The 72,089-nt window shown below is 35.2% G+C and overlaps 3 protein-coding genes and 1 pseudogene across 5 annotated transcripts; all 4 read left to right on the plus strand.

The window, feature by feature from the left end:
* The first annotated feature begins 2,029 nt into the window (after nt 1-2,029).
* On the plus strand, nt 2,030-23,497 carry LOC120077637 (RNA-binding protein 39-like). Of its 3 annotated transcripts, XM_039031586.1 has the most exons (15): nt 2,032-2,332; nt 2,670-3,288; nt 5,474-5,555; nt 5,790-5,846; nt 6,994-7,049; nt 13,637-13,918; nt 17,770-18,001; nt 18,214-18,297; nt 18,397-18,471; nt 19,438-19,521; nt 20,646-20,710; nt 20,802-21,042; nt 21,123-21,211; nt 22,568-22,682; nt 23,035-23,497. In XM_039031586.1, the coding sequence occupies exons 2-15, from the start codon at nt 2,738-2,740 to the stop codon at nt 23,074-23,076; spliced, it is 2,055 nt and encodes a 684-aa protein (XP_038887514.1). In that variant the 5' UTR covers nt 2,032-2,332; nt 2,670-2,737; the 3' UTR covers nt 23,077-23,497. The 3 variants fall into 3 exon arrangements, 2 of the variants coding, with proteins under 2 accessions (XP_038887514.1, XP_038887515.1); XM_039031587.1 differs by lacking the exon at nt 13,637-13,918 and having other exon boundaries at nt 2,036-2,332; XR_005481799.1 differs by lacking the exons at nt 21,123-21,211; nt 22,568-22,682; nt 23,035-23,497 and adding an exon at nt 19,840-19,889 and having other exon boundaries at nt 2,030-2,332; nt 20,802-20,874.
* On the plus strand, nt 17,430-17,520 carry LOC120078875 (annotated as a pseudogene).
* An 8,714-nt stretch (nt 23,498-32,211) lies between the features above and the next one.
* LOC120078688 (monooxygenase 2-like) lies at nt 32,212-35,268 on the plus strand. The gene is made up of 6 exons (XM_039032987.1): nt 32,212-32,373; nt 32,467-32,613; nt 33,270-33,338; nt 33,438-33,594; nt 33,680-33,908; nt 34,497-35,268. The coding sequence occupies exons 1-6, from the start codon at nt 32,300-32,302 to the stop codon at nt 35,045-35,047; spliced, it is 1,227 nt and encodes a 408-aa protein (XP_038888915.1). The 5' UTR covers nt 32,212-32,299; the 3' UTR covers nt 35,048-35,268.
* A 10,325-nt stretch (nt 35,269-45,593) lies between these two features.
* Nucleotides 45,594-51,617, plus strand: LOC120077781 (monooxygenase 2-like). The gene is made up of 5 exons (XM_039031801.1): nt 45,594-45,945; nt 46,029-46,091; nt 48,405-48,567; nt 50,380-50,608; nt 50,966-51,617. Exons 1-5 carry the CDS (start codon nt 45,716-45,718, stop codon nt 51,499-51,501), a joined length of 1,221 nt encoding a protein of 406 aa, XP_038887729.1. The 5' UTR covers nt 45,594-45,715; the 3' UTR covers nt 51,502-51,617.
* Nucleotides 51,618-72,089: the final 20,472 nt, after the last annotated feature.

Raw genomic sequence — 72,089 nt, forward strand, 5'->3', positions numbered from 1 at the left:
AAAAAAAAAAAAGAACTATAGTACCTGAACGTTGAATTTTCTTAAGGACTACAATGTTGCTTTGGTCCATTCAAGCTTACAACAACCAACCATATTCCCAATGCAAGATGATTAAACCTCCCTTATATCAAAAGTACTTCAAGGATCAAACAACTTCCAAATTGAATAACTTTAACTTTGAAAAAAAACCACAAAGTCGTTGGGAATAAATTATAAATCCCTCAAGACAGATCCATGTTCGAGAACAAGTTGCAAAATCCTTGAGACAAATCGTCAGCGAGAACAAGATGCAAATCCTCAATACAAATTCACCTTGGGAGAGAAAAGGATCTTAGGATAAATATTAAAGATATTGTAATGCACCTGGATACAAAACCAATACAAAATTGAAGTTCATTACACGTGCTAAATTTCTTTTGTTAAAATCTCATGTTGAAATAAAGGTTATCTAACACACGACAAAACTTGTTAAACACAATGTTACAACATTTTCAGAAACATCATAGGTAAACACAGAAAATTAAAGCAAAAAAAAAAAAATACAGAGTTTGGTAATCCATTTCAGTGCAATATCACTGACATTTAGGGGATAATGTGCCCGTGAAAAGATATATTCACTAATATAAAGTCAAACAATTACAACGATGTACTTATTTGTAAATAGATGATAGTTATGGTGAACCTCGAATAGCCCAACTTAGAGAACGATCACTTATGCTCCTCCTAAGTGCGAGACTCTCTCTCAATAAAACTTAAACTTCGTCTAAACGTAGATCATCTCACCTTTGATGTACTTAGACTCCCCCTAAGTATAGGAATATCTGTGAGCAATCTAACCTTACAGATTTTAAAGAAAAAAGTGGCACATTTTTCGTCAAATTTAAATTTCGTATAAATAGTTGTTCCTCGTATTAGATTTATATAACCACTTGTCGAATCCATTAAAAAAAATATCTTTATCTAATTTAACCATCATTTTTCATGTTTATGATTATAACATAATATTGTATCATTTGATTTTTCTCCATTAATGTGCATAACTAACATATAGTTACACATACAATATAATAGTAATGTGAAACTATGAGATTTAACTAATCTACATTTATAATTGTAATGTAAAATTATGAGATTTTAACCATTTTTTTTCTCTGTGATTTGTTATTATAATAGAATTTGTATATTCCTGGTTTTTCTCTATGAATATCAATCCAATTTATCTTTTGTTATCCGATTCAATTTTATCTTATTATTTTTTGATTTATTTGGACATTTTTTTTATAATCAAATTTGGTTTTATCCCATTCACTTTTCGATTTGTTTATACATTAGGTTATCAATTTTAGTTTTTTGTGACATTATTTCTCCAAATTGATTTAGTTTTATCTAATTATTTTTTAATTTCTTTTTTATATATTTAGAGATTTGTATTCTTATCTCGGTTTATCTAATTCTTTTATTTTATGCATTTTTTCCGTTTAAATTATTACTATTTATATAATTTATATTTTTTAGAATGTAATATAACAATATAGTAATATATCATGGTATATAAACTGTAATATTTCGAGATATTGTGAATTTAAATTAATTATCTTAAATTATTGGATTTTGTTTCTTTTTAATTTCGTATTTTAGTGTCACCAATTATCGAATGCCAACAAGATCTATCTCCTCTTTTATTTTTTTCTCTTCTTATTTAATTTTGTTTTTTTTTGCTGCAATCCTCCACTAACTGGTTACTTGCTTTAAAAATGTGTCCGAGTCAATCCATTTTTGCAACAATGTATACTTCTATTTCTTTTTGTGTATCTGTATTTGTGGGTAATTACTAACCTGTAAAATATTTTTAAGGTTGTCACCTAGATTTTTATCAATTTTAGTCTACATAGATAGTTTGAACATTTGCTAATTAATATTGTTTATTTTAAAAGAGTGTTATGTGGATAATTTGGACATTTGCTAATTAATATTGTTTATTTTAAAAAATCGTTTGGCTATTTTTATAATTTTTGCATTTTTTTCCCAAACAAAACTTCAAAATAATCCAACCCGCAATCTTTGCGATCTGAGATCCTGAGCTGAACATTGACTACTCCCGGCAAAAAGGCAGTCCTTGGGCTTGATGGGCCTTCCACAATCAGACGTTCGACCGTAAATCAGAACCCAAATTCTTCACCATAGCGTATCCTAGAAAGAAACTGTGACCCAGCGAGCGGAAGCACCAGCAACAATCCAGTTTATCCTCGTTCTGCGGGTTTTTGGCGCTTTTACCAATCCCCCTGGAGGCTGCAGCTGGTGAGCAGAGCTCAAATTTCTTCGCGCTGTGGAGGTAATTCAACGTTTCTAAGAAACTATTGCTTCTAGTTAGCATTCGAGAATGGTATCGAAGTGGATTGAATTGTTTGGCATTGAGAGCTGAGGGAGTCATTTTCTTCATTCATAATTAGGGCTTCACTTTTAGCAGCTTTAGTTTTTGAATTACTGTATCGTATTTTGTCGTTGGCCGTCGGTTCAGAACTTGGGTGAGTTTGCGGTTAGGATTAGCAAGTTGAGTAGTGGAGTTCTTGTTTAGCTGGAGGACAATTATATTATAGAGTCGGTCTATGGTTGTGATGCTCTAGAGAACTACGATTATTTATTTATTTATCTATTTATTTTGCTTGCAGCTTTTCGCAGTTTAGTAGACTCAGTTTAGCTGCTGGATGTTGCATTGCTCGCTTTAGACACTGTAGTTATGGATTTTGACGAGTATGATTATTTAGAGAAAACAGTTGAAAATCCCGAGGGACAGAAAGTGAAGGAAACTGCCAATGGCGGTGATGCAGACATGAAGTCTGGAGATAAACATCGTAGTCGAAGTTCAAAGTATAAGAGTGACAGTAAAGATGACGGGGAACATAGGTCAAAACGTTCAAAATCAGAAGATGAGTCACGTGATCAAGATCGACATAGGGATAGGCATCGGTCTAGGTTCGGAGAGAGAGACCGTGATAGGCATAGAAGCAGTAAGGAAAATAGGGGAAAAGAGGACAGAGAAGGGAATCATGAAGAGAGAAGCAGTAGAGACAGGGATGTGGACAGAGATAAAGAACGTTCTCACGATCGTGATAGACGAGGTAGAGATGGCGAAAGGAACAGGGAAAGAGAACGATCACGTCGAAGTAGAAGTCGTTCAGAAAGACATCGTAGTGATCGGGATGAAGGCATAAGAGAGAGGAGCCGAGATAATGAACTCAGAGAAAGAGAAAGAGAGAGAGAGTCTAGAGAGCGAGGCAGAGATGGCAGGTATTTTGTGCATTTATATTCTTGTACCATGTTTTTTGGTATGGAAGGAGAGAGAACCAAAAGATTATTTGGGTTGTTCTTATAATTACCTGCACACTAATGACGAAACTCTTTCACTGAGAAATTAACTTCATGTTCTGTTGATGGATTATTGACATTGTTATGCTTCTTTGGTACACTTTATGATTTGGATTAGATATGACGCATGATAGATAATGTTCCTTCACCATTAAAAAGATGAACTCGTGTAGGGTGCTGTATGAACTATGAACATGAAATGATCAGTATGTATGAGCCATATTACAGTCTAATTGCTTCGAGGAGCAAGCTTACGGATTTGACTCATTGGGCAGCTGTAAGTCTCTGTCCAATGACCGGATCTCTCCTCCTTGTTCTCCATACATCATCCATTGTGAATATAGGTTTTCATGGGATCCAAAATCATAAAACCATATAAATGATGACCTCGTTTTGAAAGGTGCATGGTAGATTAAGATATAGCCAATGAGAGAACTCTGTCACTGGGAGTTTTTGTTGTGGTCTGGGAAAACTTGTGTATCTTCAATTGCAGCCCGTTGTGATATATGGTGTTCTAAGAACATACATACTTGCTTATTTTATTGTTACTCATTATCTATTAAAGTGAATCTCAATTGGGTACGGTATGACATCCAAAAGCACACTTCATTCACAAGGTTTTCCCTATTTCTTTTCCAATTAAGTTTTGTAATGTTGATAAATGGAACTACCCCCATGGTGATGTACTTGGGTAAAACAAAATTGATAATTGGGAAATTCATCTTCACAAGTGTCTACAGTTTTCTGGTTTTCTCGAATTTCTTATACAAGCTTAGTAATTAGGAAACTTTAGATGGGAAAGACTGCCTGCTGGTAGCAATTTTAATGGCAGAGGAATTCAATCCATTTCTAGTGTCCCTGTGAATCAACTATGAAGTTTGCTCTGGAGCTTTCTGTGTTTCAGTAATGGAGGTCATAATTAGTGGCGGTGACATGACATAATTTCACCATCACCACATTGAAGCCCAAGATTTAATTTTTTATCTATTCTGTTGCAGAAATGCTGGTGAGGGAGTTGTGGGCTTTTCTTAAGAGATGAATTCCATCTTCTGATGCTTGTGGGAAATTCAATATTCAGTGCTACTGGATTCTCATCATACATGAAATTATTATGTTTTTCTGTTTGTCTGCCTATTTTCAAGGGTTTTCTCAAAAACTTTTTTTCTAGAGGTTTTAGATTCATAGTTAACGATCTTTAATATTTAGGCTGCGAAATAATCGTTTTGCCGAATTTAATCTTTTTTGGCTACCATTGGTTGCATTGTTCTCTGTCTGTCTAAACTTCAGATACTCTCATCACTCTTTTCATTTATTTATTTTTTTATTTTTAATAAATTTTACATTACCGAAGATTTTCAAAGTTGAAATTCAAAAAAATCTTGCAGATCTTTGACTATTAGTTTTGAGAACAACATTCTTTATCACCATTATCACTTATTGCAATTGAATATACACTACTTCTCATGAATACTCCAGTTGATGCTTTACATGTAATATTGTACAAATATAAGACTCTGATAATTATTTCTTTCACCTTTTGTGTGGTAATTCCTTTCTCTGGAGTATAAACTTTTAACGTGTTCTGTGTTAATGCAATTAGGTTCTTTGCTACTGCATCAATTCGACTTGATGACGCTGTTGTCATTTAAGATTTTATTATTTATGGAAGGTACAAGATCTGTGGTCAATCCATTGTATGACTATTTTGGTCTGATTCTTAACTTTGCCATCAACTACCACTATATGTCCCATTTTTGTTTCTTAAATTTGTGGAAAAGGATTTTTCATCTCTCTCTGTTGTTTCTAACCTTATTAAAATGCTTACGGGACTTTGTAATTTTATAAGCTTTTCATAAAAAGTGGAAAGATATGTGTTCTGGATTATTCTTCTACTGTTGTCATAATTAAGGGTGTAATTATCTCATTGTATTATTTATTTATTTATTTCAACGTGTGGTTTTTTTCACCCTTCAAAATAGAGCTCTTTATTGTCCACTCATGGGTGGTCTCTCATGACTTTAATTATGCATCCGAAGGGCGTGGTTATAATTTTGCTAGCTAATAACAAAGAATGTCTCTGACCAATGTTTTTTTTCCCACCCCACAGAAGATATAAAGATAAAAAGGAAGAAGCAGCTGAACCAGAAGCTGATCCTGAAAGGGATCAGAGGACTGTATTTGCCTATCAGGTAAACCTTCTATTGGGACATATTTTCATAAACAACATTCAAATTTCATCTTTTTTTTTTTTTTTTTTTTGAAAGGAAACATATTTTTAATAATGTGGACACGAGATATTCCATTTTTTGTAAAGGAAAAAACATATTTTCATAAACACATTCAAATTTCATCTTTCTTTCCTGAAGGGAAACGTATTTTTAACAATGTGTTGTCAACTAACATTTTCTGCATCTCTTGGCCAGATAAGTTTAAAGGCAACTGAAAGAGATGTGTACGAATTCTTCTCCAGGGCTGGTAAGGTTTGTATGCTCATCAAATTGTTTCTACCACATTTTCAGTTCTCTTAAACTTCTCTAAGGATAGAATCTTAGTAATTGATCAAACCAATATGCTTTTAACTCCTAGTCTACCACATTTTTGATTATTTATTTATTTATATATTTTTTTAAAATTTAATAATTGAACTACTATATTGAATGGTACAATATACATCTAATCCAAATTGTCCATAGAAATTATACGTCTTTATCAGGCTTTTTGCCAATACCTAACATCTCATGTATGGTATGAGAAATTGGGTGTCTATGGTAAGTATGCTTCTATGTGTAGAATCTTTTATGATGGTGTGGGGGAAGGCTATGTGACATTGACTATCCATCCTCTGTATTTCCCGTTCTTTCTATTTTTGAAGGCTCTCCAACATTTGTGCTAGGTTCAAGATAATCATGAGACTATCCTGGGGTGTAGGGGAAGGTGGGGTTCTCAACTTGACATGTAGGGTCTGTCTCTGAAGTTACTTGAGACCATAGGGACTGAGTTTTGGTAATTTGGGGTCCAATATGATAGCATCCCTTAGAGCATGATTTTTTGTGGCATAAGATAAGATTATATTGAGTATACAAACAATACACCAATTGTTAGGATGCATGCTTGATGGGTGTCGACACTTTTAGGAACTGGGGGAACTCACCATGTTTGTCTTGTTTTCTTGTAGTAATCCATTGGTTGATGAAGGATCATTCCATTTGGTATATCTGATAGGCTGATAGAAACTTTTGAACAATGTGTTTGGTGCTCTTTTGGTTGGCTCAAGTCAGACCCTTATTGTACCCCCTTCTCTCGAAAATAATTTATTCTTAAGTTCTTCTCTCTCTCCCTATTTAAAATTTGTTTCTAATTTCTTCTGAATGAAAGTTGAGTTTCTTAGATCTCTAGAAACAAAATCATCAGCGTGGAATCTCTCTCTCTTTCTCTCTCTCACATTAAATTATTTTTATTTTCTATTCAATAGACGTTCAGCTTCTTATAAGTTATATCCAAAGATTAAAAAAAAAAAAAAAAAGTCATCAGCCAGGCAAGTCATTCTGCTGTCCAATTTTCTTTTCGTTTCTTGTTACTAATTTCCTACATCATGTATCTCTCTAATTGATGGAACACAACTTACAGGTGCGAGATGTACGCCTCATAATGGATCGTAATTCACGACGTTCTAAAGGCGTCGGGTAAGATTTGTGGCACGATGATGTTCACTTGGGTTAATTGGAGTTTATCATTATTCTGATTATTGTCTTAAAACAAATTGCATTACTTTTTCAAAGTTCAATAAATGTTTAAGACAAAATGTGATAAAGCAGTTTTTTTTTTTTTTTGGGATAAGACGAACAAGAAGTAGATAAGTTTTAGACTGTGTATTATAGACATAAAGAAGGGGAACAAATCAGCTTACGGCTGCGAGTGGAGAAAACCCCAACTCAGAACTACAAAAAGAGAGCCTTCTGATCCTTGGTATGACAAAAGTGCTATTAATCACAAAAGAATTTTTTGTGGTTTGAGTATTACCAAGAAGTAATGAAATGAACACTATTATAAAAAGAATCCTCCGAGGCCTTCTAATCTTAAAAAAACGAGAAAAAAAAACCTTTGGTCTCTTTCCTTCTATATCAACCAAAAGCGGCATGAACTGCCCAATTCCACAAAACCTTGGCTTTGCTTTTTAACACGGAGTCACCAAATGATTCGAGAAACAACTTATCCCCCTTTAGAGGAAGGAAAAACTTCACGCCAAATTTAGACAAAGTGCAGGACTAGGTGCTATAGGTGCAGGGGCATTGGATTTCTTCATTCTGCATAAATAACAGATCAGAGTAGGTAAAGTCCAATGAAAAAAATTTCTCAGGGCATCTTAGTCATATTGAGATGTCTATATGAAAGAGACTAGAATTTTTTATGTAATCAACTACTTTCATTGAGAAAAAAATGATAGAACACAAGGGTATAAAAAAAAATAAGCCACAAAAGTATCCTCTCTAAATAAAGGATTTCCAATTAAGTAAAATGTTACCTAAAAAATAATTAAAAAAAAAACCCTTTGAAACCGAAGCCCAAAGCGAGACATGAAACCTCACTAAGGACCAAACCTTACGAGGATCCTTTTCAAACTTCTGAAAACCCTATTATTCCTTTTCCCCCAAACATACCACAATAAAGCACACGCTCCATTAAGCCACAAAAAATGGCCTTTCTCACTAAAAGACGAATGGGGGAGGAATTCCCTGATCATTGTGCAAACACTTCTCTAGGCAACAATTTGAACCTCAAACTCCTATAGAAAGCGAATACACATAGACCTCACAAATTGACAGGTCCAAAGGTGATCCAGGTCTTCCTCCACCTTTCGACAAAGAATACAACAAAAGGACCCATTAATGAGACAATCTTTCCCGTTTCTTTGAGAAAAATGGACGTGATGGATTTGGTGCAACAAGATTGTCTAAGTTCTACGGTTCCTCAAGATGGATTATGTGGATGCGCTTTTTGGCCATCAAATGGGGGTCGGTTTTTTATTCATGTTCCTTCGGGCATTTTGCAGAGTGGTTGGCGTTCTTTTGTGGAGATGCTATTTGATTTTCGCACCTCTATGGATCATCATTTAAGTCGTTTTTTTCGAAGTTTGGAGTAGAATATTGCAGAAATACCGATCATGAAAAATAGTCATATGATGTAATAGGATTTGGGGTAGTTTAGTAAACTTCAAAATTAGTTACCCTATCCCAAACTCAATTCTCCATAGATAGAGAACCCCCTCTTGTATGGATTAGATTTTAATCTCTTGAATAAAATTCTCATTTGGTATACACCAAGTGGTATCAGAGCTCCAGGAAACTTGGACCTGATGGCGGGAAGAAGGCCTATCGACAGTGACCTTGTGACAACCCTCAAAGAGGCGGAGCAAACAACCGCACTATCACCAAAGACATCGACTTGATGCTTGCGGTCAGTCGAAAGCTGTATCGATGATATCTATCGTTTACTTGAACGCATGTCCTTGACACTCAATCAAATGAAAAACAATCTTGGTTTATTGCGGTCGTGAATCGAAGAAAATCAACCAAGAATCATCAATTATCCTCAAGAAAGATAGAATTTGAATGTGCAACAACAAATTCCTCCAAGAAACATTCAAGATTTGCTAGTGATTGTCCAAGGACGACCAAGAACGCAAGCTTATCAATGAGGACACTGCCAAAACGACAACTCATCTATGGAGGAAGATGAGGAACCAAATGGAATTCAAGTTAAAGAAGATGAATCAAATGAGAAGGAACAATTGATTGATGAAATCGTGATGGTGATGTTGAAAACAAAGGTGCAGTAGAGGTAAAAGAAAATGAAACCCATAGAAGTCCTAGTTCAAAAAAGTTCGAAAAACCAATTGGCAATGCAATGCAGAATTGTTTCAGATAAAAAAAATCTGGGCACCCAAATGGAATTGCTGGTGGTGCAGAAGAAGGGGAACAACATGATCTGACGGAGAGGATAAAAAAATTCTATTTGCGGAAAGGGAAGATGAAGTACTCAAGAAAGAAAATTGTGCATTAACTTCCTTAAAGCGAATTTCGAATTTGAAGAAGCTCATTCACAACCCATATGCAATTTTCGATGTCGATTTCCCTTTCAATTACATTTGCAATTTTTATGAAACTCGCCATAACATAAACCCAATTCTAGTCGTTGAAATCAAAGCCGTTGGAAAGGTAGAAGTCGAAAATACCCATGGGCAAATTGATTTGAAGAAAATCGAAAATCTAATTCCAATTGACTTTAAAGCAACATATCTCAAATCAAGAAATTTTGGGTATTTTGCCGGTAGGAAGAAGTGGTCGAACTAAATGATTCGATGAAGGAGAAGGAAACCCCAAACGAGAAGAAGAAGAAAATAGGAGACTTTGTGGTTCATGAAGAAAATCATTGAAAACTGGTTCATATGATGGACAACCCCTGTGCAGACATACGTAGAACAAATGAAGATGAAGGAGATGGGTTTTCCCTCAATTTTTTTCACACGGATTTTTTTTCCTTTCTGAACTAACCCGCCCACAACCCTCTTAATGGACATTTGGATTCATTAGTCCACGATCCACACATTTTGACCCAACTCAACCCCAGACTCGTTTCCCATATTGGAGTCTAACCCTTTTCAATGAAATTTGCAGCCTAGCCCATACCAAACACTACTGAAATAATTAAAACTGAACCTCAATTAGATTTCCTTCACACTTGCCAAATGAGTTTTCTTTCATTTTAAGAGGAGTTTAAATTGACAACAAAGACTTGTTTGGACAACACAATTCTTGGATTAATTCGTGGTGATTGTGTTGAAGAATTTATTTCGTTTCAAAAGACAAATCTTGGCTCGACTTGTGCAATTTGGATGTTGTTGGTATTGGTTGTTAGAAATATTTATGTTCAAGTGGCTTATTTTTTTATTTTTATCTTTGTTTTCGTTTTAAAACTCGAGGACGAGTTTTTTCTAGGAGGGATAGAATATGATATAATAGGATTTGGGGTAATTTAGTAAAATTCAGAATTAGTTACCTTATCTCACACTTAATTCTCTATAAATAGAGAACCCCCCTCTCATGTATGGATTAGATTTTTGATCTTTTGAAAAAAACTCTCATTTGGTATACACCATCATATGGATGATGTGTTGATCAGAAATGTTTTTCAGAGCCCTACCACTACGATGGAGAAACAAAGTATGGTTATTGTTAGCTGTACACAATCTCGTGATTTGATACCCGAAAAATAGACCGAGAATCAATATTGGGTACAAAAGAGTCTAGACGTATTTAAGGAAGATTTTACTGAATTATAGATAGTTACAAGACTATTTGAGTTCAATGATTGGCCTGAAACTTTAAAATTGTACTTCCAAATAAATGTCATTGTTAATCCATTGCTTGCAGAAAATGCTTTTATTAAATTAGATCAAGGAGACCTTGAGGAATTAATTGAGAGCCTAGGCAAATGGCAAGAATTTGGCTTGTTCCACCTGAAATTTGAAAAATGGAATAAGTTCATGCACAGCCAGCCGTTATATACAAGAGGTTATGGAGGTTGGATTACGATAAAAAACTTTCCTTTAGATTATTGTTGCAAATAAACGTTCGAAGCCATTGGAGCTTATTTCGGAGAATTGGAAAATATTGTGTAAGACTCCTAGTCATTGAAATAGTAAGATTAGTAGTAGAATAATGGTGTGGTTATTAGGAGGTAAATTAGTAAATAGCTAGTAAGTTGGATGCTCTTACTGGATGTGATGAAACCAGTGAGAACGTCAAGGAGATAAAATTAAAGGAAACAAAAGAAAAGAAGAAAGGTGATGAGGGGCTCCATGACAGTGGGGGAAAAGAGAAACAGAGGAGTGAACTAAAGATGACTGAATCAGAGAACGATCGTGAAAAAGATGGAGAGAAGAAGAGGCACCGAATCATTAGTACTCATGGCCGGCGGGAAAGGGTTAGATGGTTAGAGACAAGGACTCGATGGAAGTGGAAATGTCGATCAAATGGAGTAGAAGCAACAAAGAGGCGAAGGAAAAAGTTGTTGAGAAGAGGAATGAGATAAAGAGAAGAATACTGACGGTAAAATGTGGAGGCGGTCGAAAAAAGAAACGGAAAACGTCAACGCGGTCAAAGATGGAGTTGCGGGAAAGGTGTTGTTGTAAGTTTCGGGATATGAGGAAATTGGAGATGGACAGCCAAGAAGAAACCATTGAGGAAGGTCAGTGACAATTCCTAGTGCGGCCGGAAATGAAGACTAGAGCGAAGAAAAAGTTTTTGTGCAAAGAAGCAGAGGTTGGTTGGTCACAAGGGAGAAAGAAGACGCTGGAAGTTCATGGCTGTGATGGCGAAAAGTCCAGCAGACTGAATTGCTGTTGATCACGTCGGGAAGAGAGGATCGAAGGTCGATGAGATTGCAAGTGCTGGTTATGGCAGTTGAGGCCGAGCGACAGTGACCGAAGGGGCTAGAAATGGCAGAAATATGGTTACGGTGGTCGGAGAAGGTGGCTTGGGGGAGGGGTGATTTTCGTGAAAAGGAAGAAACAAATCTTCCTACCCACGTGAAGTGTCGGGAGGTGGGGCCAGGAATTAGAAAAAGTTGCAGGGGTAATTCTGGGTTATTCAATGGGCTGGATTTGCAGGAGAAGGCCCAGATTTCTCAAATAGACTTGGCTTATGTGGAGAAGTTGGGCCCAAATTATGTGTGAGGGTGGGGTTTGCATTAGATGGCTGGAAAAAGAAATTGGAGGCTGGGAGAAGGATTGGCGAAGGCAAACACCATCAGGGATGAGAACAGCTAATTCTTACAGACAAGAAGAATCTAATCAAAATTAGGCAGGAAGCTGCTTAATGGGCCGATTACAAAATTGGTGGATGAGGCCCATTATCTCTCAAAGGAAAAAAGTCTAATGACTTTACCTAAGGAAGTTGAGTCCCTAATGGAATATGGGTGGTGAACCCGATGGAAGATGCTGAAAACATGGAAATGCAGCCTTCACGAAGAAAGAAGAAAGAAGCTTAATGGGCTTGAATTTGCTAAATTCATTGAGGCCTATTTATTAGGGTGGCCAAAATGGGGCATATGGGCTGGAATTTCCTGAAGCTCATGGGAATCTTGAAGGAAGATGGTGTATGGGCCCAAAGGCTGGATTGGGTTTTGGAGCAACAAGTTTATTCTGGGCCTAGCCCTTTAGAGATAAAGAGCTTCAAATTAAAATATCAATACAAATAGCGTGGGAATGGGCTCAGGATATGCATCTTATCAAAGGGGGTCACATGCCTTGTGAGAATAAAGAAGATTATGGAAGTTTCTGTGGTTATGGGCTGTTTAATGGGCTGAATGCAAGAGAAATCACTACGGTCCGATGGATTTCCAAGGCTAAACAAAAGACAATTTCTTCCAAGAAGGTGGGTGCAGGATAGAGAGTTCAAAGTTTTTATTGCATTAAAAAAAGAAGTGAGAAAGAACAAGCCCACTTTTGTGTTTTTGTTTTTTAAGCACACCTTGAGGACAAGGTGTCTTTGAGGGCGGAGTAGTAAGACTCCTAGTTATTAAAATAGTAAGATTAGTAGTAGAGTACTAATGTGGTTATTAAAAGGGGGCAAATTAGTAAATAGCCAGTAAGTTTGTTAGGATTTTTAGTTATAAATAGATGGAATGGGTTGAGGAGGGTGTAAAGAATTTAGTAGTTATTTCCTAATTGGAAAATTTTGAGAGGGGATTTCTTAGCCCATTAGAGTGTGCTGAGGTATATTGTAATTTCTTCATGATATTGTAATATAATTATATCTCTTAGTTTTCTTGTTTGTTCTTTATATTCTTGAGTTTGTTCTTGTTAGGAAGGATCCTAACATATTGTTACATAAGCTTTGAATCTTCTTAACGTCTCTGTAGCTAGAATTCAAGTTAAGAAAAATATTTGTGGATTTATCCCATCGACTTTAGAGATTACATATGAAACGTAGGGAAAGATTTATTTGAATTTCGGTTATATCGTATCAATTGATTTGCCAAGATCAAAGGTGCATTATTTGTTAAAGATTTTACTAAGCCAATTGATATTGTTCGATTGTCTCAAGCTATATGGAAGATGAAGAAGTGGATTTCATTTCTTTAAACCTTGAATTGGAATTTCTTACCTGCTTGAATTCTTCCAAATTTTTCAAGAAGTTCATTAGTTTGCAAATCAAAGAATGGGTTTTTGTTGTCAAACACCTCGATTTCTTGTCAAAAACTTTTCCAGGTTGACAACTAGTTCCTCTTTGCACCCGAAGGAGTTCTCAATCAAGAAGGACGTGAACTTGGTAAAGGATAAGGTGGAGTTAGATTCACCACGGGGAGAGAAAGTGGACGGCCGTCAGTCTTTAAAGGACTCCAAGAAGCATTCTCGTCTGCTGAAGCCATTCCCTGAACATTTTATTAGAAAAAAGACATCCTTCTTCAACTCTTGGACAACATTAGCCAACTCAGATTTGCTCGAGGAATGTTGTGTCAAGGTTCAAATCCCTGATTTTTTCCCCAATAGGTCAGCTAATTCTCCACCCAAGTCTAGCTCCTTTAATTACTTGATTTTAAGATACCTGGCCCAAACATACATTGTGAGAGGTACCTGAGCATGCCACCTAGTATTTCTCGATCAACAAGCATGACTCGGATGGAGATTCAATTGCAAGTGCTAGTAGTGAAGATTTAGTAAGGTCAGAGACCAAGGAGATTCAAGAAGAGGAAGAGATAATTGTTGTCTTTGGCAAAGATTTACACCACCTTTTTCAGACATAGGAAGATCAGTTGATTGGCTAGGCTAAATTTCACTCAGCATCTAATTTCATTAGCTGAAGATTGTTGTATTACTTTCGGTTGAGCACTAGTTTTAAAGTTATGTGGTGACAAAAGTTTGGGGTTTCAAATTGTCCTTGTTGAAGACTCTTTTGTGGAACACACGAGGGCTTGATGATTTTTATTGTTTGGCGCTTTATTGAATCTGATGGAGTTGCTTCCTAACTTGTTCATAATCCAAGTAACCAATAGAGCTATGTATAATATCGTCGAGTCATCAAAACTCATCGTTCCTTTGGTGCACACTTCTCATGCTGTTTGCCAACTCCTCTTTTCAAGATCTAAGTCTCAATTGTAAGGCCTTCATTTGTCCGGCAAAATAGTAACAGTCTCTGATTTGTTTACTTTTGTATTGGTGATTTCTTTGTAAATGTTCTTTTTGCTATCTTCTGCTTTGTATTTGGCTTTGCATTGCTCACGATGCTTCAGGTTGTATTTTTGTTTCATTAGGTTGGATTGCGGTTGGCTGTTTGGTCTTTCAAAGATTCTCTCTTTGAAGTCATTGTAATTTGAGATTTTTCTCTTTTCATTATTTCAATAAAATTTTCAGTTTCCGTTTTTAAAAAAAAGAAAAAAAAAAGAGGTCATCTTCTTAACAAGCCTATCTAAAGTGTTCACTCGACCAAGTTTCTGTTAAGGAAAGCCCACAACTCCCTCACCAGCATTTCTGCAACAGAATAGATAAAAAATTAAATCTTGGGCTTCAATGTGGTGATGGTGAACTCGACCAAGTAAAACTTGCAAGATAAAGAACTTGATTGTCTTTGGTATTTTAATTCTCCAAATAACATCAAAGGCCGACTCACTAACAAGAGAGAGATCCATTAATAGGAAAGAAATTAGAAATAAAAACGTCACTTTCTTTAGGAACCTTAAAATTCCGAATGTACTTCACAAAAGGCCCTTTCAATTTAGTTCTGGATTTAGTAAGTTTGGTCATGGAAACCTGAGAATGAACCGCCTGCATGTTTTTATTCCCAAAACCTAAAGGAGTGTTGCACTTTGTAACTTTACTTGGTATTCATGAAAATTTGTTTCCTTTCTAAATATCCCAAAACCTAAAAGAGTTTTTGCAGTATGATGGCAAATTCATTGGATTGGTTGGACTTATTTATCATGAGAACTCCAAAAAAGAAAAACAGTAGGGTTCCTGAGTCGGTGTGTGCTGAAGAGAAGCATTAGGGTTTGGGAACATGGAACTTGATTTCATATGTAATTTATGAGAAAGTCTCATTTTCGGATAAGGTAAAAACTTCTGTAGTTTTCTATGAAGGCAATGAGGTGACATGTGAGGGGATTAAGAGCTTGAGGAAAAAGGGTAGTAGTAACTATCCAGTTGTGTTTGATTCTTCAAGAGATGAAGTTGGAACTTGGAAGTAGTAGATAAAAGTGATGGTTATGTCTCATGAAATTCAAACTAGATTGAATGGAAATTTATTGAGTATCGTGGTTCTTCCTAAGGAATTTGATTATGTATGAATGAAATATCATTTTGTTGCTTTAATGTTGTGAGAGGGCATTGACATTTTCAATCGAGTGATTGGGGTATCCTTAGAATATGGCTCATTGGGGTTATTGGTTAGGGTTTCGGGAATGTATGTTTCTTTTACCATGATAAAAGGACCTCTAGAACATAGAAAGGCTTTTTGAGTGGATATTGGAGAGCTAGGAAGCACAAATACTTCATTAAAGAATGGGTATGTTATACTATTTAGGGTTAGGGTTTTTTATTTTTAACTGGGCTTTTGGATCTTATTACATAATGTGGCCGTGAGTTTCATTAAAGAATGGGTTATTGGTTTTGTTTTCTTTTAAATGCTCTTTTCTTTTTTCTTTATTATTATTTTTTAATATCAACGTTATTTTAATAATTAATAAAAAATAGTATTTTAAATAATTAATTAAAAATATTATTTCTACTAAAAATATTTGTTAGATATATGGGTATTTATAATAAAAAAATAACGTGTCCCCAACGTGTCATGTCCTACATTTTTAAAAATTGGCGTATTTCCGTGTCGTATCATATCGTGTCGCACATCCCGTGTTGGTGTCCGTGCTTCCTAGCTGGATAGTAAGGTGTTGGTGTATAAGGGAGACTTCTACAGCCCAAGATTGTTTTGGGAGAAATCTAGAGAGTTGAATATGATGAGGTAGAGTTTTCTGTGTATATTAGAAAGTGAGACATGGGTTCAAGCCCCATGTTAGCTGCCTACTTAAGATGTTAAAATACTACAAGTATCTCGAAAAGATAAGTTGAGGTACAGTTAAGCTAGTAAGACTTCCTGATTATTTTGGGAGATTCCCTCCAATGAAGCCATTAGTTGCCCCCAGTAAGTTTCTAAATAAAAAAGCAGGAATGAGTAATGACAAAAGTTACTCCCTTGAGTTTAATGAACCAACCACTGGAATAAGACCACACATTTCATAAGGCTGTGGGAGAAAAATATGCTCTTTGGGCAGCATTTAGTTAGGGTTCTAAACAGTTCATACAACAATGGTTCATCTCGTGTGTCCTTGTGATTCCTCTGGTTTGCTTTAGAAGTTATTGAAGGTACCCATTATACTATTCTTTTATTCGATAGGAATTGAGAAATGTATTATCACAAGAAGTGAACCAAAAAAAGGAGAGAGTGTCTGCACCACAGGAGGGATTTTCTCTAAGCCTCTAAGCACAATTACAAAATGCATTTATGAGAGTACACAAAGTAGAAGCAAACATCTAAGCCCAGCTTCTACCCCTTTAAAACCCACCATTCCTCTCTAACCCAACCTCCAAAGGAGAGCCACCATATTGTCGGACCAGAGGATACAGGCTGTTGCTCTAAGAAGTTACCTCTCCCACGAGTTGGCAGAAAGCCTCTGAACTATTCTGGTGGGACCCATTAAACAAGTCTTTAAACTGCATACATTCCTTTTCTATTTTCTACTATGAGGTATTTTATAAAAACATGACAAATTTTATCAAATGTTCAGTATATTATAAAACAATGTTGGCATATAAAAACTATGCATGCTAGATATTTGTGGAATTTGGTTATGTAGTGAGCATTTCATCTTTACTGCTTTAGAATGTCAGCAACATGTTGCTGGTGTTTTTCTCACTCTTCAGAAGTAGCCAGATGTGGCTGGTTTAGAATGAGATAGAGACAATTGTTTTGAAGTGTAGTTTGCTATCTGTAATTTGAATCTTGGGTTTGGTCCCTTCAAGGACATCTGAGATATGTAGAAGATTAGCATGGTTCATGTGCAAAGATGACACACACAAATCAAGAAATGGTTGAAAATTTTAATTTGAACCTTAGGTTTGTAGTAGTTACCTGTTTGTGTGAAGTGATTTGGATGTTGATGTTTAATGATGAGGACACTTATATGTAGATTTTAGCCGATCATGTCACATGATTAACCATCAGCAATTTGTGTGGTCTGCTTACAATAGTTAGATTCTGTGAGAATTTGAAAACAGAACTTGGCTTCTTGTATGCATATGTAATTTATTCTCTGTTTTCCTCGGGTTTAGTATCATACCTATATGTGCAGGTATGTTGAATTTGTGGATGCAATGTCTGTGCCCATGGCTATAGCACTTTCAGGCCAGCTCCTGCTTAGTCAACCTGTGATGGTAAAGCCATCTGAAGCTGAGAAAAACCAGGTTCAATCAACTGCTGCTGCTGGTGGACCGGGTGGAGTAATGGGCCCCTACTCTGGTGGTGCCAGAAGGTTATATGTTGGCAATCTACACCCCAACATAACTGAAGATAACCTTCGTCAGGTTAGTAAATAAATGTCATTGGACATAATACATACATTACACGGTACTAATAATTCTTGGTGGTATGTGTTTTCTTGAATCTACTCTGTTATGCCAATTGCCATGTTCTGCAAAATCTTTCAGATTTATTTCTTTTTTCTGTCTATTGCTAAAACGTTGACGTTGTAGTATTGGTGCATTGTTTGGATAAAATGGCCTTCCTCTACTTCCAGGTTTTTGGAGCTTTTGGCACTGTGGAACTGGTTCAGATGCCCCTTGATGAATCTGGCCATTGCAAAGGTTTTGGTTTTATTCAGGTAAAATATATATCTAGGGATATCTAGGGAATATTTTATTGTTTGAGAAGGGCGCAGTAACATTAGGGCATAAGCCTAATCAGAACTGTTTGGCTGCAGTTCTCACGTCTTGAAGATGCTAGAAATGCACTGAGTTTGAATGGACAACTTGAGATTGCTGGTCGAACAATAAAGGTGATGCATATTCATCATGTTTTCATGTGCATGTATTCTTATGCAAAATTTTTTGCTAGCATGCTTGGTATGTTCTTTTTTGTTGCGTTGAATAGCAGTCGAATGCTGCATTCGTTATGAGAGTCTTCTTCTCATTGGTGAGGATTGGGATTTCTTCAATTGAGTGAATGTCAATGTCAAGGGATAGACTTTTAAAAATTGATGTTTAATCTTTTTATGTCAATAGCTTCGAGTGTAAGTTGTCATCTTTTATGCATTTTACATGCCTCTCCGAAAATGTGGGCCTTTCATCAAAGGATTAGGTTGTGGCATCTCATGACTGATAGACTAGTGGGAGATCTTGGAGGTTCTGACCACTTCAATTTTCAAGGGTTGCGAACACTTGAGCCTCACTGTCGTCGTCTTGTTCTTTTTCTTCTTCTTTCTTCCTCAACCATGTCTTCTTCCTCTTCTTTTTTTTAATTAATTGGTTACGGATTACACAGAAGAGCTCATTATAATTTCTCCTCATTTGTGTTTATTTTGTTTCTTTCTGTGTTTTTGTACGGTTGGTTTCTCTTTGCATCTTCATTCTTTCTAATGCCGGAAGTTTCAATTAAAAAAATGTGGAATTTTTGGTGAATGGCTAACAAAAGGTATTTAGCCATAACAATTAACAAATGTTGTAGATTATCCAATTCAGCAATATTAAAGAGTAGTGTTCTCATTGTGGGCGTTAGATTTGATTACAGACAAGCTGATAGCATGTAGGGAGCAACATTTAGAATTTTAATACAGAAAATTATATTGTTGAAAGGAAAATGGGAAATAACAAACAGATAGACAACCGGAAAGCTAGTACGAATATGGCGAGGTTTCCTTTAAATGCTCTTATCACTAACCAGTGCCATGGTAGTATGAGTAATTAAGTACAGTTGATTGTCTGGCTGGAATTATCTCATAATATTATGTTATTGTCTTATACAGGTGTCTACAGTCACAGATCAGCCTGGTTTGCAAGATATTGGAGCAAATACAGGAGACCTTGATGATGAGGATGGCGGTGGCCTGGTAAATAAATCTTCTGTCTTTGTTCCTCTGTCTCTCTAATAAGTGAAGCAAAATTATACCGCATCTTAAACAAAGCATCATGAAAGTTGAGTTATGGATTTATGTCAAGTTGTAAGAGTTCTTAAGCCATTGCTTCTATTATTGTTTGGAACTTGGAATAATACATTCGTAACTTTTAAATTGTTGTTCGTACTTTCTGCTTTGTTAATGTCCATTATACCCAATTTCTTGGACATTATCCAGCAGCAAGTATGCCTCTCAGCTCTTTCTTTACTCCATTTTCTTTATTTTTTTTAAATATCGTTTCGTTTGTTTCAGACCCTTCTTATTTGAATGGACCATTAGAGAAGATTGGTCTTTCTATCTTGGTATGTGTTTTTGGTGTTTTTATTTTTAACACAGTTCTATTCTAAGAGAAATCAGAGATGTTCTTTTTTAAAGTCTGTGCCCGCACATGGGCCAAGCTTTAGAGATATTATGGATTCAAGAGTTTTCCGTCTTGATTTGTTTCTGTCTATCGCTCTTTATTGGTGCCGGGCACCCTTTTAAAAACTTTGGTCTCTTTTATTTAGTCTCAATTGGAAATTTCTTTTGTAATCACCTTTAGGTGGATGAAGTTTGTCCTTATTTCATTTATTGAATGAAACCTTTCTTATCTAAAAAACGGTTCAAACATGCAAACCTTTGGTTACTCAAATATTGACGCTTAGCCTAATGGGCCGCCCCATAGGGGGCTTAAGTTGCCCAATGCATATGAAGTAATATCAGAATCTAAAGGCTTAACATTAACTCCCGATTTTCATGTTGACCCTAAAAGTTTGCTGCTCTCACTGCCTTCATGATTTATTTAAGGTTGTTGGCTGTGGTGATATTATTTACCTTCTCTCTTTCTTTCTTTGAGAAGTGTATTTGTAACTTCTGAATGTAAAAACTTAAAACATACGAGGCATTACCTCGGAGGTAACGTGTGATAGTAACTATGTTTTATCATGAATATTATCTATCCTCTTTTACACTTCCCCCAAAGCTTTTACAAGTTTCTGGTTGAGACTTTTTATTTAGAGTTCTTTGTATATGCTTTAGTCTCTACATTAACAAATAACAAATATGTTTCCAATTTGCAGTCCTTAAATGCTAGTTCTCGAGCATCTCTGATGCAGAAGCTGGACCGTACTCGTGCGGCATCTAGGTTTGTCTTTGTTGAGCTTATTATCATTTGGTTGAAAATCGAAAAATCATTTGAAATCTGCATGTTGGTCTTATATCTGTTCTCTTTGCAGCATTGCTGGTTCTTTAGGTACACATGTCGTAAATAACACAGGCGCTGCTATGCCGATGGCACCTATCCTTGGAGGTGCAACTATCCCTTCCCTTGCTGTCGGTACTTCTTTGGCCGCCTTTCCTGCTTTTCCTGGACTTGGTGCAGGCGTTCATGTTCCCGCTGTTGCTGCCAGTTTACTTGGTGTTGGTACTCCAAGTGAATGCTTACTGTTGAAGAATATGTTTGATCCTACAGCTGAGGTATGCTGCAGTATTCTAAAGGTATCTGTTACATTTTCTGTTTATGTTTAAGTCTAACTCGTTACCCTTATGTTTGGTAGTCGGAACCAACTTTCGATCTAGATATCAGAGACGATGTTGAAGAGGAGTGCTCTAGGTTCGGAAAATTGAAACATATATATGTTGACAAGTAAGTTGAGGACTTTTAAGTTCATGAAGTTTCATTACATATAGTTTTTATGGTAAATTTTTTTATGGTAGTTTCAATTATACTCTCAAACTTTCCATTATAAAAATTAAGTCTTAAAATTCAATCGAGTAAAGCCTCAACTTGAAACTTAAGTTTCAAAAAGAAAAAAAAATTAGAACTTAAAAATGAAGGGTTGTTTTTAAATATAGAAAAATAAACCAAAATATGGTAAAATTTTAAAACTATCAATGATAGACACTGATAGACGTCTATCAATGATATTGATAGACACTGATAGAAGTCTATCATTGATAATTTGAAAAAATTACTATTTCAAACATTTTCAAGAGTTTTACCATTTGAAATAATTTCTCAAAAATGAATTCTTTGAATTGTGACGAAAAAGTAGTTATTTAGGGCCTGTTTGGTAGGCAATCTGAAATAGAAATTTGAAAACAAGGGATTAAATGAAAACAAAGTTGTTCATATTTTCATATATGTGTTTGGTAGCAGATTAAAAAATGAAATTACAATTTAAACAAATTTTTAAATTGTGATTGAAAATATACTTAGTTACTCATTAAATACTAGGTTGAATATAAACCATTACTAATTAATTTCTGAACTTGTTTTTTGTTAAAATTTTTGTATAATCATTATTTTGTAATATTGTATAATATATATAATATATTACATATTTTAAGTTTAACAAAAAATAATTGAATTTATAACATGAAATAATACAATTGTTATTGTTTTTATCATTTTTAATATAATTCTGCATTTTAAAATTTTGAATCCAAAATCTGGATTCACTGAAAACATAAAAGAATTTTTTAGAATTTGCACTGTTTGGATCACAGAATTCAGAAACAGTTTTCGGAAACTGGATCCAGACTGCCAACCAAACATATATTTGCTGAACTTAGTGAATTTGAAAACATAAAACAGAATTTGAATTGCCTACCAAACAGGCCATTAGTTTATAGGAATCAAAGTGAAAATTCGAAGAATGGTTTTTTCTTTGGTAACATAAGATTAAATTGTAGAAGGAATCATGCGGAGAATTTTATTTACCACTATACAAATGTTAACATTGGATCTTCTAACTTTTATAATTATAACAATTTTATAAGTTTGAAAATTCAATTTTTTTTCATTTGAGGGTCAAATTTCTACCATTATTGTAAGTATAAGGGCCCAGTTTTAACACTTGTATTTTACTTTTTACAATCGAAAGTTTGAGAATGTAATTACAACTAACACCATACTTCAGAGGTGGTTTTTGTAGTTTTTCCTAGTTTTTAATTCATCCCCATTTCCATAAACGTACTTTGTTTGTTACTTCATGGATAGGAATAGCGCTGGTTTTGTATATTTGAGATTTGAAAAATCAGAGTCTGCAATGGAAGCCCAACGTGCCCTTAATGGAAGATGGTTTGCTGGGAAAATGATCGGTGCAACTTTCATGGTAAATCTTTGGTCCGTCTTTATCTCATCTGTTAGAACACAATGTGATGCACGTCTTACGGAATTTTGTAAGGATACCTCCTTACAAGAAAACTCAAGAACCACAAAGGACACAAATAATACTAAAAGATAAAAATATATATTGTGATATCAATGAGAAACTACACTATACCATAGTCTTTCAAGAGGGTTACTCTTTCCCAAATTCTCCAGAAGAAATCCCAAAAAATTATGCACACCTCTCAATCCATTCCCTCTATTTAACTAAAAACTCTAGCAAACTTATTACCTATTTACTAAGAGACTTCTAATAACTACACCAATTATCTTACAAATTTCTTTCATATCTTCAGGACATCCCGAGCTATGAAGTGAAATTTCCAGACAGCAGATAGTACTAGTCCAAGTTTAGTTTGAATGCTCTACTCCGAAATGGTTACCGGCCTGTTGGTGCATTTGATTACAAAAGTGGCTAAGGTGCTAAGATCAGAAGATGATTTGTATGTCTTTGAAAGGTACACAATTTACGATTTACTAGCACGATGGCCTTGCGAATGAAGACGGTGAAAAGAAATTGCATAGCTCAATATAGAATACATTGTTCAATATGAATACTGAAAAGTTGATTGTAATGTAACTGACATATGGTTCTTTTGTATGTTCTATTAGTGACTTGACCTAGGAAATTCAGTGCCGATTCGTCGACCCAGTCGATTTATATCTAAAGATATGAGATTTGCAATGTTGGCTGTTCATGTTATGGATATTATTTTATGCCTTAGTTTTAACTGATTTGGGAACATATGAAATTTCAAACTTGATGTTCTGAATGGCTTTTTTCCCCTCATTGGAATTGAACTTGCAGCCCAAGCAATCAGATCTGCCAGAAAATCCTGCCTTTGCAATGGCCATCGTCAAATGGTTTGTCGTTTTCCATCCAAACGAATATTTATATATAAAATATTTATGTGCAATATGGAAAAGATATCATGCATCTGCTGTTGCATCTTTCAAATTTATTTTAAAATGTTCATGTGCAACATAGAAAGATCCGAACCATATCTTCAAATTTGAATTCTCTTAGTGATTTATCAAATCCAAGCAAACGTTCTAAAAAAATCTTTGTTTTTGGAGATTGTTTAGGTATGAAATAAGAAAATCATGGATAAGAAATTGGAAAAAACAAAAACAATTTTTAAAAATGCAAAATCAAATAGTAATTAAATGGGGTCTTAATTATTGAACCATAATGGTTGTATTATTTACTTTTTAAAAAAATTTAGGATGTGTTTAGGCATTTATTTGGGTTGGAGTTGAGTTAGGTTTTTAATGTAACTTCGTGTTTGCACCTCTAATTTGACAAGTTGGTGTTATTAACCATAGCTTTAGAGAGAATGATGATCTTCTTCCATTAATCAGGTTGAAGAAATAGATATTTTTAGACAATTAAGGAGTCCTAATTTAGGAGATATAAAATTACAATAAAGGACAACTAATTATAATTACAATATAAATGCATATTATAACATTCCTCAAGCTGGGAGCAAATATGTCAATCATGTGCAGCTTGTTGTATAGATAGTTTATTCTTGCTTCGTTTACTGCTTTAGTAAGGATATCTTCTATTGTTCTCTAGTTTTCACATATCTTGTAGATATCAACCCTTCTTGTATTTTCTTGCGAATAAAATGACAGTCCATTTCAATATGTTTTGTTCGTTCATGAAATACTAGGTTGGATGCAATATGAAGAGTAGCTTTATTATCACACCATAGTTTAAATAAAACTAAATCCCATTTCAAATAAAAGTTGATGTATCCACACTGTTTTACGCACACATTATGTCATAGCTCTATATTATGACTCAATACTCGAATGAGAAATTACATTCTGTTTCTTACTTTTCCACAACATCAAGTTTCCTCTTACAAAAACACAATATCCAAAGGTCGATATCTTATCTTCTCGAGATCCAATCCAATTAGCATCTGAAAAACATTCAACTCTTGTATGACCATAATCTTTATATAAGATTTCACATCCAGATAGCTTTTAGATAACATAGGATTTGTTCAACTACAACCAAGGATCCACAGTCAGGGAAGATGTAAACTGCCTCACAATACTCACAGGATAAACAATGTAAAGTCATGTCACTATTAAGTAGTTCAACTTTCCTACTAACCTTTTATATCTTTTAGGATCTTTAAACAATTCTCCATCCTTAGTAAGTTACAAATTTGGTATCATCGGAGTACTACATGGTTTGACTTCTAGTTTACCTATCTCAAACAACAAAGTACATATTATCGTTGGGATAGGTAAATACCTTTTTTTGCTTCTCATTACTTCAATACTCAAGAAATACTTCAATGATCTCGAATCTTTGGTATGAAATTGACCTGGAGAAAAGTCTTAAGAGAGGATATATCCGACACACATTTCCAATGATAACGATATCATCAAAATATACAAGCAAAGTTATACCATTGTTGGATCGTCAATAGAATACAAAATGATCAAACATACTTTTCTTCATACCCAAACATTCGAGTGCTTGACTAAACTTACCAAACCATGCACAAGAACTTTATTTCAGTCCATACAAAGATTTTCGAAGGTACCACACCTTGTTATTCTCCCCCTGAGCAATAAACCCAGGTGGTTGCTCCATATAGACTTCTTGAAGATCACCATGAAGAAAAACATTTTTAATGTCAAGTTGATGCAAAGACCAATTGTGAGTAGCAGCCATCGATATAAATAGTCGAATGGAAGTTAATTTGGCAACAGGAGAAAATGTATCAGAATAATCATTCCCCTAGATTTGGGCATAACCTTTAGCAACAAAACGATTTTTCAATCGAGCCACTGTTTCATTGGGATTGGCCTTTATAGCAAAAAACCATTTACACCCAATAGTCTTCTTTCCAGCCAAATACGAAACGAGATCTTGAGTACCATTATCATCCAAAGCAGTCATCTCCTCAATCATTGCACTACGCCACCTAGGATAAGATAAAGCGTCATGAACAGAGTTATAGATAGAGGTGGAATCAAGAGATGTAATAAAGGAATAAGTGGGTAAAGACAAAAAAAAAAAAAAAAAAAAAGAAGAAATAGAGTAAGTATAAGTGCGTTTACCTTTTCAAAGGACAATGGGAAGATCATCACTCGATCTCAGATTAGATGTCAAAAAAGCCAATGGTGGAGGACATGAGTCTGAAGGTGGCTGTGGAGGACGCATGGAGTAGACTCGATTAACCGGAGGGTTAGAAGGAAGAGACATAGAGGAAGATGGAGGAGAATAGGATGTAGAAGAGGTAATCTCATAGATAAAAAGATCATCATCCTTCCTCTGACATAGGCTCAACAGTGATGGACTAAAGGGTATATTTTTGAAAATGTGACATCCGGAGATACGAGATACCTGTTCAGAGTAGGACAATAACGACGATACTCCTTTTAAACACGCGAATAGCCTAAGAAAATGCATTTAAAAAATTTCGAATCTAACTTGGTACGATTTGGATGAATATCCCGAACAAAACAAACACAACCAAAGATCTTAGGAGCAATAGGAAACAAAGATATCATAGGAAAAAGAGTATGATAAGGAATTTCTCTCCATTGAAGATAGAGGAAGGGATTCTATTAATCAAGAAGCAAGCAGTAGACACAACATTAGCCCAAAATTGCTTTGGAACATGCATTTGAAAGGATAAGGCACGTGCTGTTTCAAGGAGGTGTCTGTTCTTTCTTTCCACAACTTCATTTTGAGATAGAGTGTTTACGCAAGAGGATTGATGAATGATGCCATGACCACATAGTAGGATCCAACTACATGAGAGAAATATTTATCAACATTATCAGTTCGCAAGGTTTTGATAGAGACACTAAATTGATTTTGAATCTCAGCATGAAAAGCACAAAAATGAGACAATAACTCAGAATAATTTTTCATTAAATATAACCAAGTCACACGAGAATAATCATCAACAAAAGTAACAAAGTAACGGAAATCTTTTTGGGACACAACTAGACAAGGACCCCAAATATTAGAATGGACTAATTAAAAAAGAGCACACTGGCTCGTTTATGAACTCTAGGACTAGAACTAAGGCAATGAAATTTAAAAAACTGACACGAATTACAATTCAAAGACGACAAGGAACGAAATTCTGGATAAAGTTTCTTCAACACGAACAATGATGGATGGCCCCAACGACAATGAACTTTAAACGGGGATGTAACTCCAGAGCAAACCATAACTTTCGGTATCTTATGGTAAAAAATGTAAAGCCCCCTCCGTTTCATGTCCTCCATTAATAATCTTCTTCGTCATATGATCCTAAAATAAGCAATAACAAGGAAAAAAACGAGACAAAACAATTAAGTCACGAGTAAGCTGGCTAATAGAAATTAAACTAAAAGACAGTTAAGGCAAATGTAATATAGAGAACAAAGAAAATAATGGAGTGAGAGAAATGATGCCAGATCCAAGAACAGAGGATGTTGATCCATTTACCAAAGTGACAAACGAAGATGAGACAAGGGACAAAGGTGTAGAAAAGAAGTTAGAATTTCCTGTTATATGAGCGGTGGCACTAGAGTATATGACCCATTTGGTAGATGGTGTAAGAAATCATTTCGTATTACCTGTCTCGGCAATGGTGGCAATAGGATTTGACCAAGAAGATGCCTATAAGAATTCCTAGAATACTTAAAATTTAGCATAGTCGTCAAGAGATGGTAACAAACTTCTAAGCCATATCATTGGTGGAAGCTATCTGAGCATGTGGAGATCATTGGGTCTTATACAACAATTTTCAACAATCACGTTTCATATATTCTAACTTTTGGCAATAGTGATAGACGATCTCTTGAGAATTTGATCTTCGATTATCATAACTAGGCTTCTGAAAATTGTTAGTCAACCCTGAAGTATCGCGGGAGTTACTATTATTCTTACTCATAAGAGCACTGTTAGATTGAGAAACAGACGAATCAGATTGAGAACTCTTAATACGAAGAATACGACTGAAGGCTTCCTCTAATGATGGAATTTCAGAATAAAAAAGAATTTGTGTTTTAGCCTTCCAAACTTAGGTAAAAGTCCATTAAAATATATCATAACCATCTTTTCTCACTGAGCTTGTTGAACTTTAACATTTAGAATAAACGACAATAATAAAGCAAGTTTGGTAGTTGTCTTCTTAAGTCTCATAAAATAACTTATAACAGATTCTGCTTTCTGTTCAGGTTGAAAGAATTGCATATAGATATCAAACATTCGATGGACGTGTTCTTTTCCAGAGTTAGAATTTCTAAGAATTCTAAGAGTTCCTTCACAAAATCACAATGATCTATCAAACCAACAACCTCACTTTCAATAGAATTCTTAATATGAAGATAAAGTCGAGGGTCATCACAAAGCCAAGCCTTTTTCATATCATCTTTTGGTGGCTCCTTAGTCACATGGTCATCCATATCTGTACTAGCAAATAAAATTGAATCGTTCGATGCCAATCATAGTAATTTGATCCATTTAACTTGTGTCCAGTTATCTTCGATGCTAGGAAAATTACATTAGATACTACCATATGCTTCACTTCATTCATTATGAGCTAATAAACACTTTGTAGATCTCATGAGCGGCAAGAACAAACTAGAATATAAAAAATGAACCAAAGAACAAAACAACTCCAAATTAAAACAAAACAGCAACAAACCCTAAACACAAAAGAGTATTTTCCCAAATAACTTACAACCGAGTAGATTTCAATGGAACCAAATGCACAGAACAATCAGAAACAATGAACCGAGAAGAACCCAACTGACGAAGCGTGAGCTTCATGTGCGGGTGTTTTTGGCGACCAACGACGATAAACTTGATTGGACAGCGACGACGCTTCTCTTAGGATGAGTGGTGTAGAAAAACGGCCAATAAAATTTGATGAATCAACTCAAACCCTAACCTTGTGAGAAGCGTAAACTCTAACGTAGCCGTCTTGCGAATATTCTAAACCCTAGATTGCTTTGATACCTTGTTATCAGTAGTTTTGGAGAGAAGAATGATCTTCTTCCATTCATCATGTCGAAGCACACAACCACTGTGACAAATTCCCGTAACTACCTTCTATGACCACCTTTGGTGCCCAACTCCAGCAACAACCACTGTTAATGACTACAACCGCCTCACTTTGATGACATGCTTTGATGACTACCTTTGGTAGCTAAACTCTGACAACCACATCTGACGAAGATCACCTCCGACGTCCAAATCTTTGTGGCTATCACCTATGGTGTCCAACTTTGAGTATCACATCCAGTGACCAACTTCGACCACTATCTCCACCGATTATCTCCAACATCTAACTTTAACGATTGACTCAGTTAATCATATATTTTAAAAAAAAAGTAAAAAAAACTTGGCCAATGAAAGTGTTTTTAAATATAAAATCAAAATTATTAGTTCATAATGTTTAATAGTTCTTATATAGTAGTTTAACATTAATAGAACATTTTGAGTATGAGCATATAGCCAAATCAAACAAACTTGTATATAAAAATACTTTTGAGAAAATGCAACCAAACAATTTTTTTTTTATTTGGAACAAATTTTATAAAATATTTAAATACAAATGACTTTTGAGAAACATATCACCACCTGTCCGAAAGCTTGTCCACATGGCTTTACTTTTCACCCAAAATGCTTCATAGTTGTCTTTCCTTATTATCAATGATTCTCCCTTTATCTAGCCAATGCAGGACTTTGATCTCATTTCTAATACCAACATACATGCATAATAAACTGTGACCTACAATTTAACATGAGATGCATAAAAATCCGTAAACCCCCTGATGACCTACTTTCTTTGTGTGCACATTATACTTATACATTCCATTAATGAGAAAGGATATTGTAATTTTATTGTTTGTAGATGAAACAAGAGTATTTTGTATGGTCACATATAAAAAAAGTTGTAAAATATATGTGAAGATTTTAACTTGACATCTCAATTGGATGTTAAAATTTTGGAAAAATGAATGTGCAATTAAAGAGTTAAAGAAAAGTTAAGCAATTAAAAATAACCACTAAAAAAACCATACTTTTTTACATGATAAAGAATTGTACCAGATATCTTGACTTAATAATTCAACTCTATTCTAAACACGGACTTTCTAACTCTAGGCTAAATAATTTTGCACCCCAAATATAAACTTTCTTTCTCATAGATATGTTAATTCTAAACATTAGAATTCAACTCACCACCTTAAACTAACCCATATATGACCTTGGGAAAGTTATTATTTATGTGAATTTGTGACCAGTAGATCTCCATTCTTCAAATTTAACCTTTGTGTTGGACTTGTTTGAAATCATTTTCTTAAATAAAATAGTTCAAGAATTTAGACATAAAATTTGAAAGTCCATTTCTTTTTCAATGTATATGAATTAAATAAATATAATTTGGTTGAAAAAACACTTTTTGTCCTGAATCTTATAGAAATAACAATTTAGTCCTTCAACTTTAGTTGGTAACAATTTAGTCCATGCATTTTTAAATTTGTAACACTTTAGTCCCTAAACTTTAATAAGTAAAAATTTAGTCTACATACTTAGAAATTTACAATAATTTAGTCCCTATTATGAGAAATCTCATTAAAATTGTCAATTTTTGTTATGTAATAACATAATCTTTATAGTTTTAAGAAAATAGTTTTCAATCAATTTAACGACATACATAGGTAAGAAATTTCATTAAATCTTAATATTATTTTTAATAATAAAGACTAAATCGTCATAAATTGTAAAGTATAGGGATTAAATTGTTACTTATTAAAGTTTAAGAATTAAATTGTTATATATTTGAAAGTATATGGACCAAATCGTTACTAAGTTGTTATTTTCATGAAAATTTAGAAATTAAAAGTGAATTTTAACAATATAATTTAAAAGTTTAAAATGTAGATGGACTAAATTCATACAATAATTAGAAGAAAATTAACTTTGGCGATCAATTCACTTTGGTTCAAAAGAAGGTAAGCTAGACTTAAATTGGCCAATGAATAGCAATTGGACAATGAGAGTAAACTTGATAGAAAGCAAACTTAAAAAAGACACGAAATTATTATTATTATTATTATCATCATCATCATTATTATTTAATTATTATTTTTTATTGATGTTCAATTCAATGAACCTACTCCTTTTGGCTTTTGCATTAAAACCATTTCAATTTTTGTTGAACTTTGTTTATTGGTAACGCGGGTCCCACTAAGCAATTATGTTTATGAGAATATGTTTTTAATAAATATCGAATTTTTTTTTAGTAATAAATAAATCTTCTTGATTCTAGAGAGAGGTCCAAAAATTCGATGTAAGAAGTTAATTTAGCTGCACAATCTAGGAATAGTCATAGTAATTCTTCGCTCATTATTGGTGGCATTCAATATGGACATAATTTCTGTTTCACCAATCTTTTTACAACCTATAGTTACTCAACTATTATTTATCATACGACAATTTTTTTTTAAAAGATAGTTTTTAGTTTTTTTTGCTATATAATTAAATTAGATTACAAAAAAAATAGATTCGACTTAAGATGCACAAAATATTGCTCAATACAAACATCAAGGATTCTTATTAAACTAAATAGACACTAAACTCAAACACCAAAACATAATGTAACATTTGTCCATAGAGTATAAGGCCGATGCGTTTTGAAGGAGACAGATGGGGGTAGAGCATAGTTATCTCCTTGTTTAATCCAAGAAGCTCTTACAAAATCTACTATAAGTCCCACGAGACCAAAACTTATTGAAATCAATCCCAACACTTATTAACTCTTTATCTTATAATTTTCATGACTAAACAACTTTACACTTTGTCTTCAAACTCTGAAAGTTTAAGATATAATAAAAATAAAAGGAGAAAAGTGTACATTTTGTCTTTGAAGTTGAAGTTTGTTCCTATTTGGTTCCTGAAATTTCAAAAGAGACATTTTTAACCCCTAAGTTAACTTGACTATCATTTGGCTAACGGAAAAAATGACATAATAGGTTGAGTTGAGAAATTTTAAATAAGGTAGTCAAATAGACATTGACTTCCAAATTTAAAGACCAAACGTACGTTTTTTTCCAAAAAAAAAATGCTTGAATTGTTTTTTCAATATATATAAAAAAAACTTTATCTAAAGAATCTTTTCTTTTTCTCCAAGGAATATTAAAAGAAACATAATGAATAATAAATATTCTTCCTTTTCACTTTAAATAAAAATGTTATCAAATGATAACACTACAGTTGTAAAATAACCATGGCGGCGGAGCTGCAAGATAATGTTAAATCAGTCGTAGTTGGACGGCTGGTCTTTGTAGGAGTTCCATTTTCAAATAAAAAAAGAAGCTTTGTGGCTCCGTCTTCCTCGAGTCCCAATTACGTCAAACTTCAATCCTTACAAATACGCTTCGATTTGCTTACATAATGGCTTCCGTCTGCAACTTTTTCCCATCATTATCATCCTCACTTTTCTGTATTTATACTCCTCAATTTTTCCCTCCTCTCTCCCCAAAACTGTCGCTTTTGCTTTTGCTCCGATTGAATTTGAAGAAGGTATGGAAAATGTGGTTGATGTTCTGATTGTGGGAGCCGGAATCAGTGGTCTCACTACTGCTTTGGGACTTCACAGGTGAACCCATTTTGTTATTTATTTGTGTGAATGTGAATTGATGGCTTGCGAGTCTTCTTCTTAATGTTTATTATTTCTGTTTAATTCGTGCAGATTGGGTATCCAAAGCTTAGTTTTGGAGTCGTCGGAGGAGTTGAGGATCACTGGATTTGCTTTGTCGTTATGGACGAATGGTTGGAAGGCATTGGATGCTGTTGGAATTGGTGATTCGCTTCGGCAAATCCACGATGAACTTGATGGGTAATGAACGACTATCAAATCTTCAATGCTCTTTCATTTTTTTTGTGTTTTTTATTCTAGTTTTGGAGATCTAATTTTTCTTGCATTCATGGTGTTTTTTTTAATGCTCTTTCATGCTAGTTTGAGAACTTCGAATGAGTGAGAACTGACTGAATGCTTGATGCTCTGAAATGGACCCGACTTGCAAATTTTAGTGATTCTTATATTCATTTGTTCTAATTCCAAAGTTTTCTTTCTAAGTTGATTTTCTGACAGTAATGTACTTCAGTTTACAGCTTTACATAAATGTTTATAAATTCCGTCTATTGTGATTTTAAAAGATCACCTTGAAAAACTCAAGGCACCCAGGATAGATGAGCTACTCTTCTAATTACTAATTGGTTTTGAGATGGAACTCTATATTTTCAAATAGGTGATTATATTAATGTAATGGTGTTATAGTAGTATTGATCATTATTAATAGCATTACAAACCATTCTATTAAAATTTATGAGCTTTTAGTTTTGCTAGTTATATACAGAAAATTTACACCTGAAATGGCTGTAACCGGTTACGTAATGTCAATTATCTCCATTTTCCACAACGCGACTATGTTTCGACAAGTTGGGTGATTGTGATTTCTAACATTGCGGTTAATTGTCTACAATAAAATGCAGGATTATAACTACGTCAATGATTTCAGGGGATAAAACATCAGAGCTGTCGTTTCCGGCCCCAGAAGAAGGGTCAGTCAGGCATTTATCATTTTTATAATTATTAAACAGTATAATTATTCTGCTTGATTACAGTTTTGTTGAGATCTATGAGCTTGTTTTGATGGGCAGTGGAGTTCGCTGTGTCAGAAGAAAGTTTTTGCTTGAATATTTGGCCAAGGAACTTCCAAGTGGAACCATCAAATTCTCCTCCAAGGTGGTTTCCATAGAGGAGTCTGGTTTGCTTAAACTTGTGCATCTTGCTGATGGAACCTTAATCAAGACCAAGGTAAATTGTGTCTCTTATTTTCTCAGATATGATCTATCTTCTATATTGATTTACATCATTTTGACTATTAGTTTTGATTGAAAAGGTGTTAATAGGATGTGATGGAGTGAACTCAGTTGTGGCAAAATGGCTAGGCTTCAAGGCACCAGCCTTCACAGGGAGATGTGCTGTAAGAGGTTGTTTACAACTCAAGTCCAACCATAATTTCGAACCAAAGATGAGCCAATTTGTCGGTGAGGGAGTTCGAGCTGGTATCATCCCTTGCGATGATAAAACTCTTTATTGGTTTTTCACTTGGACCCCCTCAGCTGAAGGTGAGTCCTACAATATGGTTAGATCACGTAGACCGGATAGCTACCACTTTAAGTACGGCTAAATCTAATTGTTTGGTATATTTTCTAACAGCCCCCCCTACATGTGAGTTCTAATCTTAGCTTTGTTCACGACATCTAACCCGTTATTTATTGATGTATAGTAAACTAGATAAAATACTATAGAGATTTGGTCGTAATTTTACACTTTTAATTGTCTGAATAAATCTTAAAAGTAATCCCTATCCTTAGTTTCGTTAACTCAACAAGATGGGTTGGATAATTTTATTCCCAATACTGATAGACAGCAAGAAATCAAATATGTGTAATAATTATCTAGCGTAATTGCAATGGATAGCACTTCTAGGATTAAAATTAAGTGTATAGCAACATTTTTAAATAATTACAAACTCTATCGCTGATAGACTTCTATTAATGATATAGTTTATCACTGATAAACTCTAGGAGGTGAATCTAAATTTTGTTATATCCATAAATTCTATTATACTGTGTTATATCTACTAATTCTTTGGGTTTAATTGCTATATTTGTCCCCAATTATTTATCTCTATCTTGTCTCTCGCCTCACAGAGAAGGAAATGGAAGAGAATCCAGGAAAACTGAAGCAACTTGTATTAAGCAAGCTTGGAGAGATGCCTGATGCAGCAAGGGCAGTGATAGAAGAAACTGAGATAAGTTGTTTTCAACCAGCAGCATTGAGATACAGACCTCCATGGGAGTTCATGTGGGGCAACATTGTGAAAGGCAATGTGTGTGTGGCTGGTGATGCACTTCACCCAATGACCCCAGACTTAGGGCAAGGTGGGTGTGCTGCTTTGGAAGATGGGGTGGTTTTAGCCAGATGTATTGCTGAAGCCCTGCTGAAGAAACCAAGCAGCCAGGATGAGAAGGCGGAAAGAGAGCAGCATGAGCAGCTCGAGACGGGGCTGAGGAAGTACGCCGCAGAGAGGAAATGGAGGAGTATCGAGCTGATTGGCACAGCTTATATGGTGGGAAGGATGCAACAGAGCAGTGGGGTGTTTGCAAAGTTTATGAGGGATAAGATTTTGTCTCAGTTTCTGGTTGGACTCTTACTAAGAAATGCAAAATTTGACTGTGGGAAGCTGACCCCTTCTTTGTAGTTAACCACTCTCATTGTCTCTTGAGAGTAGTTTTTCTTTTCTTTTCGTTTGGGTAAAATTTTAGTGTCTTGATAAGTTAGAATAATTGCAGGTGCTGAAGTTTGCTAGTGTGCAAATATGTAGAGAGGGCAACCCTCATTGAACCTCTTTCTTGTGAAATAGTAGCCTTTTGGAAAGTTTAAATAAAAACAATGGCAGGTGCAGCTGTTGCTTGTGTAAAACTAACATGTAGAGATGAGATTCTGATAAACAAACCATACAAATGAAATATACTTGTCCTTGGTTTTACGATTCAAAAACTCTTTTTTTGTCTCTTTAAATCTAATGTTCTCATTTTTTTCCAGTATTATCATATACAAATGGAGAGGTGGTTGAAATTGATAAGCAAAATAGTTACATTTTTAGTTCTTTGAAAATAGTTTCAAATGATCTTTGAATTCAAATTAACTGTTAGTTAATGTACGTCTTTGATGATTTGACAAACTACATTACTTTTCTCTTCCTTCTCCTCTCCGACCTTTGTTAGTGTCGATGTCGCCCTCTTCGTTAAACGTTCACTATCGTTGTTGAGGTCAGAAATGTTAGCATAATTACTTTATATCTATATTGAATAGATAAACACTAGGATCATTCATGTCAAATTGTCAAGAATATATATATAGCAGATTCCATTGACAAATTGATGACGACTCCAAATTGACTCTGAATTGATAATGGCTCTAAATGACTATTGTCTTCCTCAACCAAAACTCTGAATGCTCTAATTGAGATCTTTTTCTAGATGGGATTCAAGAAAGATTATTGCTTATTTTATTTATTTACTTATTTATATTGGGGATCATAGCCTAAGGTCTCTTTATATACTAGTTCAATTAGGTTCCCATTAAACCCTGAACTAGGAATGGACATCTACTCATTAAGTCCATACTCAATTAGGAATCTAGGGCCTTAATTAATTATATCACATAATATGGTCCAATCTAATAAAATAACCCAATGTGATAAATTATTAATCCACATACATACCTGGAAAATTTCACAAAATGACTCAAAACCCAAAAACTTTTCTACCAATGATCTCTTCCTAAAAACTTTTCTACCACTAACCTTTTCCCTATGCGAAATTTCAAAATTACTCCTAGAGTTTAATGTGGATGATGGATATTTGGGGGGTTGGTTGATCTTCGTTCATGGACATGTACGTGTATGGAGTTTAATTGCCTCGAGATCCTATGCTCCCATGCAATATCTGCAACGACCCTGAGAAACATTAATGTTCAAACATTATGTGCAAAATGGTTTACAGTTGAGTGTGTGCTTGCTGCTTATGCCGAACCAATTTTTCCAGTCGGACATAGTCAAGAATGGGTTGGTGATTTTGAACCAATTCTACCACCACAAAAGATAGTAAGTGTAAGTCGACGTCAAACTGTCAGGATACCTTCAATTGGAGAGGAGCCACGACAAATACACAGGTGTACACGACGTGGTCAGACAGGACATAACAAGAAAACGTACAGACAAATGTTGATAACACCTAGCACTGGTCCATCTAGACTAAACAATATGTAATTTTCGCTTCATTTTTTTGTACAACACCAATTATACTATACAATATGTAATTTTAGCACCAATTATACTATACAAATTTATACCATACAATATGTAATTTTAGCACCAATTATATTCTATACAACATCAATTATACTGTACAATATGTAATTTTAGCACCAATTATATTCTGTACAACACCAATTATACTGTACAATATGTATTTTTAGCACAAATTTATCTAAACGATCGTTTAGTTATTTATTTGCTTAGTTAAATGTACAACACCAATTGTATTCTACAAATTTAGCACAAATTTATCTAAACGATCGAATAACAAAATCTAAACGATCGTTTAACAAAAACTAAACGATCGCGTAACAGTTAGCTAAACGATCGTTTAGTATTATCTAAACGATAGCATAACAAAACTTAAATGATCGTTTAACAAAAACTATACGGTCGCATAATGGATATCTAAACGATCGCATAACAGTTAGCTAAACGAATGTTTAGTATTCTCTAAACGATCGCTTAACAAAAACTATATGATCGCATAATGGATAGCTAAACGATCGCTTAGTATTCTCTATACGATCGCATAACAAAACCTAAACGATCGTTTAAAAAAACCTAAATGATCGCATAATAGATATCTAAACAATCGCATAATAGATATCTCAACGATCGTATAACAAAAACTAAACGATCGCGTAACAGTTAGCTAAACAATCGCATAATAGATATCTATACGATCGCGTAACATTTAGCTAAATGATCGCTTAGTATTCTCTATACAATCGCTTAGTAATATCTAAATGCTCGTTTAAAGTATTCATAGAGGTGCGTTCATTGGCGGTCTGAAGGCTTTTTAAAAACTGGGGGTAATTTTGAAATTTCGCATGAGGAAAAGGTCAGGGTAGAAAAGTTTTTAGGAAGAGGTCATTGGTAGAAAAGTTTTTGGGTTTCGGGTCATTTTGTGAAATTTTCCTACATAGCTCATATTTTAATTAAACATATTATTATTTAAATATATCTAACAATCTTCTATTTGGGCTATGTTTGTATGCCTGATATAATTAAATTACATAAACCTTAAGCGTGCATAAACAGGTTATTTCAATAATAGAGTTCTCCTCTAGTTCAATCTGGTCCATCTCCTATATTAGCACAGAATCAAGGTGGCTTTTGTCACTACCCTCGTAACTACATGCAAAGTGATCTAGATCATGCATGTTTTCAACTGGTCCAAATTCCTTAGTGAGATCATTCTTAAAACTTTATGCAAAACCACATGCATGATAAACAAGTTCAGATAATAAAACTTAAATCATCAACTTTATTCTATATAGAAAATAAACAAATTAAGGTCAAAGAACATCCTTAATAACAAATTCTCACTAAATCATGGAATCAGAATAGTGACTAACATCCATGCAAGCAACATGCTCATGAAAAACTTTAGGTTGTAAATCATTTTGTCAATGGATCTACCACCATAGAGTTTGTTCCTATATGTTTTATCGAAATTTGACAATTCTAAACTCTTTCGTTAACAACTAGAAACTTTACGTCTATATACTTTGAGTTTATATTGCTTCTGTTGTTGTTGGAATACATTACCACCAATTTATTGTCAAAAAATCATTTTAGTAGTTTTTCTATGCCAACCACTATCCGTAGCCTAGTGACAAATCATATTTCATGATTGGATGCCTCATAGCATGCTATAAACCCTACAACCATGGTATAAGAAACCATAAATGTTTGTTTAACACTTTTCCATGATAAAGCTCCTCTAGCCAACATGAAGATATAACCTAAAGTGGGTCGCAAAGTATCTTGGCATCCTACATAATTGAAATTAGAATACCCAATGATCTCCAAAATTTCTGATCTCCGATAAGTGAACATATAATATTTTGTTCTCTGCAAATACCTTAAAATCTGTCTGGCTGCTTTCCAATGATCCATTATCGGATTGCTCAAATATCGACCAAACACTTCAATTATGAACGCAATATCTGGATGCGTACACGCTTAAGCGTACATTAGACTTCCAACAACCGATGTATAGGGAACCTTCTGCATCTTTTTAGTCTCGAACGTGGTCTTGGGGCATTGACCTAAATGAAATTTATGACCTTTAGCGACCAGGGTATCTTCTAGTGTACAATCTTTCATGCCAAATCTACTCAAAATCTTTTCAATGTAGTTCTTTTGTGACAATCTCAAAATACCTTGAGAACGATCTCGCAGTATTTCAATTCCTAATACAAAAGAAGCATCACCAAGATCCTTCATCTCAAAATTTATTTTGAAAAATCTCTTAGTGTCATGCAATAAACCTACAACATTACTTACTATGAGTATGTCATAAACATATAACACTAAAAAGATTGATTTACTCCCATTGAACTTGTGATATACACAATCTTCCACTATATTCACCTTAAAACCAAAGGAGGTTATGGCTTTATGGAATGTTTTATACCATTGACTAGAGGCTTGCTTGAGACCGTAGATAGATTTCTTCAATTTGCACACCATAGACTTTGAATTACCAGATACAAAGTTTTTTTGTTGCACCATATAAATCATCTCATCAATGTTCCCGTTGAGAAATGCAATTTTTACATTCATCTGGTGTAGCTATAAATTAAAATGAGCTACCAGTGCCATGATTACCCTGAAAGATTCTTTCAATGAAACCGGAGAGAAGGACTCTTTGTAATCAATGTCTTCCTTTTGAGTAAAACCTTTTGCAACAAGATGAGCCTTATATCTTTCGATATTGCCATGTGAATCCCTTTTGGTTTTAAATATCAATTTACAACCAATGAGTTTCACTCTTGATAGAAATTCGATAAGTTCCCAAACGTCATTGTCTTTCATGAATTTTATTTCCTCTTCCATAGTATTTATCCACTTTTGAGAGTTAGAACTCTGTAAATCTTGTTGGAAGTTGGTTGGATCATCTTCCATTATACCTACATCATCCTGATGTTCTTGAAAAAACACAATATAAACATCTGGAATTGCACTTCTTCTCTCTCTAGTAGATTTCCTTAGTGGCACTTCTTGAGGTTGTTGAGTTTGAATCTCAGGTTCAACAATGGGGACTTCAATGTTGTCTTGATCTATAATTGGTTCAATAGTGATGTCAGGAATTGGAGCCTGAACATCATCTATAACCACATTAGGAAAAGAAACTAATTCCTCTTCAAAAGACAACTTTCCTTATGTTACCTTCCCCCCAAACTCAACATCCTCAAAGAATCTAACATTTCATGTCTCAAACAATGATATAGAAGTGGGATTATAAAACTTGAAATCTGAGAGCGCTCAGAATACCCAACAAAATAGCAGCTAATAGTTCTTGAGTCCAATTTTTTGTCATTAGATCTGTAAGGCCTAACCTCAGTTGGACAACCCCATATGTGAAGATACCTAATACTAGGCTTCTTTCGTGTCCACGGTTCGTAAGGGGTTTTAACTATTGCTTTACTAGGTACCTTATTGAGTATATATATTGCAGTCTTTAGTGCCTCACCCTAGAGAGATTCTGATAAAGAAGAATGGCTAATCATACTTCTTACCATATTCTTAAGTGTTCTATTTTATCTTTCTGTCACATCATTCATGCTGGGTTTGCCCCACATAGTGTATTGTGGGACGATTCTACATTTCTCTAGGTATTTGGCAAAGGGCCTTAGATGTTGTTCACCTGATCCATCATATTTATCATAGTATTCACCACCACAATCAGATTTGACAGCCTTAATTTTCTTTCCAAGTTGAAGTTCAACTTCAGCTTTGAAAGATTTGAAAACGCCCAAAGATTGTTACCCATATTTTGAATAGTCGTCTATGAACGTAATAAAATATCGTTGTCTATACCAAGAAGCTATAGGAATAGACCATAAATGTCTGTATGTATTAGTTCTAAGATGTCTGAGCATCCTGTTGGCACCTAAATTTATCTCGATATCAAATGCCTTTAATTTGCCTATGAGATTGGACATTTCAATAATATACTCCCTTATGATTCCATTGCCCTTATACCTCATGGAAGTTAAAGAAGTAAAAACACTACTTGCTTCCCCTTTTTCATTTTTAGCAAAATATTTCTTAATTTGAGCTAGGAACTTATTGGCATTTTCATTTTTCGTGATAGAGCCCCGAAAAGACTCCGGAATGGAGTACCTAATGATCATCATACACATATGATTTAACTGTTCCCACTTCTCTATATGAGCCGTATTCAGCTGTTCCTCAGTGGAAATAGGTTTATCGATTCTTAATGAAAGGTCCAAACCCATACACCTGAAAATTATCTCAAGACTTTCCTTCCAAATCTTGAAGTTCAATCCATTCAACTTAAGGATTGAACTCAAATTTCTAGATATTTGAGTAAGGCCAATTGAAACAATAAATAACAAAATATATGCTCATAATTAAAATATAACAAAATAATTTCACATATGTGGTGGGCCCCTTTAATAAGATGAAGGAAACTCGTATAAGGAGAACCTTGAGCGAAAGCGGATCGACCAAATTCCATTAATTATCGAATACAAAATTTACGGTAAACATACAAATAGATATGTATTTAAATTAAATTACAGCATGCTATTGCAAGAAAATAGTTCAGGAAATATTACCCTTGAAAAACTTTTTCTTCGTGAATATCCTCGAACAATCACATACAACTTGAAGAATTTATTCAAGATAGATCTCAAACCATAACCCGGACACTACCACAGTGTTATCTTGGTATTCTCAGGGTGAGAATCCAGGAGTGGTGGGCTCTGACTATTTTGGTTTAGAGGGGAAGATTAATGTGGAGGAGAAAGATTGAGAGTTTTTTCTCACGAACACTCAAAGATACAAAACTCTTATGTTTTTCTCTCAATCGTTCAACAAGAACGTTCAAAATGTGGAGGAAGAAGAAAAAACTATTTTTCTCTTATTCCTCTTGCCATAAAAGATAACCACCTCCACTAAAATGGGTGGAGAGAAGAGACGAGGAAAGGAGTTACTCCCTTCCTCATTATTTAAATAATAATATAATATAAATAAATATGATAACTAATTTATCATATTATATTTATATTAAATTATATGTTATATCAAATATAACACATAACCTATAGTTTCAATATTGTATCACAGACAATATAAACTATAGTTTCTTTTCTCTATTATATGACATTTAATATAAATCATATTTATATTAAATTTAATAACTATGAATTCAATTCATAGAAAATATATTTGAATCTCATTCAAATATTTATTTCCTCTCATTAAGCTATAATGTATCAAATACATTATGACAATTATATCACATATATTCAAAATAATTTAATTATATCATATATAATTAAATCCCTCTATTAATTTGAACAATTCAAATTAATCCAAAAATTGATTCTCAACTAAATCCTTTTGAGCTACCAAGGGGACCTCATGGACACCTGTAGCTTGAAGCTCCAACAATACATGAATAATTAATTAAATTCTTTAATTACATTATTCACTATCCGTTAATTATCGGGCACTCCACTAAAGATCGACAGCTATGCTCTTCGCATTACAGATATATTTCTGTGTCAATTGGATATAACCAATCAACAGCGTGATGACTCTTCACAAATTGCTCATAAGTATAGGTAGGCCAAAATACTGTTTTGTCCCTGTAATTACATCTAACTACTTAAGTACCACTGATTCCTATAATGAACAATAAGTTATAGTCCCATTATGACCATCGGGACAGGAAAGGGTATGGCCACTATGTTTAAGACCCGGAATCAGCCCTTAAGGGAGCAATTTATCTACTTGCCCCTGCATCGAAAAATGAGTGAATTTCGTCTTGTGTAGCTGTGTTCCCAGCTCTCCAATTAGAAGAATCCTCTAGATGGTAGGCTTGTTGAGTTGAAAATCTGGCCACTCTCACCCATACAAATCAAAGGATCGCTTTCATTAGTAGGAGTTCACAAACTTACTCAGGATTCAGGTCATGTCACCTATGGTTATCCTAGTGAAATGTAAGTCTCTATTATTAATGGCGTTATATAAAGAGACTAATCCTTTCATGGTCTGGTCTTATACAAATTCTTTGTATAGGATACCCCTGCTCGCATGTCTCCACATGAATGATCAGGATCAGATTATTTGTAGCACTTTACAACACTTGTAACACCTACAAAGCGGGCTGTATCCATAGTGTCACTAGGATACGGTACCCAGTCTTATTAATTTATTGCAGACCATTTAAGTTATTATTTAAACAAGATCCACTTGTATGTCTATACATACTTGTTTAAATTACATGAAATAACCTCGGATCTTAGTTTATTAGATCGAGTATATGCTTAAAATAACACTTATTTTATTAACAACAATATGTTTATACAAAATTTACAAACTACGAGATTACAAGGAGATTTAAGACACCATTCCCAACACAAGATACCTAGCACAACATTGATGTCCAATCTTTGGGCAAAAACACCAAAGTACTGATAATAAACTCTGTCAAGAAATAGCCTTTCCTTAGACCGACTATTTTTCACATAAGCAATCTTTATAATTTTCACATACTCATTACCACGTGCATACCTACAATTTGGCCAAATAATTATCCCTTTGGACTGATAATTATCCACATAAATTCATGAATATGCACATCTTATATTTCATAATTAAACCGATCTAGATAATAGAGATTACTTAGGAAACATATTATTTTTGACCAATTCAATCTAAATATAAGACAATAATATAATAATATTATTGTACAAAAATAAAGGAGGAAGAATATCAAATAGTCTTTACCAAAATTCACTTAATAATTGCATACACATAATACAACTAAAGCAACATAAACATGTGAATATCACCAAAACAATCAAATTGTAGATTTTAATTCACAAACTTATTAATCAAGAACTAAGAAACCCTTTTCAAGAATTTCACCAAATTATTAATCAAGAAAACTTAGAAATACGGGTAAGAAATTCAATAAGCAATTAATTCAAATAATTGACAAATTCAATATTATCAAACTATTAAAAACTAAATTATTTGAATTCAATCAATTTTTTTTTAAAAAAAAAAACCTTAAAAAAATACCAGTGTCCAAAATTATTAATCACAATTGAGTTTTAGAAACTCATATTCGTCAATTAAGTATTAACATAACTTTTTAATTTAAAAAAAAAAACAATGACAACATTAACTTTTCCATCATTAATCAAATTTAAAATTGAATTCATAAAATCATCCGTTGAGAATTAAAGAATAAAAAGAAACTAATAATTAAAACCAAGAACCGTTGGGAAGACTTTAATCGATAATTGACCGATACCTTCGTCCGAGGCAACTCCAGTCAGTCATTGACCGAAAGTCTTGAAGGCAAAACTTGCAGTGGCAAGAGACCCAACTTCTTCAATCGATTTTTAACCTTTTCCAGTAGATTTCATCTCATTGGTGGACTTTTATCAGGAATGTTGAACTGAACATCCTCAATTTTGACAATAATAGAACAAAGATTTTTTTTTTTAAAAAAAAAACTTCAGGAAACCATATTCAATCAAAATAATCAACCAAAAATTTTTCACTTTAATCCACCACTAGCACATCATTCATAATCGGTGATGGGTATGTCAAATACCACTGACAAGAATATGGGTTGCAAGAACACATATTGTCGAAGAAAAAAAATATGATTGCAGAGATTTCCAACCTACCGTCGGTGAGATTTACAACGTTGCTATAGTAAGTCGCCATTTTTTTTAAAAAATTCTTTAAATTCTTTACCGAAATCAAAATTTAATCAACAATACCAATGGAAAATGCATAAAACTAACAATCCAACATGAAATTCATGCTCTGATACCACTTATTAGCATAATTACTTTATATCTATTTGAATAGATAAACCCTAGGATCGTTCATGTCGAATTGTCAAGAATATATACTTACCAGATTCTATTGATGAATTGATAATACTCCAAATTGACTCCGAATTGATAATGGCTCTAAATGGCTATTGTCTTCTTCAACCAAAACTTTGAATGAGATCTTTCTCTAGATGGGATTCAATAAAGATTGATTGCTTATTGTTTTATATTGGGGACTATAGCCTAAGGTCTCTTTATATACTAGTTCAATTAGGGTTCCCATTAAACTCTAATTAACTAGAGCTTCTCCCAAGTCCACAAATCTAGGGCCATAAATTATTAATCCACATACATAGCCTTCTTTTAATTAAACATATTATTATTTAAATATATCTAACAAGAAATTGTCTAGTACTATTTTCAAATCTCAAAATTAAATAAATACTAATCATAAATTTCAGGAATAAAAAAATTTATTTTTACCAAACTTAAATTTAAAAAATAATTTTTCTTTATACACTATTTGATAATCATTTGGCTTTTTAGAAATTATGCTTATTTTCTTACTACTTTTTTTGCTATGATTTTCATAAAATTCCTAATTAAACACTTGGGGGCGTTTGGAGCAAGAATAAAAAAATGATGAATGTAAAATAGTAAAAAGAAAACTGTAGCAATTAATAAAGTTCTAACTAGTGTTGACTTTGACTTTAATTGATTGAAGAATACAAAATAGTGCGAGAGAAATTATAATTTTAAGATAGTCTGCTCTCTAAAACACACATCGCAAATCTTAAAAAAAAGTTAAAAACTATTTTTTTAGTTTTTAAAATTTTGGCTTAAATCTTTTAAAATGCTCTTAAAAAGGTACATTGACAAAATAAAAAAAATTAACCGATAAAAGTAGTGTTATTATAATATTATTTTAATCTTAAAAGTATTTAAGCTTAAACTAAATGACTTTCAAAATACCAAATATATATATAATAATATCCATTTTGGCCGCCTCCGATGGAGCCCGCCACAAAATGCAATTATTGCGATTTCTTAACATTTTATTTTCTCTATAAATTCAACACTCGTTCAAGTAAGAAAACAGAGCAACTTCTTGGTTAAATTAATCCCCAAAATTTCCAATTATTTCTTCAATTCAACCAAATAATTTCAGGTGGAAGACAATTCAGAATCTTTTTTCGCTGGAACAATCATGGAAGAAAAAGGTGATGTTGAAGACATAGTGATCGTCGGAGCTGGAATTGCAGGCCTCAGCACTGCCTTAGGGCTTCACAGGTTAGGGATTCGAAGCTTAGTGTTGGAAACTTCGGATTCTTTGAGAGCCGCTGGTTATGCGTTGACCACATGGAATAATGCTTGGAAGGCTCTCGACGCCTTGGGAATCGCCGATTCCCTCCGCCGCCGCCACGATCGCCTCGCCGGGTAGTTCTTCCGCTTCCGAAACGATTTAATTTCAGTGAGCTTTTGTGTTAATTTGAGACTCCATTTTGCTTCGTTGATTGTAGAAATGTTACTTTCTCGGCGGTTTCTGGGCTTCGAACTTCGGATTTGCTCTTTACGGCTTACCGGTCAGATTTTTATTATTATTATTATTATTACATTAACATTTGGAAATTTATAAGTTTGGAATTTCGTTTCAATTTAATCGTTTTGTTTCAATTTATTAAGTTAACTATTATCTTGATTTTCATTTTTCAGCCTTAATGTTAATGCATCATAATAAATTTAAAAGATTACAAGTAATTAAATTTTATTGTTTTTCATCATTTCTAAAATTTTATTTGAATTTTACTTCATAAATATTTTAAATCAATTATTAAATGTAGATATTTAATAAAAAAAATCAAGGTTGAAAATATAAAATCTTTAAATATAACGATGAAAGGAAACAAAACTCAAATTTTAAGGATAAAATTATAATATTTTGAAATTTAGAGATTAAATTGAAATCAAAATCAAAATTTAAATATTAAATACGTAACATTTTGAAATCTAGAAATCAAATAAAAATTAGAAAAAAAAATATGAATATAAATGTAATTTATTATTATTTTAAGAAGTCTTTTATTAGTAATTATGGTGTTAACAGACCTGTTCAGACTGAATTTTTAAATAGTAGGATTACATGATAAGTTTTTTTATTTTTTTCCGTCATAAGTTATGAGACTAGTTTCTATTTGGTCTTTAGATCTCAAAATGTTACATATCTAGTCCTTAAATTTTAAGTTTGGTTTCAATTTAGTTCTTAAATTTCAAAATATTATAATTTTATCTTTGAGATTTGATTTTTGTTTTAATTTGGTTCATAGGTTTCAAAATTTTACATTTTTAACTTTTTTTAATCTCAATTTTTCATCAAATACTCACTTTCAATAATTGATATCGTAATTAATTAAAATAATTATGAAGTAAAATTCTAATTTAATTTTAAAAGTGGTGAAATTTAATTAATTTTAATTATTATAATTCTTTTAAATTTATTAACACGCATTAACACTAAAGGTGAAAAAAATGAGTGTTTAATAAAATATCGAGGTTACAAGTATAAATCTTAAAATTTACAAACTAAATTGAAATAAAACCTAAAGTTTAAGTGTAAAATTATAACATTTTGAAATTTAAAGATTAAATTGAAATCAAATTTAAAACTTAAAAGACTAAAATGTGTAACGTTTTAAAGTTGAAGGACTAAATACAAGCTAAATCAGTGATAGTATAAGACAAGCCATTACAGGACATCTGTGGTCCTCTCTGGGAATCCAAGGATCACTCAAAATTTGCCACCACCCACTGGCCAACAAAACCTTTAATCGAATGGTCCTTCAAACATAGGTAGGGTCGTGCTCAAGACCTGCATTTGAAGAAATTTTTGGATTTAAAGTACTTACCTCTAAGCACCTTAAAGAGCTGTTTGAATGCATCAAAATTCTCCAAACTTTGTTTTTCCATCATAGTCTGGTTGAAAATGTGTACGTCTCGAAACCTGAGACCTCCATCCACCTTCCTAGAGCACATTCGAGATCAACTCTGCCCAATGAATTTTACGATGATCACTAGATGAACTCCACCAAAATCTAGCATACAGCTGACAAATGTCATCACACAAGGTCTTTGGAAGTTGAAAGCAACTCATCATGTAAGTAGGGATCACTTGATCAAAACTTTTCCTTCCATCCTTGTAGAACCCTACATGTCCTTGATATTCTTGAACACTTGACTCTTGTTTCGAGAAATTTGGGATAGGAGACCCAATAATACTGCCCAAGAGGATCTCTATGACATAATAATTATGGATGATTATTATGGAGTATGGAGGAAGAAAGATCTCTATGACATAATACCCTCTGAACAAATAAGAAAGGAGTATGGAGGAAGAGGATCTCTATGACATAATCTTCTTTATAATCGGAACTGCCTTTAGCTGATCCCATTAAAAAGGATAGAAAAAGTGACAGACTCAACACACTGCATTATATCAACCGAACCCAACGCTGCAAACATTTTAACCATCACCTGACGAAGAAAGATCCATTCCACCTTATCATATGCCTTACTCGTATCCAATTTAAGAGTTGTCATCCCCATCTTCCTTGATCTCTTGTTATTTAAAGATTGGATACATTTGAACCCAATGCGCACATTATCGGTGATGAGGTGGCCGAGAATAAGCAATAATCCATCTTTATTAAGAAAAGAGAGAGAGAGAGAGAGATTATTTTTGTCAAATCATATGGTATTGGAAAGACCAGAAATCACTTTTTTTCCCCAATTATATATATATAATAACTAAGTTTAACAAAAACATATTGAAAACAAGTTCCAAGTTTTTTACTGAACTATAGTTGATTTTAAATAGAATATGTTTGTGAGCAAATTAGCAGAGACCAAGAAGCCAGAACTGTGATGAGAAAGTCATTATTAGAAGCACTTGCAATGGATCTTCCAGAAGGCACCATTCAGTACTCCTCCAAGCTTGTTTCCATCGAAGAATCAGGCTTTCTTAAGCTGCTTCATCTTGCTGATGGAACAATTCTCAAAACCAAGGTAAAATCATATGGACAAGTTTTTTTTTACTCACATATTATAATTATGGATGATTTCTCTAAAACTACAACTTTTTCTTCAGCTGCACCATCTTATTGATCGAGTATGATGTAGAGACCAGTGAGAGAGTGTGTGTGTTTTGATTGAGAGTGACGGAAGGACAGAGAGAGAGAGATTTCTTCTTCTGTGACGATAATTAGGAGTTTTTCCATTATTTTTAAAAATTAGCAATAACCAGGGATTTTCCTTCTTTGTTAACTTAAAAAAAATCAAAATTACTACTTCTAAATGCAAAATTTCTCATGTTTAGTTTTTTTTTCTCATATTTCCACTTCAACTATTCTTTCTCTTCTTTATATAATACTTTTATATATATATAGTACAGTTCACTTTTTTTTTTTTTTTTTTTTTTATGCCTTACACTTATGCCTCAAGAGGCTATTATACTTTTTGCTATTATACTTTTTTGCGTCTGGAGCTTTAAAAAATACCGTCCACGAGAAAGGGTTGGGAAGATTAGAGTTGGCCAAAACTGAATCGTTTGTAAAAACCGAACCGAAATCTCAGTGAAACTGAAAAATGCGGTTCAGCCAGTTTGAAGAAATTTTGAAACCGAATTAATTCGGTTCGGTTCGGTTTCAATTTCAAAAACCAAATTTAAAACCAAAACGAATCATTTTTAAGTAATATATTTATTTATATATATATTTAGATATTTAAAAAAGAGTGAAATCAAATTTAAAACCGAACATTTTTTAATTTAAAGAACAAAACCGAATTTAAAACCGAACCAAACCGAACCGTTTTTAATTAAAAAAATATAACATAGATTTTTTAGAAATACGAAAACCGAATTTAAAACCAAACCGAACTACATATATGTGATTCGATTTGAACCAATAAATCGGTTCGGTTCAGTTTTACATATTAGAAAATTTGGTTTGGTTTGGTTTGACCACCAAACCGAACCGAATCGTTTCCACCCCTAGGGATGATGTTTCTGTTCTCGTCTCTGTTCCCCATTTTATTCCATATCTCCGTAAAATTTTTCATTTAATTTCTCGGGGATTTTTCCCCCTTTTTATTTTTTTTTCTTAAACAACTAAAATAACTACATAGAAAAGTTTTAATTAAATAGTAAGATCCCGTTTGGTAATAATTTAATTTTTTGTTTTTTGTTTTTAAAATTAAGTCTATGTCTAAATTTCTTAATTTGTTATCTATTTTTACCAAGCCACAAATTTTAAAAATTAAAAAAAATCTTTTAAAAACTTGTTTTTATTTTTGAAATTTGATTAAGAATTCAACCATTATATTTAAAGATGTAAATCATTATAAGAAATGAAAAGGAAAGAACCTTAATTTTCAAAAATAAAAATTCAAGAATAAAATTATTATCAAACGGGACTTTTTTTTGTTAATTTTTTTTATATGATTAACTTCACATGGATAATTTGAATTAGAGAGAGGGTAGAGATATTTTGTTACGGTAATATAACCATTTGAATGTATTAGATAACTACATGAGACTGAGAGAAAGGAGAGGTCTATTGTTAAGGAAAATTTTCTAAACTATAGTAATATAAACATCATTCTCATTCATTATCAGTCATGTATCAACATTATTAAAGAATGATAATGATGTGAGTCATGTCAATGTTATGATGCCAACTAAAAAAAAAAAAGATTTGAGGGAGTTAAACAAATATTAAAGAATTATTTATAATGAAAAATTAATATTGTGAATAGTAAGGTAGTTACTATCATTTTCTTTGGTTGGCCATGGCATGAAGCTAACTCTTTGGAAATTAGGTTTTGATTGGATGTGATGGAGTGAAGTCTGTGGTGGCTAAGTGGCTTGGCTTTAAGAAGCCTTCTTCGTCTGGAAGAAATGCTACTAGAGGGATCGTAACGTACAAGGATGGTCATGGATTTGGTAATAAGTTCATGTGGTTTTTTAGCAAAGGCCTTCGCTTTGGTGTTATGCCATGTAATTCCGACACAGTTTATTGGTTTAGCACTTGGCGTCCTTCCGAACAAGGTCAGTTCCTTTGAGCATATGCCACTACATTTTGATCCCTTTTTCCTCTCACCCTGATTCTGGTTCAGGAAAGGATCAACACAAGGATCTAGGTGCTTTCAAATAACTGTTAGACGATATAGATCATCCACAAAATCTATATGCCCCTATTAATTGTTAGATCTGTAAATTTGAAATGCTTTTGAAGTTTCTCACATACACATCTAAAGATATGAAATCTTTTAACGTCTTGTAATGACCTTTTCTAATAACCAACTTCAACCAATTGTTAATGGGTTAAATAGACTTTCTTAATGTTATAATAATACTTTTAATATCTCTCCTTGTATTATTCCTAACACATACTGAAACTTGAAGAGGAGGAGATTGAAGAGAACCCAGTGAGATTGAAGCAACATATTTTGAGCAAGCTTGGGAAGGTACCTGATCAAATAAGGGCTGTTGTTGAAGACACTGAAGTTGATTCTTTTATGTCTCTTCCATTGAGATTTAGGCGCCCTTGGGAGCTTGTTTGGAATAACTTTTCTCGAGGTAACATTAGCATCGCAGGCGATGCACTTCACTCGATGACCCCAGATCTCGGCCAAGGAGGGTGTTCTGCATTGGAAGACGGTGTTATTCTCGCGCGATGTTTAGCTGAAGCTATGTCAAGGAATCCAAATGAAGAAGTAGAAGGCAAGGAGGAATATAAAAGAATTGAGAAGGGGTTGGAGAAATATGCAAAAGAGAGGAGATGGAGAAGCATTAAGCTTATAACTGCATCTTATGTGGTTGGTTCAATTCAAGAGAGTAAAGGGAAAGTGATGAACTACTTGAGAGATAACATCTTGTCTGATTTTCTTGTTGGTTTATTAATCAAGTGTTCTGATTATGATTGTGGGACACTTGGCTGATAAATTCAGCCATTTTTGTATAAGGTTTTGTTGTGTGCTAGTTGTATTGTTTGGCCTATTAAGCTAAATTTTATTATTTCTCAAGTTCAACAGGGATGAGAACTCAATTTCTTGTTTTTTGGTCGATGCTATTTTTTTATTAGTTAAAATTAAGATTGTTTTGAATTGATTTAAATCTACTTTATGTTCTTTGTACTATTGAATTTTGACTTTGGTTCATTTTAGCTTGTGTACTTTAAAACGATTTATTTTGATCTCTATGTTATAATATGTATTTAAATTAATATGTATAATTGTCCTTTATTGTAATTTTGTATTCTCTAGATTAGAGTTTCTCATTTGCCTATATATATGTATATGTTAACTGATTACATGATAAGATATTATTCTCCAAATGTATAGATAACATCGTATCAGAGCCGTCTAGGGTTTAGAATATTCGTTTGACGACTACATTAGGGTTTACGCTTCTCACAAGGTTAGGATTTGAGTTGGATTATCAAGTTTAAGTGGTCATTTGTCTATACCACCCACCTCAGAAGAAGTGTTTTCATTGTCTGTCTTGTTGGGATTGATGCCTTAAATCTCGTGGTTTCATAGTTTGTAAATTATTTGTACAAATAATTTATTTATTTAATAAAATAAAGTATTATTTTATTTGACATTTAGTCTGCATTAATCCAAAACCAATAAACTAAGATCTTAGGTTATTTAGTGTAGCTTAAACATGTATGTGGTGACATACAAGTGGATCATGTTTTAGTAATAATCTAAACAGTCTGTCGTAAATGGATAAGGTTGGGTGCCTTATCCTGGTAACATTACGGATACGGTCTACTTTGTAATTATTACAATTGTTGTAAAGTGTTATAAATGATCCAATCTTGATCGTTTATATGGAGGCATGTGAGTGGAGGTATCCTGTACAAAGAGTTTGTATAAGACCGGACGACGAAATGATTAGTCTCTCTTTATAACACAATTACTTGAAGAAATTTACTATTTAATAGGATGACTATAAGTGATTTGACCTTAATCCTGAGTGAGTTGTGAATGTCTGCCTATGAGGGCGGTCTTTTGATTTGTATGGGTGAGAGTGACTAGATTCACCGACTCAATATGCCTACCATTTTGGGGATTCGTCTGAGTGGGAAGCTGAGAACACAGCTACACAAGATGAAATTCACTCCTTCCTGTGATTAGGATAAGCAGGTAAATTGCTCCCTTAAGGGTAGAGCATAGTTATCTCCTTGTTTGATCCAAGAAGCTCTTATAAAATCTACTATAAGCCCCACGAGGCCAAAATTTATTGATATCAATCCCAACACTTATTAACTCTTTACCTTATAATTTTCATGACTAAAAAACTTTACTCTTTGTCTTCAAACTCAGAAAGTTTAAGATACAATAATAAAAAAAAGGAGCAAAATATACTTTTTGTCTTTGAAGTGAAGTTCGTGCGTATTTAGTTTCTGAAATTTCAAAAGGGACATTTTTAATTCTTGAGTTAACTTGACTATCATTTGGCTAACGAAAAAGTGACATGACAGGTTAAGTTGAGAAATTTTAAATAAGGTAGTCAAATAGACATCGACTTCCAAATTTAAAGACCAAACATACATTTTTTCCCAAAAAAAATGCTTGAATTGTTTTTTCAATATATATATATAACTTTATCTAAAGAATATTTTTCTTTTATCTCCAGGGAATATTAAAAGAAACATAATGAATAATAAATATTCTTCCTTTTCACTTTAAATAAAAATAATAAATAATTGAATCAGTTTAATCATATCATATATAATCAAACTCACTTTTGTCAATTTGAACACTTCAAACTGACCCAAAAACTGATTTTCAACTTGATTGCATTGAACTACCAAGGGGACCTTATGAACCTGTAGCTTGAAGCTCCAACAGTACGTGAATAGCTGATTAAACTCTTTAGCCACGAGATCCACCATCCGTTAACTGCCAGACACTCCACTAAAGACCGACAACTGCACTATTCTCACTACATATATATTTCTGTGTCCATCGGATATAACCAGTCAACAGTACGATAACTCTTCACAGATGCTCGTAAGTACAGCTGGGCCAATTTATCATTTTGCCCTTGTAGTTACATCTAACTCCTTAAGTACCACTGATCCCTCTAATGAACAATACATCATAGTCCTACTATTGGTGGACACCTCTCGGGCCACGAGAAGATGTGTAGCGCCACATCGTTCAAGCCCCTGAATCAACCCTTAAGGGAGTAATCTATCTACTTACTCCTACTTTGGGGAAGGAGTGAATTCTATTTTGTGTAGCTGAGTTCCCAGCTCTCCAATCAGATGAATCCTCAAAGTGGTAGGTTTGAGTCGGCAATCTAGTCACTCACACCCATGCAAATCAAAGGACTGCCCTAAATGGCAGAATTTCCCAACTCACTTAGGATTAAGGTCATGCTACTATGGTCATCCTAGTGAAGTGAAGTCTCTGTCATGAACGGCGTTATATAATGAGACTATACATTTCATGGTTGATGCTTAATTTTTATGAAGTGGAAATATGGATGATATGCGTTGATGGATTACGTTGTGCACTCAAGTTTCCCCAGCGAAATTCAAGTGCAAATTCCCCTGAGTTTTCTGGTAAGTCCAGGGTCGAACACAGGGACTTATGAAAATAGTTATGTGGGTAATATTTATGAAAACTTTGTGGTAACCAAGTAAATAATAAGTTTTGGGTGTGTTGTTGCGTTTAATGAAAAAGAAGTAAATAAAGTAGGCAGATTTGAGAAAGATAGTTGTGTTGATAGATGCAATGAGTATGCGATGAATGGGTTGAGAAGGTCTTTTAGCTAGCATTACTCGGGAATGCATCAACCTTGCGATCTTGTTACAACCATGCACCGCAAGTCATTTCCCAATGTAAATGCAATGCTCCTAAGTCTAGGACGCATGTGTTGAATGCAAAATATCCATAGAGCTTATCCCTAAGTCTCTACTCTTGTCCTATGCGTTGATGCAAAATGCATGAAAGAAAGGTGACCGCATACAATCATATCTTATCGCTAAGATGCATGTGATGCGTTAATAACAAATAGTGCTCATTCCTAAACGCCTATCTCCTGTTTATGCGTTCTAACCCGGTTCTTCCAAACCTAGATTTTGACCTGACCTTCCCAAGTCTAGATCCTATCTTTAGACTACCCTCCCGAGTATCTCTAACAGTCGAATGAAACATACATAAACAAGACAATCACAAAGATGAAGATTCCCTCGTTCTGCTAGCTAACTACTTCTCAACCCATTCAACTGATTTAGCTACTCATGCTTAAATACAGATAGTGAATAGATATAGAGAAAGATATTCCATTCTTATAACTGAGTTGAGTACAAAAGGACGATGGAAAGTAAAGGTAGAGAGCCTGGTAGAAATTCCTTGCTGACCAAGGCTTTTTACACTGAATCTCTATTCTGATCTACAAATGTTCCCGCTTCCGCTGGCGTCGGCCCTCTCTCTGTCTTGGAGCTTCTGGTGCTTTCCCAAGCTTGCCGAAATGATCTACCAGCACATCTTCTTCCTCACATCCGCCTTAAAATGGAAGAAAACTATGGACAGAGGCGTGAACTTATAAAGTGATGAAGTAAATGACAGCTTAACCCCTTCTCTGAAGAATGCACTTGGTATTTATAGGGCATCAAAGGTGAAAGGCGGATTTTCTCTCCCGATTGTATAGATGGGACAGCTTTAATTCCTGACTAACACGCCGGATAATTGTCACTGATAAAGCTAGATGTACTTTGTGACCGTTATCGGCTGTCAACTTAATTTGCATCCGACTGCCGTCAGCTTTCTGTCCCATCGATTTTAATTATCCTTTCACCCGGATGTGTCCATCATGTTGTGCTGATCAAGTTGCAGTGATTCTTCTTGGGCGAATGTTTGCGAGCACGATCAATGCAAAGTCTTACGGTGAAGTTGCGCTCGACCAATGTGTTCCTATGATCGCAATCTCTGCATTGCGTTAACGCATATTCTGCACAAAAATGTAAAGATCAACTATTCTAATGTGTTGGACGCATGCAACCACAATATTATAGAATTTATGCTTAATGGACGCAATTTAACATATTCTATCAACGCAATCCAACATTGTTTAAGAATTTAGCACTATGATAACATGCATTTCTGCCCATTATCACACTCCCAAATTTAAACAATGCTTGTCCTCAAGCATAAGCTAAAGATTCCTTTAGCAAGTTGACCGCAAAGTTCTTTCCCTAGATTTCTCATGGATACTTTGTTCAAATCCTATATGCCAGAATTTCCTTAAGTCTTATTCAATTCTCTTCCTAAAATATTTCTAAGACTTTAAGATTACAAGATTAATTTTCAAAAGGACTTTATTGAATTCCGGAACATCGCATGATTTATTTCAAAAAGAAAATTTTCCACCGAGGTGTCAAATGATTTATGCTTAAAAAAAAAAAAAAAATTTCTTCATTGCTATTTTTTCTGACCTTGCACTGATCCAAGTGTCTTGCCTTCGTTTTGGCTTGCCCCCACGTGTGTCATGCGGACATCCAACTACGAGCAATGCACACTTTCTCAGACTAAACTCATACTGATTTCGCAGGGGAGTTGCGGTCATTGATTTATGCGTTGATCCTGGTGACTTACTTTCGTTTTGGCTTGCCCCCACGTGTGTCATGCAGACATCCAACTATGGGTAAATACCTTTCACAACTTAACTCTTATCAACATGGGTTTCCCATTGCGTCGACAGTGAAGTTGTTATTCTCAAATATTATATATATATATTTTAGAGAAGCAAGGTCGGAAATAAATACTGCACCCCCAAATTTAAAATGCGGCAATGTCCTCATTGCCAAAAGATTAAAATAAATCATGCGATGGTCATAGAATGCGGTGTAAAGAGAGTTTGAAAGAAAGCTAGCAAACCCCTAATTTCGAGAAATAGTTCATGAGGTGACTATCTTAAGATTTAAGTTGATGCTAGTATATACGAAAGAGATAGAAGCATATTTTTCATCATTGAAATCATACTTGGCAAATAAACAACGTGTCGTAAACTACTAAAGTTATCTACCTGTAATATGATTGCGGTAATCAAGAAGGATGCGGTGATAAACTTTTGAAAAATAAAATACAATATGATAGCACTAAATTTGAAATAAAGATAAGAAAGAGTACACCCCCAAATTTAGCGTTGTCACCCGTATTGAGTATTAATGCATCCATCCTTGCGGCAATCATTGCTCCTGTGGATTGCGGTGATGGAATGAGATCATTTGCTTTTTCGCAATCCTGTGCCTTAATTCTTGTAAACAGACAAAGAGAGGATTAAATGATTTTAAAACAAAACAACACGTTTTTTTTTAAGAGAAATAAGTGAAATACTGATAATAGTAAAATGACGAAGAGTTAAATGTTCAAGAGTTAAGTGAGGGATAGTCCAGGTTTTTCAGCTTTGCGGAGACTATTTCTGGCTGAAAATCTCCTCCGCAATATGCTTTGATCCGTTACCCATTAACTTTAAATGTTCGACTTCCATCCTCAGTGATCAGTTCCACCGCACCATGTGGAAATACTTCTTTGATGATGAAAGGACCGGACTAGCGTGATTTTAATTTTCCTGGGAAGAACCGCAATCTTGAATTGAAGAGTAAGACCTTCTTCCCGATTTGGAGGTTTCTAGCGCATATGCGTTTATCATGCCAGCGCTTGGTGCGCTCTTTATAAATCTTCGCATTCTCATATGCGTTGATCCTCCATTCTTCTAGCTCGACCAGCTATAGTTTCGCGCTTCCCTTGCTTTCTTCAAATCAAAATTCAGTTTTCTTGACCGCCCACAATGCTTTATATTCCAGCTTCAAAGGCAAGTGACAAGCCTTGCGAATACCAATATTATAGGGGATAATAACTATAGGTGTTTTAAATGCGGTCCGGATATGCCCATAACGTATCATCAAGCTTCATGGCCCAATTCTTCTCGTGAAGGTTTGACTACCTTCTCAAGTATCAATTTTAATTTCACGAATTGGACACTTCAGCTTGGCCATTTGTTTGCGGATGGCATGCGGTTGGCCACTTGTGGATTGATATTGTACTTGCGCAGCAACTCCTTTATATTATGATTTGACAAAGTGTGATCCTTCATCACTTATGATGGCACGGAGAGTGCCAAAACGAGTGAAAATATTCTTCTTGAGGAACTGGGAGACTACCGCTGCATCACTTGCGGCGCATGCAATCGCTTCTACCCACTTGGAGACGTAATCGACTACCAATAAGATATAATGTTTGCCATGCGAAGGAGGGAATGGTCCCATGAAATCAATCCCCCATATGTCATTATCAGTGGTTCGGTCTTTTACAAACTCCTTTGTATAGGACACTTTGCTCGCATGCTCCACATGAATGATCAAGATTAGGACTATTTATAGCACGTCAGAAACACTTGTAACTATCTATAAAGGCAAGCCGCATCCATAGTGTCACCAGGATAAGGTTTCTTTTCCTATATCCATATACTACAGACCATTTTGGTTATCACTTAAGGTATGGTCCACTTGTATGTCTCCACATACATGCTAAGTTACAACGACAACCAGGGATCTTAGTTTATTGGTTTGGTAAAGCAAATAAAACATCTCAGGTTTTATAGAACACAGTGAAGAAAATATCTCATATTATTACATTACAAGCGTTTGTTCAATACAGATGTTTACAAACTACAGGACCCAATGAGAGTTTAGGGCATCAACCCCAACACATCTCCCACTTGTCCTAAAATGAGTAGGGTGTACATAACAAGTACAAAAAAATAAACTAGGGCACTAGGTCCAAGTACAAAATTCTCCCACTTGCCTTAGTCCAGTCGGGGTGGTCCTGTAGACCCATTCTTTGAAGGTGACCCTAAAAAATTGTAGCCGTGAGAGCCTTCGTAAATGGGTCAGCAACGTTGTGCTCCAAAGCGATCTTCGTGACTATCACATCCTCTCGATGCACTATCTCGCGGATGAGATTGATACTTCCACCCTATATGTTTTGCCGCGCTTATGACTCCTGGGCTCCCTAGAGTCGCCACAACACCACTATTATCACAATAGAGGATGATGACGCTAGACATGTCTAGAACAACTTTTCAAATCAGTCAGGAACTTCCTGAGCCAAACGACCTCCTTAGTAGTTCACAAGCCGCTACATACTCGGCCTCCATCATGGAGTCGGCGATGCACCCACTTTTAGATGTTTCGCCATACTACAGCTCCCCTGTTAAGAGTGAACACTGAGCCTGAAGTGAATTTTCGAGAATCTTTATCAGTCTAAAAGTCAGAGTCCGTGTATCCAGTCAGGATCAAGTCCTTAGATCCATACACGAGCATGTAGTCCCTCATTCTCCGAAGATACTTGAGGATGTTCTTGATGGCGGTCCAGTGACCCTGTCTTGGATTAGACTGATATCCACTGACTATCCCCACAGCGTAGCAAATGTCTAGTCGAGTATATAACATCGCATACATCAAACTGCTAATGGCAGATGCATTGGGGACCTGTCTTATCTCCTCAACCTCTTGAGGTGTCATAGGACACATTTCCATGGACAATAACTTCAGGCCTGAAAGGCAGTAGGCCTCTTTTGGAGTTCTACACCGAGTACTTGAACATCTTATCACTGTATGATGCCTGAGATAGCACTAGCAATTTGTTCTTCCAATCCCAAAAGATCTAAATACTAAGAATAAACTGAGCCTCTCCCAAATCTTTCATTTGGAATTGGGTTGCTAGCCAGTTCTTAACTGATGTCAGTAGACCTACATCATTTCCAATGAGTAGGATATCATCCACATACAACAATAGAAAAACTACTGAACTGTTGATGATTTTCTTAGAGACACAAGGCTCATCAACGTTTTGGTCAAAGTCATATGATCTGATCGCAGTATCAAATCGAATGTTCCAAGATCGAGACGCCTGTTTCAGCCCATAAATGGACCGATTCAGTTTGCAAACCTTTTGCTATTGACCTTGGGCTATGAATCCCTTGGGCTACACCATATAAATGGTCTCCTTAAGATTACCATTTAGAGAGGCAGTCTTAACGCCTATTTTTCTTATCTCATAGCCATAATATGAGGCAATGGACAGAAGGATGCGGATAGACTTGAACATGGTAACAGGTGTGAAAGTCTCTTCATAGTCGACTCCCTCCACCTAGGTAAAACCCATTGCCATAAGTGTAGCCTTGAAGGTTTGCACCTTCTCATCGGCACCCCGTTTCCTCTTGTAGATCCATTTGCAACCTATAGGTTTTACCCCATCAGGTTGATCTACAAGATCCCATACTTAGTTAAAATACTTCGACTCCATCTCGAGATCCATGGCTTTGACCTATTCATCTCGGTCAACATCCTCCATTTCCTTCTGATAAGACAACGGATCCTCAACCTCGCCATCAGCTACCATAGCCAGGATTTCTGTGAAACCCATATAGCGAACAAGTGGGTTCGTAACCCTTCCACTACGTCGAGGTTTCCTTAACTCTTGAGGTGGAACTAACCTACCAGATGAACTTCCATCAACAACTCTTATTGATGGAGTAAACCCTTCAACAACTCCTGTTGAAGTTTCAGTAGTTTCGTTGGAAAGTTCACACAACACGATCTTACTACGTGGACTGTGCTTCTCATATGAACCTCCTCTAGGAAGGTAGCGTTCGTCGACACAAACACTATGTTTTCCTTAGGATCATAAAACTCGTGTACCTTTGGGGTAGCCTACAAATAGGCATAACCTCGAAGTGGTTCCAATTTCTTTGGATTGGCCTTAAGCACATGTGCTGGGTGAACGAAATCGGAAGTGAGATTTACATGAGCAGCGGAACAAGACTATTCCAAATTAAAATCATGAATTAACATATATTTACAGTCGACTTCAAAACAAATGGTTATACAATTCAAATGCAAAAATTACAGCATGAACAATACAAATGCATAAAGAGATCAAACTCTACGCATAATGGCAAAAGCGTTTCCATGCTCTGTTGCACACGAACGCTCGAACAACAACAGCCTCGAACGCCCGATCTACACGACCGTAACACCGCACGAACACAACGCGAACACTTCGCGCTCGGTCATGAACTTCTCAATGATCGCCTCGGTCACGAACTCCTTCGCAACAACGAACGACCTCTACAGCACCGCGAACGGCCTCCAAAAAACCTTGAAGGTGTTGAGTTGAGTCTGACACCACCAACAAGGCTACCTTGGTATTCTCGGTGTGAGAATCCAGAGGGTGGGCTCTGTTCGGACTTGGTATGAGGCAAATGAGCAGAGGAAACAACGATCGCGTACACGACTGTTTAGATGGTAGTGGGAGAAGTCGGAGACCTATCGTATAGGTCGATGCTCAATCGTTTAGATAAAACTATACGATCGTCTAGCAAAAGCCTGTCTCTTATACACATCTAGATGTGTATAAGAGACAGATCGTATAGGTCGATGCCCAATCGTTTAGATAAAGTTAATCGGTCATCTAGCAAAAGCTATTCAATCATTTAGCTCGTTTTGTCGCCTACAGACTTTACACAATCGCTTACCTTGGGCCAACGATCGTCTAGTAAAACTATTTGATCGTTTAGTAAATACTACACGATCGTTTAGCTCGTCCAGTTGTCGTTTAGTAAATCTGTATTTTTTTTACGACCCTGTGAGTTTCTTTTGCGCGAGAGAGAAAACTCAAAGAAAACTTTTTAGCGTTTTTAAAAAAAATTTTCAAAATAGGAAAACCATTCCTTTTAAACTCACGGTTACCATGATTCAATAATCACCTACTACTTTGGTTATTTAAAAGAAAAAGAATTAATTATCCAGTAATTAATATTATTATAAACATAAATGATAACCAACTTATCATACTATATTTATAACCTATAGTTTCAATATTTCATCTCATGAAACATATAAATCATAGTTCTTTTTCTATTCCATGGTGCTTAATGTAAATCTCATTTATATCAATCCTCCATTAGATGTATCTCATACATCATACCGATTATATCATATATAATCAAAATACCTCTTGTCAATTTGAACATTTCAAATAGACACTAAGAATTGATCCTCAACTGAATCCATTGAGCTACCAAGGGGACCTCATGGACTTGTAGCTCGAAGCACCAACGGTACTTGAATAACTGACTAAATTCTTTAGTCACGGGATCCACCATCCTTTAACTGCCAGGAACTCCACTAAAGATCGACAGCTGAACTCTCCTTACCACAGTCATATTATGTGTCCATCTTAACCAATCAGCAGTGCGACAACCCTTCACAGATCGCTCGTAAGTACAGCTGGGCCGATAACTGTTATGCCCCTGTAGTTACATCTGTCTCCTAAAGTATCACTGATCGCTCTAATGAACATAAGTCATAGTCCCACTATGACTGAGTCTTCTCTTCCAAAGAGAAGTTGTGGCCACTATGTTCAAGCCCCGGAATCAACCATTAAAGGAGTAATCTCTCTACTTATCCCTGCTTCGGGAAAGAAGTGAATTCCATCTTGTGGATTGAGTTCCCAGCTCCCAAATCAGACAAGTCCCCAAAAAGGTAGGCATATTGAGTTGGCAATCTGGCCACTCTCACCCATACTAATCAAAGGACCACCCTCAAAGGCAGAAGTTCCCAAAATACTCAGGATTGAGGTCGTGTCACCTATGGTCGTTTAGATGAGATGTAAGTCTCTAGTATCAATGGCGTTATATACAGAGTCTAGTCATCTCGTGGTCCAGGTCTTATACAAACTCTTTGTATAGGACACTTCCGCTCCACGTCTCCACATGAATGGCCAAGATCAACCATCTATAGTAGTTTACAATACTTGCGAACCTCTACAAAGTGGGTCGTATCCATAGTGTCACTAGAATCAAGTATCCTACTTTAATCCTTATACTACAAACTTATTTAGGTTATCACTTAAGGCGTGATCCACTTGTATATCACATATACATGCTTAAGTTCACATAAGATAACCAAGGAGCTTTGTTTATTGGATATGAGTAAATGCTAGAATTAAATAACACTTATTTTATTCATTGAACAATGTGTACCTTTACAAAACAACGAGACTCTAGGAGAATTAGGTTACCAATCTCAACACTGGGCAACCTCATATGCGGAATTGATGCAAACTAGCTTTACAGTTGTTCCACAACTTCAAAGGTGTTCTCATAACACTCTTGAAAGGAACACAGTTGAGGATATAAGCTGCAGTCTCCACTACAAAACCCTAAAATGAGTCCGGTAAGGAAGCATAACTCATCATCGACCGAACCATGTCCAACAAGGTTTTGTTTCTCCTCTCCGCTACACTATTTTGCTGAGGTGTACCTGGTGCTGAGAGTTAGAAAACGATTTCATGTTTATCATATAGTTCTGGAACTCAGAATCCAAAAACTCTCCACCCCGATTCGATCGAAGTGTTTTAATCCGTCTATCCAATGCGTTTTCAACTTCAACCTTGAACTCTCTAAACTTTTCAAAGGATTCAGACTTCCGCATCAAATAAACATACTCATACCGAGAATAATCATAAGTAAAAGTGATGAAATACTCATAGCCTCCCCTGGCTCGCACATTCATCGAACCACAAAGATCAGAATGCACTAACTCTAAAGGCTCTTTGGCTCGATAATCTTTTCCAGTAAAAGGTCTTTTAGTCATCTTGTCTTCAAGGTATGATTCACACACTAGTAAAGAATTTTCCTCTAATTCGCTTAGAAGTCCATTCTTCACCAACCTCTCAATCCTATTGAGATTGATGTGCCCTAATCAAAGGTGCCAAAGTTGAGCATTTTCCTTAGGAGAAACCTTTTGTCGTTTATTTTGAGTTGCAGCAGTTTTAAATATCTCTATGTTATGAAGGGAACTTGTTGCTAATGGCCTTAGCACATACAAGTTGTTTTCCAGTTTTGCTGAACAAATCTCAACACCGTCTTTATGAATAAACATTTTATTCAAATCAAAATGAAGAGTATATTTACAATGTATCAGACACTTTACAGAAATTAAGTTTCTCTTTAACTTGGGAACTACATAAACATCATTCAAAATGATAAACTTCTTCTGTAAAGTCAACTGGAGTCCTCCCACTGCCACAGTTGAGACGACGTGCCCGGTGCCCACTCGCATCGCCATTTTTCCAGCCTCAAGTTGTCACTAGAATTTAATCCCCTGAAAAGAAGAACAAACATGATTAGTGGCCTCAGAGTCAATAATCCAGTTAGAATTATCATTCTCCACTAAATAGGTTTCCAAAACTAGTAAATCATATTTACCTTGTTTTGCCTTGGCCTTAGCCTTCTTCTTCTCCTTTATCCAGTGAGGAAAATTTTGCTTCCAATGACCATCCTAGTTGCAATGGAAACACTTTTCTTTGTCAACCGGTGCTGGTCGCCTACCCCGTTAGGCGACAGGCTGTGGGTTAGTAGGTATCTTCCTCTTCCCCTTACCACCCTTATTCTTCTTCCACTTGGAAGTGTTAGAAGTAGAAGGTGCAAACTTAGTCCTTGAGGTTGAACTTTTATGGAACTTCTTCGAAGATGAAGCAACATTTGCCTCACCTACCTTCTTCTCCTTACTTTTTAGCAAGGATTGAAATGTCTACAACTCGTTGAGGAGAGTTGTAAGGATATAGTCAACTTTGTTCAATATTGTGTTACTGACAAAGTGCAGGAAGCTATCTGGCAATGAATACAGAATTATGCTAACATGGCTGCCTTCATCGATGCGTGACCCATTCATTTCCACCACATTGAAGTGGACCATCATGTTCAGCACATGTTCACAAACAAAGGTGCCTTCCTCTATTTTGGAGTTGAAGATGCATTTCAGAGCTTCGTGTTTGAGCTGTCCAGATAGTTGTCCGAACATTCCCCGCAGGGACTCCGTAATCTCACATTTTGAGACCATAAGCTCATGCTTATTGGCCAAAATGTCCTTCAGACTGGCCAAGATGTAAGCTCGGGCCTTCTCGTTCGCCTGTGTCCAACGCTCATAACCCTTCCGAACATTTCAAGTGGCATTCTGAGGTGGAATAGGAGGACACTTTTCTGTAAGGACGAACCTCAAGTCATCGATGATTAATATTATTGTGATCATGTATTTCTAACTAGCGTAATTGTCACCAGTCAATTTGTCGGCGCTTAAAAGAGCTAATGTGGCTGTAGCCATTCTAATGTTGCTGAAAAACGAACAAACTTAATAAGTCTATGCAATACCACTTTTAACACCAATTTTAGTTTTAGCAAAATAGTTTCCATGTACCCTAAGTGAAAAGACATCTATTTCGCAATGATGCTCTAACAAGGCAGAACAAACGTCATCGATGGGGTGATCAGATGCCCCTTTACTGGGATGAGACACTCTCAACCATTAGACAGAAAAAACTCTTGTAACTAACCCTAACAGTCGCCATTTTTCGGTCCAAAACTGTTAACCTTTAATAATTTCGCGTAAGTATAACCCCTCATTTTCTGCCCTAGAGTCCCACCCTAATGCGCCCACCGTAGGAAAAAAGCAGATTAGGATAAGAGACTAAAGTGACCTTATCCTATACAGGAGATCAGATAAAGAGTCGTGTAAAGCTGTCATCCTATAGGGGGACACTGATGCGTTGTGAATATGATGAAATAATGGTGTATATTGCGATGGTGGTGTATGCATTGCACATGCAAGTTTTCCTAGTAAAATCCAAGTATAAATCCTACTAAGTTGCCTGGTAAGCCCAGGGTCGAACACAGGGATTATTTGAGACAATATGAGACGGTAAGTTTTGATTCCTTTGTGGTGACAAACAAAACAATAAGTTGGTTGGTATGTTTGTTTAAAGTATAAATCCTATGCAGCGGAATTGAGAAAAGAGTTAATAACAGCGAACGTTACAATGAGTATGCGGGGAATGGGTTGAGAAGGGATTTAGCTAACACTTCCTAAGATTGCGTTCAAGTTATGCGATCATGCTATACATATACAACATCATGTCATCTCTCAATGGAAATACTATAGTTCCTAATTTTAGGATGCATGCGATGTATACGATAATGTCTATAGGACTTATGTCTAAGCCTCTATTCTTGTCTATGCAATGATGAATGACACACACATACACATGGCGACCGCATACTATCATATCTTATTTCTAGGGTGCATGCGATGCATGATAGCAAACAGAACTTATCCCTAAGTTTCTATCTCTTGCTTATGCGGTTCTAATCTAACTTTCTCAAGCCTAGATTCTAACCTAACTCTCTCAAGTCTAGGTTCTTTCTTTAAACTACCCTCTCAAGTATCTCTAAAGGGTGATGGACAATAACATACAAGATGATCGTGTGAAATGAAGATCTTAGGTCATGCTAGCTAAGTGCTTCTCAACCCATTTGGAAGTTTAGTTACTCATGCGCATTGTGAAGAGAGTGAATAAATGTAGAGATGCAAATTCCAATTAATAAATAAAATCAGAATACAGAATGACAATGGAAGTAGGGATAGGGAGCCTGGTAGCAATGTCTTGCTTCCAGAGGCTTTTACATTGTGTTTTACTCTACCCTGCCCAAAAGAATGTTCTTGCTTTTGCAAGAGTCGGCCATCTCTTCATTCTCAGCGCTTCTCGACAGTCTCTCGAGCTAACCAGGAACGATCTTCCAGCGTCTTCTCTCTTCGCTCACCTCCGCCTTCTAAGTATATGAATTACAGATTACGGATATCTATGATCTATCTTCTATGTACATGGTGGATGAGAACTTCAAAATTCTGAACTTCTTTAACGAAGGTGGCCTTTGGTATTTATAGAGCTTCAGGGTGAAAAGTTTTTCTCTCAAATGATTGCAATGATGGGAGGTCATTAAATCTCTATTTGATGCACCGATTAATGGTCATCAAAAATTTGAATGTACTTACTACAGTGTGTCATTAACGACTTGTCAACTAAATTCGGATTCGACCGTCATCAGTTTTCTGTCCCATCATGATTTATTAAGCTTTCACCTTGATGCGTTGTCTTTATGTGGCCACTTTCTTGAGCAGATCTTTGCGAGCGCATACGATCGCATAGCTTTGCGATCGCAATCTTCTAATGCGCTTGGGCGCCACATTCCTGGGATCGCAATTTGCTTTGCGCCAATGCATTTTCCTGTACAAAATACATAAATTAGCTGCTTTAATGCGATGGGCGCATGCGATCGCAATGTTCTTAACTTAATGCCTTTAGACATGATTTTACATATTTTTACCGTCACAATCCTACATTGTTTTATATCTTTGCATTGTAATAATTGCATTTCTGCCTGTTATCAGACACTCCCAGGGTGCCTCGAGGCGATGCACAAAAATTTTATCCAACCTAATGAGAGAGATCATGGGATATGTTGTCACACGTCCTGCTCCCACTTACTATGAACATTCTCTCCATTCACCTTTGGTATTAACCTACCCAAATACCATCCTTTAGGAGGACACCCCTAGGGTGCCACGAGGCCGAGGATAGATCTTACGATGTGAACATAAAGGGAGAAATGTGAAGAGGTTTAAATGAAGTATCATATACCCCACGTACCTCCCACTGAATGTTCTACCTAGGGGTTCATTAACTTAGACCATCCAATTACTAATTTTATCTAAGTCGTTTTAATTTTCTAAAAAATAACTCTTGTCTTTGATATTAAACAAGTTCGAGTCAAGTCTCATTAGACTCTTTAATGGACTATCCTCAAATTTGCATGTATGCATCAAATCTATCTAATTCACCTTTCCAGGTAGGTTCCCAGGTAGGGGTGTTTTGTTTTCATCAGCTTAAGTACCCCAGCCTAGATAGAATCCGCCTTAGACAAAAGGTCCCTTATAGATAGATTTGCTACATATTTAATCTTTTATTAGTCAATTTAATCCTATTAAACTGATTAAAAGATTAAACTTTAGGTTGCTAATCTCATTAGAACTGTGTTCTTAGGTCTATCTCCACCAAGTTTTAAAACTCTTTTAAAACCATGATTCAAGCCTAAGTTCGTATGCATGCCTTTCTTATAGATTTTAGTTCTAATTTCCCTTAAAAGACTTATAAAAGAAATAACTAAAACCCATTCCCATTGCCATGCATAACTAGGTATTTATAACTCTTGTAAATCTAACCTATGTGTCATGTTTCATGCAATGTTCATTCATTACTATATATAACGCTTATGTACTTGGTAATCAACTAAGAAAACATGTTTCCATACACCTTTATACTATAACACTTATAATATAAAGATGATGTATGTCTATGCTTAATGCATGCATAATATAACTCTTATATTATATGATGCATGAGTATGCTCTTATGTAATTTAAGTCATACAAACTAATATATCATAACACTTACAATATAGAGATGATATATGATCAATGCATAACCTAAGATGAGATTTCAACTAAATGGCATTGTTAAGGATGATGCTCTAAACTCTCGTTGGGTCCTGTAGTTTGTAACACAGTTTTGAACAAACACTTGTGATGTAATAATATTTTATATTTTCTTCACTTTTGTCTATGAAATATTAGATGTTTTAATTTCTTTACCATAAACCAATAAACTAATATCCCTGGTTGTCGTTTATAACTTAAGCATGTATGTGGAGACATACAGGTAGATCATGCCTTAAGTGATAACTAAAATGGTCTGTAGTATATGGATATAGGAAGAAAACCTTAGTCTGATAACGCTATGGATGCAGTCTGCTTTGTAGAATAGTTACAAGTGTTGTGACTTGTTACAGATGGTCTGATCTTGATCATTCATGTGAAGACATGCAAGCGGAGGCGTCTTATACAAAGAAGTTTGTATAAGACCGGACCACGAAGTGTTATAGTCTCATTATATAACGCCATTCATGATAGAGACTTCACTTCACTAGGATGACTATAGGTAATATGACCTCATTTCTGTGTGAGTTGGGAACTCCTGTCTTTGAAGGTGGTCCTTTGATATGCACGGGTACGAGTGGCAAGATCGTTGACTCAAATCTACCACTTTGGGGATTCAACAAATTTGGGAGTTGGGAACTCTGCTACACAAGATGGAATTCACTCTTTCCCCAAAGCAGGGGTAAATAGATAAATTGCTCCTTTAAGAGTTGATTCTGGGGCTTGAACGATGTGGCGCCACACACCTTCTCATGGCCTGAGAGGTGTTCACATATAGTAGGACTATGTTGTATTGTTTATTAGAAGGATCAATTGTACTTAAAGAGTTAGATGTAACTACAGGGGCAAAACGGTAAATTGATCCATCTGTACTTACGAGCATCTATGAAGGTTTATCGTACTGTTGATTAGTTATATCCGATGGACACAGAAATATATCTGTGGTGAGAAGAGTGCAGCTGTCGGTCTTTAGTGGAATGGCTGGCAGTTAACGGATGATGGATCTCATGGCTAAAGAGTTTAGTCAGCTATTCACGTATCGTTGGAGCTTTGAGCCATAGGTCCATAAGGTTCCCTTGGTAGCTCAATGGATTCAAGTTGAGAATAAATTTTTGGGTCAGTTTGAAGTATTCAAATTGACAAGAGGGAGTTCAATTATATATGATATGATTGAACTGGTCAATTATATATGATATAATTGAACTGGTCAATTATATATGATATAATTGACATAATATATGAGATACATTAATTAGAGAAAAATAATATAAATATGATTTATATCTAGTAGAGGATAAAAATATTATGATTCATATGTTGCATATGATGTGATATTAAACCATAGGTTATAAATATAATATGATTATATTTATTTTTTAATTAAACGATTATGGGATAATTGTTTCCTGGTTTTTTCTCCGTAACCGAATGAGATAGTGGGAGGTTGCATTCAGTTTTCATAACTGAAGGATAAAATGAAAATTGTTTTCATTTTGCAAGATATCAGACAGACATTTGCTCACTGAGTTGGTACACTGCCTATCGCATAGCAAACCGAGAGCATACACAACAGCTCAGTGTTTACTAAACGATCATGTACACGCACGCCTTTTCCTAAATGATTGCATAAAATTTACTAAATGAATGTCTAGTGTTTTCTAAGTGATCTCACACCTAAGAGTTTTATTAAACGATCATCTATACGATATCGCCCCTTTTACTACACGATCGTGTACCTCTAACAAACGAATAAGCATCCATCTATACGATAGACACTTGATATCTCCCACTTGCTTGGTCGTGGTAAACGATCGTTTCTTCCTCCTTCCCTCTACCAAATCCAACAGAGCCCACACCTCCTGGATTCTCACTCCGAGAATACCGAGGGTTTTGAGTGGTAGTGTCTTTCTTGCTTTCAAGTTCGTGAAGATTTCGTTCGTGGGTAGACGACAGCGATTTGGTGGACGACTGGTTTGGACGATATCAGCGAGAGTGAGATTGGCTTCCTGGACGAGAGCGAGATTTCTGTGAAGAAGGGTTCTTCAATTGGTATGTATCTTGTTCTCTTTGTTGTTTAAAGTTCAAAGCATGCCATAATTTATTGTTAAATGCATAACTAGACTGTTTGATTGTGAATGCGATAATTTTGTCACAATGAGTTTGGATCGATCTTGCTTCCGCTCAGAGGTACTTGATGACATGTAGAAATGTATGTAATCTTAGGCCTTTTACTTAGAATTATGAAGGTTGTTAAGCAGAATATGCGGTAATCATGTTAGGAATTCACGAGAAAGTGAGCTTGCATCGATCAGCATGATGAATCTCGACTAACCCGTTATTATACGTTATTATGCGTTCAATGTTCAATTTTTGTAGCTAATACAGGAAGTGGACGCAAATGCGAAAACCGGACCACTACATAGATGACTGCATGCGGAGAAACTCTCCATCGCAAAGGCGAACGCGTCGATCAATGCATGTATGTTGCGGTAATCAGCCGTATGCGTCCATCGCATGAGAGTTGCGCTCGTTAAGCGGTTGCGGTCATTATGTAGAGTTACAGAATTAAGCGAATGCGGTCATTGAATGATTGCGACTACAAGACAACGCATACTAATGGGAGCAACACAAGGTTGGTGGAATGAACGCACCAATGCATCTACCTCGAGAAAAACCAAAAGATGATGTTGACATTTCACTTACCACGCCATTAGTGGCAGAGGTTCAGAAAGAAGTAACGTACCGAATGTCAGACTCAGAGCAGTCTATTAGTGCTGTCGGCGACCCAAGCTTTATAAATAGAAGCCAATGAGCAGAAATTCAAGTTATCTGGGGATTTTCCCCGTGATCCAGACAAAATGCGTGAGAAGACGCTTGAGAGTTCTTAACCTCCTTCATCCATTTCAAGTGACGACCGAGCCTTCAACCCGAGCTAGATTCTTGGGAGAGTCCAGCTCTACCTCCATCCATAGACCACCGACAGCCTTGACGCACCTCCGTTGGAAGCAAGTTTTTGCTTCCAGCCGGTCATTTTCATTTCCTTTCTTTTCTTATATTGTATTGTATGACATTTTGTGATTAAGGAATTAATACAATTTGTATTCAAAGCATTTCTGTGTTCTTTTGATCCATCTCCATCAATCTTTGCTTAGCATCTTTACTTTCATTGCAACCACTTAGTGAGAATTGCTTGGGTATCACAAACTTAGTCATGTGGATTGGGGAATGAAGCATGTAGCAACCCACCGAGAGGTGTGCTATTGTGTAGTGTGTGAGTAACCTTATTTACTTAGTGTAAAGCTATAGCACGCTTGTCCATGAGTAGAGTCAGAACAACTAACTGCGGGAGGGTAAGTGGTTGGTCGCATTAAGCAATGTATGCGTTGTTCAACTAGGAATAGGAATAAATTTTACATTAGCAAGTTCATGCGGTTACCTTTCGTTTTGTGTATGCATCCATTGCACCTTTAGAGCTACTCGGGAGAGAGTCTAAAGAAAGAAACCTGACTCGAGAGAGCAGGTTAGAATCGATGCTCAGAAGGGCTAGATTAGGTTTGCATAAGCAAGAATGGGGAAACTTAAGAAATAAGCTCCGTTTGCTATCACACAAGTATGCGCCCTACCGATAGGATATCATGCGTCCCAAGAAGGTAGGATAAGATGGTATGTGCTAGCACGCTCATGCGGCGGAAGCACGTGAGCGGGTTATAGGGGTTTAGGCTGGCATAGGCTTCTCGGCACTATCGCAGATACACTGCATTCCTAGAGTTAGGTTCACGTGTGTGTGGCATGATTGCATGGCTTTCGTTGACTAAGGTTGCTCTTGCGATCACCCTTAAGTATTGCAATGAAAACATCTCCGCATTTTATCTATTTTCCCATTCATTTATTTCATGTTAGGAGTTGTCATGTCTCTACCTCTCATGCATATTCTCATTGCGTTGTCTATTAGTTAGGAGTAGAAGTAGGATTAACTTAGCAACCCCTCCCTTCCATTCTTTTATTTAAACCACCGCACGCATATCACCGCATTCATTTTGCTACAAGTCCTCGTGTTCGACCTCGGATCACCTAAGAAACTTGCGTTCGCATTATACTTGGCGTGAACGTAAG

Source organism: Benincasa hispida, chromosome 5, assembly GCF_009727055.1.
Source record: "Benincasa hispida cultivar B227 chromosome 5, ASM972705v1, whole genome shotgun sequence".
Taxonomy (NCBI): domain Eukaryota; kingdom Viridiplantae; phylum Streptophyta; class Magnoliopsida; order Cucurbitales; family Cucurbitaceae; genus Benincasa; species Benincasa hispida.

Bases quoted from the DNA above. Each gene is read 5' to 3' on its own strand.
- LOC120077637 (XM_039031586.1), top strand. From the start codon at position 2,738: ATGGATTTTGACGAGTATGATTATTTAGAGAAAACAGTTGAAAATCCC. The intron at 7,050-13,636 runs GTAAGATTTGTG...AAACTTTTCCAG, and splicing joins CGACGTTCTAAAGGCGTCGG to GTTGACAACTAGTTCCTCTT. The intron at 19,522-20,645 runs GTAAATAAATCT...TCCAATTTGCAG, and splicing joins ATGAGGATGGCGGTGGCCTG to TCCTTAAATGCTAGTTCTCG.
- LOC120078688 (XM_039032987.1), top strand. From the start codon at position 32,300: ATGGAAAATGTGGTTGATGTTCTGATTGTGGGAGCCGGAATCAGTGGT. The intron at 32,614-33,269 runs GTAATGAACGAC...AATAAAATGCAG, and splicing joins ATCCACGATGAACTTGATGG to GATTATAACTACGTCAATGA. The intron at 33,339-33,437 runs GTCAGTCAGGCA...TTTGATGGGCAG, and splicing joins TTTCCGGCCCCAGAAGAAGG to TGGAGTTCGCTGTGTCAGAA.
- LOC120077781 (XM_039031801.1), top strand. From the start codon at position 45,716: ATGGAAGAAAAAGGTGATGTTGAAGACATAGTGATCGTCGGAGCTGGA. The intron at 48,568-50,379 runs GTAAAATCATAT...TTTGGAAATTAG, and splicing joins GAACAATTCTCAAAACCAAG to GTTTTGATTGGATGTGATGG. The intron at 50,609-50,965 runs GTCAGTTCCTTT...TGAAACTTGAAG, and splicing joins TTGGCGTCCTTCCGAACAAG to AGGAGGAGATTGAAGAGAAC.